General features: G+C 46.1%; 1 pseudogene across 1 annotated transcript; it reads left to right on the forward strand.

Annotated features, from left to right (window-relative positions):
- The first annotated feature begins 353 nt into the window (after positions 1 to 353).
- On the forward strand, positions 354 to 22,956 carry LOC311125963 (A disintegrin and metalloproteinase with thrombospondin motifs 17-like; annotated as a pseudogene). Its single transcript, XR_014615172.1, has 6 exons — positions 354 to 516; positions 4,649 to 4,784; positions 8,666 to 8,870; positions 9,634 to 9,785; positions 19,260 to 19,437; positions 19,723 to 22,956. The product of XR_014615172.1 is annotated as an A disintegrin and metalloproteinase with thrombospondin motifs 17-like (transcript).
- The last annotated feature ends 49,133 nt before the right edge of the window (positions 22,957 to 72,089 follow it).

Raw genomic sequence — 72,089 nt, forward strand, 5'->3', positions numbered from 1 at the left:
CTTTACAAAGTATTTCAGGATGTGTGGGGGCTTGGGGGAGGCTGTATGTTCTGCTAGAGAGAGCAGGTTAAATGTACATTTGTAATGTGGATCTGGATTGTGTATTGTACTGTTATTTTTAGGAGGGGGGGGGGCTTTGAAGTTAGTGAGGATGACTCATTAAAGAAAAATTGTTGAAGTCTCTTTCCTTCTCTCTCTCTCTCTCTCTTTCCTCGACATCTCTCCTCACTCACTCACTCTGTGTCTCTGAGCATGACCCAGTCTCTCAACCCATCTCTATGGTATACACTATCAGGACACTGTGTCTGAACATAACAAGCCAGTGTTTCTAAAAGTAACTTCCTCTCCCCTAGGTGCTGTTGTTCCATGACCAGACCTACGGCATACACTATGAGTACACAGTGTCTCTGAACGTAACTGAACGTGATAATGTCAGTGAGGAGCAGAGAGCACCAGAGCACCTCTACCTTTGGACACACAGATCCTGGCAAGACTGCAACGTACAGTGTGGAGGAGGTAAGACACACACACTGACACACATCCCAAGGAGAGTCTTTCCAGGGTTTCTGATAGCCGTGGGCTCCATGCATAGTGACTCTGAGTCTATTCTAGCTCCTCCCCCTCCCACCCCCTCCAGTTCCCCCCACCCCCCTTCAGTTCCCCCCCACCCCCTTCAGTTACTCCACCCCCCCTTCAGTTCCCCCCCACCCCCTTTCAGTTCCCCCCACCCCCCTTCAGTTCCCCCCACCCCCCTTCAGTTCCCCCCCCCTTCAGTCCCCTTCCCTAGCTGCTGCTGCTGTCCAGTGGGGTTACATGTTAGATATGGGTCTCTAATCTTGACTGTGGAGCGTCACGTCTGTGCCCCATGCTTATGCACTAATCTGGGGCTGGTTGCCCAGTGCAGAGAGTCCGCCAGGACCAGGGCTCCACATCAAACATCAAACACAGCCCGGCTGGCTGGCTGCCTGGGGCAACGAGGGATGGGGGAGAGGGCAGATGGGCTGTTGTTCTTACACACTCACACGAGAAAACACACAGACAAACTGTTGAGACTAGTGAGGTTGGGTTAGTGGGTTACACCTGGGTGGTGATGATGGAGCCATTTGGCTGGGGCTGAGGTAGAGGGTTGGGGCTTGGAGGCAGGGGTTAGAGGCTGTGTCGGAGGGTTAGATGGACAGACTGTTGGGGCTGAGGTAGAGGGTTGGGGCTTGGAGGCAGGGGTTAGAGGCTGTGTCAGAGGGTTAGATGGACAGACTGTTGGGGCTGAGGTAGAGGGTTGGGGATTGGAGGCAGGGGTTAGAGGCTGTGTCGGAGGGTTAGATGGACAGACTGTTGGGGCTGAGGTAGAGGGTTAGGGATTGGAGGCAGGGGTTAGAGGCTGTGTCAGAGGGTTAGATGGACAGACTGTTGGGGCTGAGGTAGAGGGTTGGGGCTTGGAGGCAGGGGTTAGAGGCTGTGTCAGAGGGTTAGATGGACAGACTGTTGGGGCTGAGGTAGAGGGTTGGGGCTTGGAGGCAGGGGTTAGAGGCTGTGTCAGAGGGTTAGATGGACAGACTGTTGGGGCTGAGGTAGAGGGTTGGGGCTTGGAGGCAGGGGTTAGAGGCTGTGTCGGAGGGTTAGATGGACAGACTGTTGGGGCTGAGGTAGAGGGTTGGGGCTTGGAGGCAGGGGTTAGAGGCTGTGTCGGAGGGTTAGATGGACAGACTGTTGAGCCTGGGGGGGGGGGGGGGGTGGAGACAAAAAGGCCCAGTGTTGGCCAACTTCTGACCTCTGATCTAGAGCACACCAGACAGGTAGAGCAGGCTCCCACTGTGGGACTCTCAACAGGGTTCACACGAACATACACGCAAACAAAGGCACTCAAACACGTGCATGTACACGCGCACACTCATGCACGCACACACACAGTGGACAGCACACTGCATACATACAGTACATATCTCTTGTTTCGCCTATTCAATTCTCAGTTCATTGCTGAGAATGCAAGTATCTAGAGCTGATTCTGGTGATATTAAAAATAAACATTGAGAAAAACATTTTTTTTAAATTAACTCAGAGCAACGTATTTTGCCATCATCTAGCAGTAGATGTGAAGTGAATGGATAGGTGGCTAGTTTCTGTCGTTTTAACCCTTAGGTGTAGATTACCTTTACTATAAATTCAACTGATGTTGCATCTCAACCAGCTAAAAAAATGATGGCAAAAATAAGTCAAAAGTATCAGTAGTTTGTACTGCAATTTGCTTTGCACTCATCTCCACACTATTACATAAATTAGCTGATTTTTTTTAAAGGTTGATTACTTTGTTAAAATCTTTAGTTCTGGACTATAGTAAATCCATCCAATTATGAACTGAAGTAACGCTCGAAGCAAGTCTGGTCTTAATTAGAGTGAAAACAGCACCATGACATCAGCGGTTTGATCACTATCCAGTGACTGATTAGCTATAATGCATTGTTCAGTCTGAATCATCGGTAACATGTCATTTTGCTGTGATAGGAGTTTCAACCTCTGCTGATGAGAGGGTGTGTGCTTGTTTAGGTCTCCACTTTCCTTTGTTTGTCCGTTCACTCGTTTGGAGTGCTTTAACAATGTCAAGGGTAAAGGAGAGGAGGAGATGGGGGTGAGACGGTGCCTGGCTGAGTGAAGTCCTCATTCGGAAAAGCTTTAGCATCGCAGCGCTAGCCAGCAGCTAGCGTTTAGCTTGTTTTAGCCAGTTAGCGGTTAGTTTGTTGTAGCCAGCTAGCGGTTAGCTTATTGTAGCCAGCTAGTGGTTAGCTTATTGTAGCCAGCTAGCGGTTAGTTTGATGTAGCCAGCTAACTGTTATGTTGTTGTAGCCAGCCAGCTGTCTGAATAAGACCAAATGTAGTGAAAGCGGGTGACATGATTTGAACCAGAGACCTTGTGTTGTGAATCTTAAAGGCCCAGTGCAGTCAAAATTACGTTTTTCCTGTGTTTTTTATCATATTGTACAACAGCTGATGAACTAACACTGTAAACGTGTGACCAAGTTTGATCAGTGTTATTTCCTGAAAGTTGTTGGTTGAAAATACAATCTACACAGGACCTTCTAATCAGCCGGGTTTGCATGGGTGGGGTTTCGGCTAAATTAGTTAATAGATCAATAATAAAGAGTTCCAAACCTCTCTGCCAATAACAGCTAATTGTCAGATTTCCCCTCCCCACTCAGACCACTCCCAGACAATCCTAGCAAAATAATTTTTTGTAAAAAGCTAGTTTTGTTTCTTTTTGACCATTTTAATGGAAAACTATTACAAATAGATACTTAATTGTTACCCAGAAATGATTTGATATTAATATAAAAACGGCTGCATTGGGACTTTAACATTGAACAGCTCCAGCCAAGAGGTACGTGCATCGGTTTTGAGCTAATATACATGGTCGTTACTGAATATTAGTTGAATATTTCTAATGCCACAATTTCTAATTCAGACAAAAGTCTTACAGAAGAGTGAAAATGGTCTGTAGCCTGTGCTCTGTGTATGGTTCACTGTATGGTCCTGTGGGGTCACTGGGGTCACTGTGGGGTCACTATGGGGTCCAGTACTGTAAGTTGCTTTGGATAAACGCGCCTGCGATATTGCATATATCAGGGGTCGGCAACAACCTGCAAGTGTTTTTTCCCAAGTATTCCCACAAATAAAAAAAGAGACAGTATGTGATCGTGTCTCAATGTAATCAAGGTATGAAATTAATGTTATTTTTTAAATACAATCTCTTTTTGTGCTTAGTTGTCATCAATTTGCAGTGTACAAATGACTAGAATTATGTTATTGCCCCCCGACAATCCGCTCCGTTAACCGTCAAGGAGCCTGTACACAGCGTTCAGATAACGTTTCCCATCACAGGATTTGCACCCGATATTCCTAAGATGTCCCGGAACTTCCTACGACTTTTGGGACGACGTAGGAACATGAAACCTGTGACATAAATCGTGTAGTGGGAAGCTAGATTTAGTCATTTTTGAGCCATATAGTAAAAACCCATGAGCACTTAACACAATATAACACAAACACCCTAGTCCTTATATACTGTAGTGTACTTAACACAATATAACACAAACACCCTAGTCCTTATATAGTACAGTACTTCTGGCCAGAGGGAGGGAGGAAGGATGGATTTTCATAAAGTTGGAACAAAGCCCAGATCTCGAGCCCTGCACAAACACGCGTATGCACGTATACACACACACACACACGCATGCACGTATACACACACACACACACACACACACACACACACATACACACACACACACACGCACACAGTAGTCGGGCCCTTACCCAGCAAGTGGTGGTTTGGATAGGGGCCAGCTCAGCTCCAAATATAGGTCTTTAGTCCTCTGAGTTAGTGTTAATTAACTGAGTTTTATTGTGTAATTGCCTTCGCATTAGACCAGGCTAAGATGTAGTTCACTGGAGGGTTATGCCGGTTGAGACAGAGGCTTGAACTGGGGGCTTTTATTGAATCCATGTGTTTTGTGTGTGTAAAACAGTTTTAATGTTTTTTGAGAAAGCATCTCTCTCTCTCTCGCTTCTTGTCACTCTCTTTCACTGTAATTTGTTTGTGTTTGTATACCCCATATTATAAGCGTGTGTTTGTGCATGTTTGTGTGTGTGTTTCCAGGTGAGAGGAGGACAGTGGTGTCCTGTATGAGGCTGGTCAATAAGAGCATGACTCTGGTGAATGACAGCCTCTGCCACCCAGAGAACAGGCCGTTACCCCAAGTACGACGCTGCAACTCACACCCCTGCCAGTACAGGTGAGACACAAACACATACACACACCACTTATAATCATGGGTATACACACACACACACACACGCGTACACACACTGCATCAGGAATAGTTGAATGAGAAACAGGAGGATGAAAATATTGCATCATGCTGTTTCTGAGTGATTTATAGAAAAACAGCTCCATTGAGTTCAATTGGCTATAGAAGGAGGATCCAGAATACATGTGCAGTTGAGTGCCTGTCAGCATGCATGTATAGTGTGATTGTTTCATGTCCTACTCAGGCAGAGTTTTACATTAGAGGAACGTGCAGCAGGGAATGTTTCTGAGCTGTACTGCTGATGCAATTAAACCAGTCCACTGATCTCTCTGTTCAAAGAAACTGGGCTGTATCTCAAATGGCACCCTATTCCCTATATAGTGCACTACTTCCATAGGGCTCTGGTTAAAATTAGTGCACTATATAGGGAGTAGGGTGCGAGATGGACGTGGGTTAAAGTGCCTTATTACCTTATCCACATAAAGGCAGAGTGCTGTCTGGCCTATTGAACCGGCCTCCCACTGACTCCCACTAATATACTTGTATATCACTCAAACTTCTGGCTAGAGACTTTATAGTGACCCTGATAGTGGTCTATGACATATGGCAGTGGTTTTCAAACCTCTCCATGGGGATCCCCAGACATTTCACAATTTTGTTGTCGCTCTGAACTAGCTCACCTGATTCACCGAAACATGGGCTTGATAATTTGTACAAAAAACATTTAGGGGGTATATCAGCTATACATATACATACATACATATACACATACATATATAAATACATATACAGTGAGGGAAAAAAGTATTTGATCCCCTGCTGATTTTGTACGTTTTCCCACTGACAAAGAAATGATCAGTCTATAATTTTAATGGTAGGTTAATTTGAACAGTTAGAGACAGGATAACAACAAAAACATCCAGAAAAACGCATGTCGATGGTCTTGTAGCCCATTCCAGCCTTGTGTAGGTCTACAATCTTGTCCCTGACATCCTTGGAGAGCTCTTTGGTCTTGGCCATGGTGGAGAGTTTGAAATCTGATTGATTGATTGCTTCTGTGGACAGGTGTCTTTTATACAGGTAACAAACTGAGATTAGGAGCACTCCCTTTATGAGTGTGCTCTAATCTAAGCTTGTTACCTGTATAAAAGACACCTGGGAGACAGAAATCTTTCTGATTGAGAGGGGGTCAAATACTTATTTCCCTCATTAAAATTCAAATCAATTTATAACATTTTTGACATGCGTTTTTCTGGATTTTTTTGTTGTTATTCTGTCTCTCACTGTTCAAATAAACCTACCATTAAAATTATTGACTGATCATTTCTTTGTCAGTGGGCAAACGTACAAAATCAGCAGGGGATCAAATACTTTTTTCCCTCACTGTACATATCCTTTAAAAAATATATATTTTCCTTTATTACTTTCCAACCCCACCACCCCTCCCCTAATTGGAGTAAAATAGTGAACAACAACACTTAGGCCTCTACTTCCAGCTTATACATACTTTATACATTTTATGGACACAGTCAATTTTACAATTATTCTATTTTGTTTGTTTTTACTCCTGAACCACCTCTATCCTCAACCTGTTCGATCATTTTCATGATGTCCATCCGGTTTGCTTCTATATGCCATATCTTTCAAACTGTGCTCTTTCACAAAAGTTCTCAACCTGTAACCTATCAAGGCCAGGTCAAAAGTAGTGCACTATACTGTATAGGGAATAGGGTGCCATTTGGGACGTAGCCAAAGACTCCCTGTATTTGGTCGCAGTTGTAAATGAGAACTTGTTCTCAACTGGCCTACCTGGTTAAATAAAGGTGAAAAAATAAAACAACAGGACCCAGCCCAGTTATACGTTTCTAAGACATACATTGATGTGGATATATCTTGCAGTCTCTTAACCCCTTTGCATTCATTCAGTGGATCAGTCGGCTGCATCTCTACCATATAGGCAGGACTTGTTAGGTACGGCCAGAGACTGAATGGAAGTGGACAGTATCAGGGCTGTAAAGAAAGGAAGAGGAGGAGTGATAGAAAAACATGGACATGGAAGCAGAACAGAATGCTGTTTCCACACACACAGAGAGAGAGGGCATGAGAGGGATCCATAGAGACTGAGAGAGATTAGAGAGAGTGTTGGGGAGAGTAAGCATGAAGAAAGCGCAGACAGACAGACGGAGAAACATATAGACAGACGGATAAACATATAGACAGATGGAGAAACATATAGACAGACGGACAGACAGGCAGACGGAGAGACATACAGACAGACGGACAGACAGAGAGACTTACAGACAGACATACAGACTGGGACCTCTCCATCTACTCTTTTAGTTTATAAAAGTTTTCCAGAGGCCCCAGGTGTTTGGCTGTAACTCTTTACGACCTAATTTCACCAGGCTAAGTACTGGTACTGTAAACCCTAAACTCTTTCGCATCTACAGGGTAATGTTCATGAGGCACCAAACAAAGGAAAATGCTCTGAAACGGGAGGGACTACCTGAACTTGGTCTAATAAGAAATGCTCTTTTTCCTTTTCTGTTTCAAAACGTTTTGCTACGATGTGTCCTACTGAACATGACCCAGTGGACTCATCACCATTACTTAATGGGCAACATCATAACGTACAAAAGGCGCTTTGTGGTTTTAATACTAGGAGGATAGTGTGTTAGCTCTGTTTACTGTTATGAATGAGAGTTTATGAGTATTTCAATTGCTCAGTTTATGTCTGTGTTTTGTGTTGCATAGCGAACCACTCCTGTTTAACACAGAGAACACTTAAAGGTCCAATGCAGCCATTTTTATCTCAACATCAAATCATTTCTGGGTAACAATTCAGTACCTTACTGTGATTGTTCTTAGCACAGAGCAATTTCTCAAGCAAGAATTTTGTAGAACTGTTGGGGAGTGGTCAGAGTGGGGAGTGGGAAACTGAAAACTAGCTGTTATTGGCAGAGAGGTTTGGAACTCTTTTTCTTATTATTAACTAATTTACTGCCTGGTGATGTCACTAGGCAGGCCAAAACTCCATCCCACCAAAACAGGCTGAAATTTCAGGCTGTATTTTCAAACAGCTCTTACACTAAAAGGGCATTATCATCATGTTCACAACCTCATAGTGTGGAAATATATATAAAACACAGGAAAATCACGCTTTTGACTGCACTGGGCCTTTAATTGTTGACTGCCATGTTGATGAAAAGAGATTTCTACACTTTCATTTCTACAAATCTGCCAACATTGACCTGTTGAAATTTTTTACTGTAATCAATTCAATCTGAAAATACTTTATTGCCATGGAACGTGTTACCACACTGCCAAAGCAAACATTTAGAAACATATTAAAACACATACAAATGATAACACACGCACTCTACACACACGTACACATGGATTATGTATTGTAGATATGTGGTAGTAGAGTAGTGGCCTGAGGGCACACATTTAATGTGTTGTGAAAAGTGTTATGAAATGCAATGTCATATAACTGCCTTAATGTTGCTGGACCCCAGGAAGAGTAGCTGCTGCCTTGGCAGGAACTAATTGGGATCCTTAATAAATACAAATACAAATAATCTCTCTCTATCCCTCTCACTATTTCTGTCTCTCTCACTTTCCCTCTCCTTCTTTCTCTATCTCCCACCTCCCTCTCCCCCCTCTCTCTCTCTCTCTCTCTCCCCCCTCTCTCTCTCTCTCTCTCTCTCTCTCTCTCTCCCCCTCTCCACCTCTCTCTCTCTCTCTCTCTCTCTCCCCCCTCTCCACCTCTCTCTCTCTCTCTCTCTCTCCCCCCTCTCCACCTCTCTCTCTCTCTCTCTCTCTCCCCCCTCTCCACCTCTCTCTCTCTCTCTCTCTCTCCCCAGGTGGGTGACAGGGGAGTGGGGCCAGTGCTCGGTGACGTGTGGGAAGGGTCTCCAGCTGCGTGAGGTGGGCTGTGTGTACCAGCTGCAGAACGGATCCCTCATCCACACACGGGACCTGTACTGCCAGGGGGGCAAACCCCCCGCCCTGCAGGGCTGCGAGGGACGCCACTGCCTCACTGTCTGGGAGGCCTCTGAGTGGTCCAAGGTCTGTTGTGGTGGGGGGGGGAGTTTGTATATGCGACTATTCGTGGATACGTGTTGTGTGTTTCCGCACGTCTGTGTGTGTCCACGTGTCCATGCGAATGCCTGTGTGAGTGTATCTGTGTGTATGAGACACAGAGAGAGAGAAAAAGTAAACCACTTACTTTCCTCAAAGCAATGCAGGATCACTTAGAGCAGTGCAGCAGTAGTACTGCACAAATATGGAGATCTGTCACCTTCTCTCTCTCGCTTCTCTCTCCCTTCACTCTCTTCCCTCGCTCCACTGAAGAGGAGGTGAAGTGGGTTGGAGAGGGGAGCTAATGAACCACCACAGGAGGCTTCTATAATGAGTAACACTCTGCCCTCTCTCTCTCTCTCTCTCTCTCTCTCTCTCTCTCTCTCTCTCTCTCTCTCTCTCTCTCTCTCTCTCTCTCTCTCTCTCTCTCTCTCTCTCTCTCTCTTCTTTCTTTTCACTTCATTTTCCTCCCTCTCTTTTGCCTTTTTCCTGCAATCACTTTAATCTCCCTCTCCTTCTCCACCTGCCCCTCCTCCTCTCACCTCATCTTACCTCCCTTCTCCTCCTCCCTCTCCCTCTCCCTCTCCTCCTCCCTCTCCCTCTCCTTCTCCACCTGCCCCCCCTCCTCTTTTATTTTCTTCTTCTCCTTTTCCCTTCCTCTCTCCCTCCTGCCTCTCTCCCTCTCCCTCCTCCCTCTCCCTCCTCCCTCCCTCCTCTCCCTCTCTCCGTCCTCCCTCCCTCCTCTCCCCAGTGTTCTTCAGACTGTGGCAGTGGGATCCGTAGGAGGATAGTGAGGTGCACCAACCCCCAGGGAGATGTGACCCCCTCTCTCAGCCTGCTGACCAGGAGCCCTGTGAGGACCACTCCAAATGTTATGAGTGGAAGACTGGGGACTGGTCCAAGGTATGGGCCATACTCTCTCTCTCTCTCTCTCTCTCTCTCTCTCTCTCACACACACACACACACACACACACACACCACACACACACACACACACACCACACACACCACACACACACACACACACACACACACACACACACACACACACACACACACACACACACACACACACACACACACACAGACAGACAGACAGACAGACAGACAGACAGACAGACAGACAGACAGACAGACAGACAGACAGACAGACAGACAGACAGACAGACAGACAGACAGACAGACAGACAGACAGGACAGACAGAGTCTATCTCTCTCTCTCTCTCTTTAATCAAATATCTATTTACAGAGATCTCCCATGTGGAGAGGACTCTCACCCCAGATGCCCCCTTCCAATTGATTAATCCCTCCCTGTGACACAGTGGTGTAGGTGATGCCAACTTGGTGCCAACTTGGTGCCAGTCCTGATGTGGGCATCTTGACAGATAGCCCGACTGCACCTGCATCGCTGTCTGCCTGCATTCTATATGGCACCCTACTCCATTTATAGTGCACACACACACACACACACACACACAAGCACACACACACACACACACACACGCTCTCTCTCTCTGCTGGAGGATGGACTAAGGCACCTTGGCCTCTGTTGCCTCATCTCTCCTTCACTCTGCCCTCACACCTTCCCAGCCACCACTCTCTCCTCCCATCTGTCTAACTAGGGCAGGGCAGTAGAAACAGGCTCATGTCCATTTCAATTCCTGTGGGTGAGAAAGGACATGGGGAGTGTAGTTTAATTCCTGAAATGTAATTGACGTCCTTGTCTGCTGTGAGGGGAGAGGTGTCTTCAGTTACACCCGTACTCGTACTACACACAGACACATGTGGACATGAAGGAACACACAAACATACGCACGCACCCACACACACACACTCTCTCTCTTCCCTCTACTCACTGCACCACACTTTTAGGGCAGCAGAGACGCACACACACACACACAGACACACACACACACAGACACACACACACACACACACACACAAGGTCAAGTCCTCAGACCGGGATGGTACACACAAGCAAAACCTCCTCATTAACACTTTGAACTACAGTAGGCGCCAGTCGGCTACTCTGAGACTGCGTCCCAAATGGCACTACTTTTGACCAGGGTGCCATTTGGGACGCATCCTCCGAGCTGAACTATGCTCTTGTCTGCTCGGCTCTGGGCTAAAAGAAAACCCTCCATTTACAAAACATGTTCAGTAATCATTCTGTTTGTTTGCTTGTCTCTGTAGAGACATCCTGAGTGATTGTAACCTCAACTAACTCATTCAGCTGCTCTGTTCTGTTCTGTAATGTACTGCCAGGAATGAAAAGACCAGTATCTTAGTTAATACATTGACAAATTGTCCAGATATCCTCCCCAAAGGGGAACTAAATTACTAATATATGGACGGTTACAATACTCCACACAGAATAACATGCTATTCCGCTTTACTAATCCAATAGAGACAGGAGCACACAGTAGAATACTAATGGGGAGACAGCGATATACATACAGGAAGTGTACAAACAAACAAGGACAACATATACGCTATATGGGTTACAACAAATTACAGGTTATACAAAGGCCTTAAAAGACAAACACGTATTGACTGTTTTTACAGATTTCTTATTCAAAGAATGTAGAATGATCTTAATGTACTGCTCAAACTCCTTATAGAAAACAGGGAAGAGTTGTTTTTTATTAGTGAATTTAAATGAATATGAATGAATATGAATATGACATTTTTCCATTAGCAAAATTACATTTAAGAGGTACATTTTTTTTTCTTTATCCTTGTTATAGTTAAGGAAACCGAGCAGTACATTCTCCCATAATAAACAAAAGTCATCAAGAATATTGCCAATTATAAATCTACAAATATCTTGCCATCATCTTTTTACATGTAGACGGTGCCAAAATAAATGCCAAAACGTTTCTGGATGCTCATCACAAAAAGTACAGTTAATGTTTTGAGTTTCTTCAGGTAATGAATCGCAGGGTAATACTTATGGATCATTCTGAAAGAGACCTCTTGGAACTTGTTAACAAGCAGTTATTTGTGTGGTAATAACCAAACATTTTCCCAACAGATATTATTAACAAATGTATTCAAGTAAGTTGTGACATAAGGAATAGATATAATATTGTTCTCTCCTACTGCACGTATTGTTCTCTCCAACTGGACTAAGCGAGGGTATCTGAAGAAGGGGAGGTCTTGTTACACCTCTAAACAGCATGACAGTTCCAGAAGGAATAACATCAGACTGCAAACTCTTTAGGTGGAACAGGGATATTGTAAAGAGATTTAAAACAGCTTCAGAATTGAGTAACATCCCTTCTGCATTAAAAAAGTGACTCACCAGTAGGATATGATTATCAACCCACTTCTAAAAAAAACTAAGACTTGTTTCTATACAAAATATCCGTATTGTTCCAAATTAAATACCTGTGTGGGGAAAAATTATGTTTATATATTAATGACCACGCTAAGAACACTTGAAAAGCAGATAATTTTGTAGGAATCGTATCAATGTTAGAGTTAGAAAGCAAACAAAAATGGAAGCCACCAAAACAGGAGAAGATATAATGACGGATGAAATTCCAAATTGAAGTTGGATTCGTTAAGAAATATTCAGCCCAATTTACCTTCAAGGTATTATTCAAAGTAGTCAAATCAAACAAAATGTACCATATTCATATGCGTCCATAACGACAGATTTCCTAATATAATGTGTATAATTGTTCCAGATAAAGTTGAAAACCATCTGGTCAACTGCTTTACCTATTGTGTTGTCAAGATGTAGGGACTGAGCTGTGGAAGTACATCTGCAGATACCCTCAGCTTTAGAAAGCAATACTCAACCTTTCAAGGAGGAATCCCTCTGCAACAATTGGTTCAACTTCTTTTTAAATAAAAAAAATATATATAATGGGATTGAAGTTTAATGACATCTTTCCTGTTGATTGTTAGATATGGTAATCCCAATGTATGTTACTCTTTCCTTGACTGGAACATTGCAGATAGAGGGAATCACACAGTCTTTAACAGCAAACAATTCACACTTATTAAGGTTTAAGTGAAGACCAGATGCTTTGGGAAAAATATGGTAACACTTTGTTTGGATGGTCCAGCTGTAGATGCTCTACAGACTATCAACAGTCTTATCAGTAACATTTCAACTAACTATCTACTAACCCTGGCTCTAACCCTACCCCTAACCGTAAACCTTATCCTAACCCTAAACTAAACCGTTACCCTAGCCCTTACCCTAACCCTTATTCTAAACCTTACCCTAACTGTAACCTTAGAAAGCAGTAGCTTATCATAAGATAGTCAGTTGCTATGCAACAGATAGTTTGTTGGTAGTATAACCATCTGTAGAGCATCTACAGATGGACTATGCAAATAAAGTGTGACCAAAAATATTTATCACATCGACTGCTCTAGGAATCTGGTCAGCATCTCTCAGAAAGAGGGTGGTGTCATCTGCACGCTGGCTTATAATAATAGCTCTGTCAGCAATGGAGATCCCTTGTATATCGCTGGATTCAATACAACTTGTAAGAAGTTGTGTTGCAAGATCAGAATAGTCAATAAGGTCTAACACCAGTTGGATATTATTAGATATACAGTATGTCTAGAGGCAAATATTTTGTAGTTGTTGTTGAGCAGACCGATTGGATGCCAATTATCGAGGAGAAGCAAGTCTTTCTTGGGTTTAGGGATGAATGTAATCAGACCGTGAGTCAAACTGGGAGGGAGAGCATCATTGTGCTATGCTTTCAGAAAAGACCTCCAAAAGTAAAGGGGCTAACTAACTGTTGAGAAAAAGTTTTGTAATAGGAGACAGCTCTTGGCAGGACAGAAGTGGCGGCCATTTTGTATCCCTCAGCTATACACTTATCCAGACCAGGAAATGGCATTAAAAGTATAATAACACAATATTAAAGGAATATTACACTCAATGCTCTGGACTGGACTGAAAACCTTACTACTGACATGCACACTTTGTTTAGAAAATGCACTAACAGTGGACTAATGAACAACACACTCAACATATAGTTTGGGAGTGTAGTATTCATTTAACGGTCTAATTCACTTCTTAGGACCACAAGACTTAACAACAACACATTAGCCAAACACCATTGGCTAGCTGTTGTATTTTCCTAAAGCGGAGTGAATAGTGATTTTAGGGATGGTGACAGTACTGTATCAAGGCTAGTTGTATGTGAAAAATGGCTTAATGGTTAGAGTGTACGTCATTATCACAAACAGTTGTTAAAGCACTGTATTCAGGTAGTTCATTATAATAAAGACTACTCCAACTCAAAGCACAGTGAAGTGATTTGCATTGTATGGAGGTAACCTGCCCATTCCAACTTAGTTAACACTAGTGTTATCTGACAGTCTTTCCCAAATCTCTCCTCGATGAACCCCAGTTCCACTTATTCCAGCACTAGCTGATTCAACTAATCAAGGGCCTGATGATTAGTTGCCCAGTCAAATCTAGTGTGTTAGTTTGCTTGTAAAATCAAATAAGTGAAAAGGCTGGGTTGTACTCGAGGAGTGGTATTGGAAACAGGTTTACCGAACTGAAGATCTACAGCGCGTCTCCATTTCACAGTCTTATAAAACAGAGACGGTCTGTTTTTGACATCATTTGGCCTCGCTACCGAGTGTCATGTTCAGCTGCCTGATACAGGTTCAGATCTTATTTCACCATTCTAACAGTTAAGGTTGGGATCGGGGAGAACGCAATCTGATCCTAGATCTGCAATTCTATAGGAGGTTTTACAGGCCACTTCCAACCCGAGGCGCCAGGTCTAAGTCTCGGGGTCACTACAGCAGGTCAGGGGGAGGGTCATTAAATCTCTGTCCCTGTGTGGAACTGGAGACAGGAAGTGTATGTTTCCCCCCAGGATGCTGAGAAAGGTGCGTCCGCCCCTCTCCTCTGCCCTTATTTGACCACAGATCTAGGATCAGATTGCATTATTTCCAATCCTATCCATAACTTTTTGAATGTATCAGTGGCTAGGGGCTACTTCTACCTATGACTCCACATGAGGGAATAGGATTACATTTCTCCCTGAAACTGATCTATGGTCCGTTTTGAGTTTCTGTCCCTGATGCTTAAATTAAGGACTTAGGTGCAGGGTAAGCTGATCCTAGATCTGTGCAATGTCTACCTGGAGCTCTGTGAGGGGGCTGCGTTAGCACATCTGCTTCAGTCATCATCAGACAAGTTGGAGAACATCTGAAGGTTGTGTGTGTGTGTGTGTGTGTGTGTGTGTGTGTGTGTGTGTGTGTGTGTGTGTGTGTGTGTGTGTGTCTGTGTCTGTCTGTCTGTCTGTCTGTCTGTCTGTCTGTCTGTTTGTCTGTCTGTCTGTCTGTCTGTCTGTCTGTCTGTGCAGATGGTGTAGACCCCACAGCCCTGTTCTCATTAACAGTAATCTCCACTAATCCTTCATCAGAACATTCTAGAGAGGGTTTGTTAATCCAAACTGGGCTATTACGGAGCTGCATTTTATTCCAAGAAGTTGCACTCTCCCCTTGTACACACACACACACACACACACACACACACACACACACACACACACACACACACACACACACACACACACACACACACTCACACACACACACACACACACACACACACACACACACACACACACACACACACACACACACACACACACACACACACACACACACACACACACACACACACACACACACACACACACACACACACACACACACACACACACACACACACTCACACACTCACTCACACACACTGTTGGTAATAAGTGCCACTTCATTCAGGAGCACTACAGCAAGGCAGTTAACCCCCAACAACAGCTTCTCCCTGGGCGCCGATGACGTGGGTGTTGATTAAGGCAGCCCCCAGCACCTCTCTGAAGACACATTTCGGTTGAAGGCATTCATTTGTACAACTGACTAGGTATCCCCCTTTCCCTTTCCGCTAAAGCAAAGCTATTCTCTAAGCTAAGAAAATACATGGACACGCCACTTCTAAAATGATATTGCATCAGAGAGCACCTGATGTAGAGCAATTTACCACAGACTGAGATTTCAAATGTAATCTCTTTCCAGTTATATGAGAATCAGATACATACTGTATAGACGCATTTAGACCCATAATATCACAATATCACAATACAGTACAGCTTGAAACACGCAAATGGATGCAAATTGCAGTGTCTTGTCTAGCCGGGAAAATGTTATTGCTGTCATATCATGATCCTACGTAGCTCAGTTGATAGAGCATGGCACTTGCAACATCAGGATAGTTGGTTTGATTCCCGTGATCAGCCGTACGTTAAGAAACAATTGTGATGCACACATGACTGTAACTTGCTTTGGATAAAGTTGTCTGCTAAATGGCATAAAATAAAATATCTGGAGAAGTTTAGTACTTTTGAGTATTTTCCTACCTACTCATTGTCTCGATCCTTCTGAAGGATCCATTCTAGAGCCAACCTCTTTGTTAGGGCCACAGGCTTGTTATAGGCTGGTCCAAACACAACCTCTACCTCCCACTGCTCTGGGGTTGGCTGATTGGTTCAACCTCTACCTCCCACTGCTCCGGGGTTGGCTGATTGGTTCAACCTCTACCTCCCACTGCTCTGGGGTTGGCTGATTGGTTCAACCTCTACCTCCCACTGCTCCGGGGTTGACTGATTGGTTCAACCTCTACCTCCCACTGCTCTGGGGTTGGCTGATTGGTTCAACCTCTACCTCCCACTGCTCTGGGGTTGGCTGATTGGTTCAACCTCTACCTCCCACTGCTCCGAGTTTGACTGATTGGTTCAACCTCTACCTCCCACTGCTCCGGGGTTGGCTGATTGGTTCAATCTCTACCTCCCACTGCTCCGGGGTTGGCTGATTGGTTTAACATGGTGATGGCTCCCTCTATCCATAGCTTGAGGCTCCACCATATTTCGTACACCCAGCCGTTTCCTTTAGATCTGCAAACACAGAAGAGCTATATAAGTTAGAGGTTGCTTCTGGACCAGAGTCCAACTCCTTGTGTGTTAGGCAAGTCAGTCATTAGTAATTCCCTAGGACTTCATCTTTTAAAGACTTAGTGTGCGTCCCAAATGGCGCCCTATTCCCTAACTCTGTCCCAGAGCTGGGGATGGAGCTGGGGAAGATAGGGCTGGGAGAGAGCTGGGGATGGGGCTGGGAGAGAGCTGGGGATGGGGCTGGGGAAGAAAGGGCTGGGAGAGAGCTGGGGATGGGGCTGGGGGAGAGAGCTGAGAATGGTGGAGAGAGCTGGAGGTGGGTTTCACTTTACACCTTGCCCCCCACTTTCTGTCTGAAAAGTTCTATGTCACATTCCTGATGGAAAGGACGTTCAGGTGCCAGCTTCTCGGACAGTTTTTCATTTTGGAAATGTAATAACAGGAAATCACTGTCGGCTGCCATTTAGTGCTGGGCTTATATCTTTGTGTGTTGTTCTGACCCTGTGCTAATTGTGTTACTCCCACCCCTCTAACCATCCATAATGTATTACCTAATTTTCTCTCCTAATTATGTTAAAGGGGAAATCTGGGATTGGTTCATCCATTTCTGGAATTTTAAACTAATGACTCAGATAAGTTGTGGGGTGACCATTGTTGTTGTTCTTTGAATCCCAGGTTGCCCCTTTAAAGTCCTCAAATTACTCCTCTGTCCCACTCCCCCAACGCTGGACAATATACTGACCGGCTCTCCTCATCTCCTCTCCTCCCACCACTATCAGACCATAAGTCTATTAGCATGTATTAGAATATCATTCAGATAAGCTGCTGATTCAATTGTGGTGTTGTTGTGAGTTATGAGGAGGTCATGCCTCTACAGGGAGGTGGCTCTGATATTAGAGCTAGGCTGCATCCCAAATGGCACCCTATTCCCTATATAGTGAACTACTTTTGACCAAAGCCTTACGGGCTCTATAGGGGATAGGGTGCCGTTTGGGACACAGGTGGAAGTCTTGCTGTGATTGTGTCCCCATCAGCTTGTCTCATAATGAAATAAATGTTTCAGATAATGTTCTCTCTGTCTCTTTGTTTGTGTCTTGGTTTGTTTGTTTGTGTTTGGCAGTATGTGTGTGCTTTCACTGTGTGTGTGTGTGTTTGTGTGTGTCTCTCCAGGGCCTTAGCTCATAGACTTATCTCATTGTGCGGAACACTCTTGATCATGTTCTTCAGTGATATTAAAAGCTCAGTGAAAAAACCCTCTGAGAATCATTCCAATCCAATACCTATCGAGATGGGGGATCATGATAATCGGATCGTTTTAGCTCTGTGTCGGCTGGTTCATGTCCTCACAGCAGTAAGGAGAGAGCAGTGTCAAGTCAACAAGTCCTTTGGTAGAACACAGAGCAGTTTACAATAGCTATTGAAATGGCTTCCACTAATTGCCTCTGTGAAGTGAATAGTAAATCTGCCCGCTTGAATCGAGGGCCTGGGAACCGTTGTTGTTCAGTGTTAATCATTGGACGAGGCTATAGCTGTTGGCTGCCAAGGCACAGGCCTGTGTACAATGGGAATCCGTTGTCTGTCGCCTCTGGTGTTTCCGAACTTAGAATACCAAAGTCCTCTTTCTTTGGCCCCATTCCATCTTGGTTTCTCCTAGCCCCTTACCTCCAGCCCCTTACCTCCAGCCCCTTACCTCCAGCCCCTACCTCCAGCACCTCACATCCAGCCCCTTATCTCCAGCCCCTTCTCCAAACCCCTTGCCTCTAGCCCCTTCTCCAAGCCCCTTACCTCTAGCCCGTACTCCAAGCCCCTTACCTGTTCGTTCTTCACAGATCTGATTGGTTTGGATAGATCAAATCAAATCAAAGCAGGTCTAAGCTATATAAAAAGCCAAAGTGGTGGTCACAGCTATAATGTTACTTAGACCTATCTAGTCCTTTCAGATCTGTGATCACTGAAGAGGTAGGAGCTAGGGGAAGGGCCTGAGGACAGAAATGGATCTTAGCCTCGGAGCATATATTACTACTGAGACAAAGTACTCTGGCAGGGATATTTGGGACTCATAAATCAGTCTATTCAAACATAGAACACAGCCTCCATCTGTAATTAGGCCTGTTAGGGATTATCTCAACACTACTATATACCACACTACACCTTTATTTGTTATTTAGGTCCAGCCACTTCTCACATTCGGTCATGAAGTGGGCTCTGGTCACAAGTAGTGCACTATATAGGGAGTATGGTGCCATTTGGGGTGCAGCCTAGGTCTATGGAAGATTACATTTACTTAAAATGTGAGGGGTAAAAGTATTAGGCAGTGATTATGTCCTAAAAAGACTAGGACATAGACATTGAAGATTGTTACAATTGGCTCTCAATGCCAACATACTTCCTCTCGAGTTTGGAAGAGAAAGTAACTCAAGTGATTCGGTCTTTCCAGTGCTCGTCATCCTGTGGGAAGGGCCTGCAGTCCAGAGTGGTCCAATGTATGCACAGAGTAACGGGTCGCCATGGTAATGACTGCCCCGTGGTGTTCAGACCACCCACCTACCGGCCCTGCCACCAGGAGGCCTGCAATGATAAAGTCAACGTCAACACCATCACCTCCCCCAGATTAGGTAACCTAGTGTGTGTGTGTGTGTGTGTGTGTGTGTGTGTGTGTGTGTGTGTGTGAGAGAGAGAGAGAGAGAGAGAGAGAGAGAGAGAGAGAGAGAGAGAGAGAGAGAGAGAGAGAGAGAGAGAGAGAGAGAGAGAGAGAGAGAGAGAGAGAGAGAGAGAGAGAGAGAGAGAGAGAGTATACATAAGTGGGTGCACACACACTTAGTATATGTGTGTACTGTGTTTCTCTGTCTGTTGACGTGGCCCCTGTGCCCTTGTTCCTCTGTGCCCCTGTTCCTCTCCAGCTGCTCTGACCTACAAGTGCACAGGAGACCAGTGGACTGTATACTGCCGTGTGATCCGAGAGAAGAATCTGTGCCAGGACATGAGATGGTACCAGCGCTGCTGCGACACCTGCAGAGACTTCTACGCCAACAAAACACCCCGCAAGAGTTAATGATCAAAGCACTCACACACATACACAGACAGACAGACAGACACACACTTCACTTAGTGCTATGATTTTAGATGCCTCTGTAACACTTTACTTAAAGCTTGCGGGTATAATGCTTTATAAGTGGTTATAAGCATGGATGAGCCTTTATAATGTGTTATAATAAGGCTTATAATATGATATGTCTCTCTATGTATCAGCATGTTAACCGACTCAAAATGACTGTTATTTATCCTGGATCAGGAGATGACACAAATATATTCTAAGGGTCTCATGGCAGGTCTTTATGCCGGCAGGCTTTAAGTAAAGTCTTACTGATGTTTTTACAGAATTATTCATATTCTTATTATTAATTATAGGACAATCAATTTTGGGAAAGAAAAGTAGAAATGAGTGCAGAGACCATTTCAAGTGGGATCATAAGCTTGCAGTGTCATGAAGACTTGAAAACCTTTTACTTGTTTTATTGCTGTAAACCAAAGCGAGGGACTTCGAAGTCTGGAGGGTCTCTCGGTAGGTAGCCTGTCACGTCAACGTTTGTTGTACAGTATGATTTAACATTAGCGTTAACATATGCGATAACACTTTATGTGGATAGTCCATTGTTGTCAGATTGTCTATAGATGCTCAGTGAACTATCAAAACATGTCCGATTTTCAAATGCACACGCCGAATCTAAGAATACAGCTAGGGTGGCTGAATATGAGTAATTGTATGTTACTTACATAGATAGAATGTACGTACATCACAGGAGGCTGGTGATGGGGAGGGCTGCTCATAGTAATGGCTGGAATGGAGTGAATGGAATGGTATCAAACGTGTGATGTGTTTGAAACCATTCCATTTATTCCGTTACATCCATTACTATGAGCCCGTCCTCCCCAATTAAGGTGCCACCAGCCGCCTGTGTACATACAGTACTTACACACATACATTGAAAGTACTGTAAGTACTTTGTTATTGCATGTTAACAGAGGTGCAGTTGACATGTAATAAATCCAAATGGTAGTTTGTACGTAGTCTGAGCATGTACATCTGTAGGGGACTATCCAGATAAAGTGGGACCACATATTCTCTTGTGTTTAGTTCAGCTGGCCCTGTATTCACCAAGCCACTGGCTGGACACTCACTAGACTGGGCCAAGAGAGCTGGGCCGTGTTCATTAGGCACCAGATGGACTGAAACAGGTAGGGACTCCCTGGACTTGTTCAATAAGAAATGCTAATTTTCTTATTAACGTTTTAAAAAGTTTTCCGTTGTGTGCTTTAATGAACACGACCCTGGTTTCCTCTCTTAGGGACAAACCGTAACTTGATGAATTGCGATAATGTGAATTTCGCATTGACATCAACGCATAAGCTACGCAGAAGTCTGGGTTACACGTTTGGATCTCAAGTTAGGATTCGTCCCTTAGTTCCACGATAAACTATGTGTACTTGCGTTTTGTTGTTGTTTTTTGTTGATGTCATTGTCATTTTTTGGCGGTTGTTGTTATTTAAAACTAGCCAGGAGCCGTTTTAAGGTACTGTAGTTCTACATTGAAATGATCAAGCTAACAATAGGAGACCCACTATTCCCTAGGCTCACCTGGAGGCCTTGGACAGCCCATGTAGCATCCCGTCTCTCTCCTGTGAGGAACCAATGGTAGAGAGTGCAGTGGTGGGGGTGTAACTTAAGAGAAGATGAGATGTATCTTAAGTTAGTGTCATCCTACAGTTAACCACATACAGTGTATTCAGTATATGTGAGTCGAATGCACAACTTGGTGTTGTTAACGCCTTGCTCCAACTATGCTCCATCAACCAACTGAGCTATCCATCTGAACATTGATCATTTACACCTTACGGTGTCCATGTTAGGACAGCCGCAATATCAGCAGAACTTAAATCTCAGCAGGTTGAAGCAGGTTGCAGCTGTATTGTTAGGTTAATTGTAAAACAAAAATCACTGTGTCACATGTATGTCTTTGGCCCTCCCTTGGTGCTTGAGGTGTGCATCATGATGTACAAAACATGACGGAAACTAGACTCTGGTTTCAAACTTTACACTAACTCCAAACCTGGTGCTTGTTAACATTTCCATACATCATGAAATAGAAATTGGTTTTAACTATTAAACAGCAATTCAAACACAATGTGAGGCCTACACCGATTTCAACAGCTTGCCCTCGTACATGAGCGTGGCAAACGTAGACGTCACAAACATCAAAATGTAAACATTAATGGAGGCAGCTTTATGTTTGCTACAAAATTGTGGTGCAGTAGATAACTGACTGTAAATAATGTCATTGCTTCGCCCAATAGTTACCTAGCTAGCTAAAGTTATTTACAGTTAGTTAGCACCGGCATTCTTTCTCCAAAAATGACGAAGTGTCTTCAGTTGTGTTCACGTTTGACAGATTATGATTTAAAGGGGTAATCTGCAGTTTCTACATACATTTTTTTACTTATAAATTAATGATATGTACCATTTGATTATTGAATAATATAACTTATAAATGCCTCATGAGATTAGTTCAACTGTCTTACCCCATCAAAACTCAAAATGCTTGTTTTACTCCAATGTTTGTAAACAAATTCAATGTAAACCAACACTATAAAGCTTCACAACATGATTAAAACTATCCGTTTTAGATCATGGATGGTCAGTCCTTGCATCCATAGCTCGGTCTATGAATTTGAGAGTGGTTACATTTCTCCAGCCTTTTTTGATTGTTTTAACTGCTGATTGCCGCTTTAATCCACTTTCCAAGCGTATTATGTAACATTCAGTTATGTAGTGTATATCTATGGCCCTGGCCTAGTTCTCTTGGGTCTTGGAGTTGGCTGAAGCAGAAACAGATCTAGAGTTACCAGGCTATGTAGTGTATATCTATATTTCTGGCCTGTTACTCTGAGGTCTATGGAGACCACCATGACTAATCAGTTAGCCCCCAGGCAGAGACCCTGGCCCCCAGGCAGACCCCAGGCAGAGACCCTGGCCCCCAGGCAGAGACCCTGTCCCCCAGGCAGAGACCCTGGCCCCCAGGCCTGGCCCCAGTATTGGAATAAAAGCTGATATGGGTCCTGGTTAGAACAGAGAACTCCTGAGTCCCATGTTCCCAACCCTCCAGAGCAGGGAACCATTGATCAATCAAACAATCTAACGTGGTACTGTTTACCTACGTGTTCAGAACACGTAGGACGGACGACCACCCTGGCTGTACCGTGTGTGTGTGTGTGTCATACCCACACACACAGTGCAGTAATCGATGCATGTCTCTGTGGTACGAGCCGTCAGTGGTGAGGTCTTCATTTAAAAGGTCACACTGTTCACACATTGAAGACAGTCTTGCAAAGAAAACAACACAGTTAAAGACATGCTCCGGTACTTTGGCGAAAATAAAGTATTTTTTCAACCTCACGCTTTGGGCTGGATATGTCAATGTGTAGATCATACATGCATAATCTATGAACAGAATTACTGTCTTGCCTCAATTAGCCAGAAATTCGTAGTTTGAAAGTGACTGTTTTCTTGAAGCTGTGCCAAGCCATTTTCACGACATTTCCCCCCTCGTGGGCCAGCCTCCTAGCAATTTGAGTTATAGACAATAAGCTTCAGCCCCTCGCATTTGAGTGACAGCTAGCAAGAGGCCTGCCTAGTTATTCAATTAGGTTGAAGGGCGGGCCCAACGGCTCAGTGGACATAGCAGAGAAAGAGCGCGAGAGAGAGAGAGAGAGAGCAATGACGTGGTGCACATCTCTGCACATACTGTATGTGACATGGTACGCAATTTTCGGGGACTACTTTTGGCTCATGAGTGTTACTTTCAGAACTACTGGCTAAAAAGTGTACAAAAGTACCGGAGAATCTCTTTAAACAGCTGAGACCGGCCCATAGAGTTAGACAGATGGCACATATTTGCATTGTTGCCATAATGGCTTCTGTGACTGAAAAAGTCCCACCAAGTGTACTACTTAAAAAAGGTGCAACTCCTCAATGGTGCTGTCCATGCTAAAATAGGCTTTGTGGCATGTGGGCCCTCTATAAAACTCTATGTCCCGGCCTGCTACTTTATGATACTGGTTACGGATAGAGGAGCCGATGCATCTTGTTTTGAGACCATTCTAACTTATGCCTAGACCCTGTGGTTGTGGCTATGGAGACCCTGTGGTTGTGGCTATGGAGACCCTGTGGTTGTGGCTATGGAGACCTTGTGGTTGTGGCTATGGAGACCCTGTGGTTGTGGCTATGGAGACCTTGTGGTTGTGGCTATGGAGACGCTGTGGTTGTGGCTATGGAGACCTTGTGGTTGTGGCTATGGAGACCCTGTGGTTGTGGCTATGGAGACCTTGTGGTTGTGGCTATGGAGACCTTGTGGTTGTGGCTATGGAGACCCTGTGGTTGTGGCTATGGAGACCCTGTGGTTGTGGCTATGGAGACCTGGTGGTTGTGGCTATGGAGACCCTGTGGTTGTTGCTAGGGAGACTGTGAATATACCATACAGGTGCAGTGGGGATAACACTTGTTAAAAAGGAGGCTTGACCTCAACTGTGGCATCACATTTCAAAGTTCTGACCCCTTTCGGTGTGTGTGTGTTGAATAGAGGCCTCAGTCCTGGCTCTACAGACAGCCTATGGGGTTTGAGTGGTGCTAATTTACGACATAATTCACTACTGTTGAATCCAGCTTTGTTTCACGTTCTCTGTATTGTATGTTTCTGCTGTTGTTGTTGCTGTTTTTTTTTTTTTTTTTTTGGGGGGGGGGTTATTTAATACCGAAAAGTAGCTGCTTTTTTATGCGTAATTGTTACAACCTGCTTCAACTGCTATGTTACTGATATAGTGCAAATATGCGTAAATATTCCTGTACTGTACGTTATTGTAGTTGCACATATGTTTGGTACATAAATTGCCACTACAAATATTTTATGGTGCTGATTAAAATAAGTTTTGAACTGTTAATACTTCAATAAATGTGTTGTTTTACAGGGATTTAACCATTTTAGTTATTTTTGTTACTGTGCCTTATAGTCAGCCTATACTTGTACTGTTATACAGTGATACTCCAAGATTCACAGACAAATACAACCTTAACAGAAATCTGAGTACAAATCTGAATGATTGGAAATATATATATTTTTCAAGTCTACTGTAAGTTGATTCGTTTTATTTTTTACATAATAAAATGTGATTTTACATGGAGACTAATATGATGTTATGTTTCTGAAAATGATTTTCTTATCCTCTTTTCTTGTGTTGTTAAAACATCTGACTTTAGAAACAGTTAAAATGGGTTCATGCAGAACCAACATCGGACAGAAAAAGCTTCTGCAGAATTCTAGGCATGAAAGCTTCCGCAGAATTCAATGAGAGAGCGTTGGCTGAAGTCTTGAATGAGAAAGCTTCAGCAGAATTCTATGAGAGAACGTTGGCAGAAGTCTTGAATAAGAAAGGCAGCTTTAGCAGAATTCTATGAGAGAACTTTGGCTGAAGTCTTAAATGAGAAAGCTTCAGCAGAATTGTAGAACGAGAAAGCGTCAATCGAATTCTAGACATAAAATCTTCAGCAGAATCTATGAGAGAACATTGGAAGAATTCTTAAATGAGAAAGCTTCAACAGAATTCTAGATATGAAAGCTTCAGCAGAATTTGACTAGAATTATACGAGACAATGTTGGCAGAATTCCATAATGAGAAAGCTTCAACAGAATTGTAGACTTAAAAAGTTCAGCAAAATTCTGAGAGAACATTGGCAAAGAAATTTAACAAGAGAGCTTCAGCAGAATTGTAGAATGGGTACGCTTTAGCAGTAATCTACAATGAGAAACCATTGGCAGAATTGTAGAATGAAAAAGCAACAGCAGAGTTCTAAAACAAAAAAGTTTTGGGAAAGGCGCACCAGCAGACTTGTAGTATGTTCATGCCTTGGTGAGTCTGTTTTCATAGTCAGTATATTCAGATATTCACTCTGACAGTCATACATATCTACTGCTCACTTCAGCATCACCATGAATATATTCAGTAATAGTCAGCAGAACGGACAGAAAAAAATGGCTCTAAAATCCAAGGTATTTATCATAATCCAAAATGGCGTCACTATACAATCTGTCATTACATTGTGTAGAACACCGTGATATCTGATAGATGATGTGATGAGCAACAAATTGGGCTAACCATTTGTATTCCAAATTATACACCCAATATGTCTGCCAGTCCACCCAACACAGTTCATGTATAGCACTAAATGACAATGTCTGTTCTACTCATTCTAACTCTATACCAGGGCCACTTGCTGGGTTAGAGGATGACGAATGGCCATCTGGCTCGCTCTCGTTAACGGCTCCGAGTTGGTGGGAGAGGATAAAAGGGAAGGTTGCGTTCTCTCTCTCTTTCTCCCCCTCTCTGTGATGAGTGGAGAGGTGCAATGTGATGATACATCTCAGGACACAGTAAAGGTTGGAGCGTGTTCCAGCCGCTTCCTGTGCACTTTGACCCCTCCCTCCATGAGGACCTGCTCCGCGGTTTTCAGATATTTTATCGTTCACTGGCTCATTCCACAGCCTCTCTCTCTCGCTCTCTCTGTCAAGCAGGTTGAAAAGGGGGGATAAATGTTCTGCCTGTCAGACTTGGTCCCTCTCAGGAGTGGCTTTTCCAGAGGCTCAAGGATATGTCTGCTGTTTCAGAGAGACTCTCCTCGTTGGCAGATCGTACTGTTATTAACCATTACAGTAATCAGAGGCAGTTAGTTGTTAAAACATGGTGCTGTGGCCACAAATGGGTAGTTAAAAGAGGCAGTACGTGTGTGTGTGTGTGTGTGTTTGTTTCAGAGTGATCTGAGTGTGGTAGGCTGGTGGTAGTATTGTGTGGTTATGAGGTGTAGATAGTATGGGAGGATAATAATAATAATAATATGCCATTTAGCAGACGCTTTTATCCAAAGCGACTTACAGTCATGTGCGCATACATGTTTACGTATGGGTGGTCCCGGGGATCGAACCCACTACCTTGGCATTACAAGCGCCGTGCTCTACCAGCTGAGCTACAGAGGACCAGGATGGAAGGAGGGAGAGAGAGAGGGAGAACTGATGTGAAAGATGAGTGGGGCTGATTTGTCAGTTAAAAGACTGGATGATATACCAGTTCTGAAGGATCATGTCATGCAAAATCTCCTCAATTACCCTCTGGACACGCCCCCTCTCCTTCCAGCTCACCACACCTGAACTCACTGTGCAAATCTCAAGTCCTCTCCCATTCCTCTGGTAGAAAGCAGCTTGTGTTCTCCTTAGTGTTTGTGGTGGCATGGAGCGGCCCGAGTCCTTATTCCTTTTTCTTTGTTGTGTGTACCCGACTCCAAAATAAGTACCTTTTCTGTGTAGGGAGAATTGTATGTTTATTGCCATTTAGACCATTTACACTGTCTACAAAACATTAGGAACTGCTCTTTCCATGACATAGACTACCAAGGTGAATCCAGGTGAAAGCTATGATCCCTTATTGATGTCACTTGTTAAACCCACTTCAATCAGTGTAGATGAAGGGGAGGAGACAGGTTAAAGAAGGATTTTTAAGCCTTGAGACAATTGAGACATGGATTGTGTATGTGCCATTCAAAGGGTGAATGGGCAAGACAAAATAATTGAACAGGGTATAGTAGTAGGTGCCAGGCGCACCGGTTTGAGTGTGCCAAGAACTGCAACGCTGCTGGGTTTTTCATGCTCAACAGTTTCCGGTGTGTATCAAGAATGGTCCACCACCCAAAGGACATCCAGCCAACTGTGGGAAGCATTGGATTCAACGTGGGCCAGCTTCCCTGTGGAACGATTTCTATATCTTATAGAGTCCATGCCCCGATGAATTGAGGCTGTTCTGATGGCAAAAGGGGGATTCAACTCAATATTAGGAAGGTGTTCTTAATGTTTTGTACACTCAGTGTATATGATACTTAGAATACTTCCTTTGTTGTCTGAAATATCTATATCTCTATATACAGTGGGGAGAACAAGTATTTGATACACTGCCGATTTTGCAGGTTTTCCTACTTACAAAGCATGTAGAGGTCTGTACATTTTATCATAGGTACACTTCAACTGTGAGAGACGGAATCTAAAACAAAAATCCAGAAAATCACATTGTATGATTTTTAAGTAATTAATTTGTATTTTATTGCATGACATAATTATTTGATACATCAGAAAAGCAGAACTTAATATTTGGTACAGAAACCTTTGTTTGCAATTAGAGAGATCATATGTTTCCTGTAGGTCTTGACCAGGTTTGCACACACTGCAGTAGGGATTTTGGCCCACTCCTCCATACAGACCTTCTCCAGATCCTTCAGGTTTCGGGGCTGTCACTGCGCAATACGGACTTTCAGCTCCCTCCAAATATTTTCTATTGGGTTCAGGTCTGGAGACTGGCTAGGCCACTCCAGGACCTTGAGATGCTTCTTACGAAGCCACTCCTTAGTTGCCCTGGCTGTGTGTTTCGGGTCGTTGTCATGCTGGAAGACCCAGCCACGACCCATCTTCAATGCTCTTACTGAGGGAAGGAGGTTGTTGGCCAAGATCTCGCGATACATGGCCCCATCCATCCTCCCCTCAATACGGTGCAGTCGTCCTGTCCCCTTTGCAGAAAAGCATCCCCAAAGAATGATGTTTCCACCTCCATGCTTCACGGTTGGGATGGTGTTCTTGGGGTTGTACTCTTCTTTTTCTTCCTCCAAACACGGCGAGTGGAGTTTAGACCAAAAAGCTCTATCAGACCACATGACCTTCTCCCATTCCTCCTCTGGATCATTCAGATGGTCATTGGCAAACTTCAGACGGGCCTGGACATGTGCTGGCTTGAGCAGGGGGACCTTGCGTGCGCTGCAGGATTTTAATCCATGACGGCGTAGTGTGTTACTAATGGTTTTCTTTGAGACTGTGGTCCCAGCTCTCTTCAGGTCATTGACCAGGTCCTGCCGTGTAGTTCTGGGCTGATCCCTCACCTTCCTCATGATCATTGATGCCCCACGAGGTGAGATCTTGCATGGAGCCCCAGACCGAGGGTGATTGACCGTCATCTTGAACTTCTTCCATTTTCTAATAATTGCGCCAACAGTTGCCTTCTCACCAAGCTGCTTGCCTATTGTCCTGTAGCCCATCCCAGCCTTGTGCAGGTCTACAATTGTATCCCTGATGTCCTTACACAGCTCTCTGGTCTTGGCCATTGTGGAGAGGTTGGAGTCTGTTTGATTGAGTGTGTGGACAGGTGTCTTTTATACAGGTAACGAGTTCAAACAGGTGCAGTTAATACAGGTAATGAGTGGAGAACAGGAGGGCTTCTTAAAGAATAACTAACAGGTCTGTGAGAGCTGGAATTCTTACTGTTTGGTAGGTGATCAAATACTTACAATGGGGGAAAAAAGTATTTAGTCAGCCACCAATTGTGCAAGTCCTCCCACTTAAAAAGATGAGAGAGGCCTGTAATTTTCATCATAGGTACACGTCAACTATGACAGACAAATTGAGATTTTTTTTCCAGAAAATCACATTGTAGGATTTTTTATGAATTTATTTGCAAATTATGGTGGAAAATAAGTATTTGGTCACCTACAAACAAGCAAGATTTCTGGCTCTCACAGACCTGTAACTTCTTCTTTAAGAGGCTCCTCTGTCCTCCACTCGTTACCTGAATTAATGGCACCTGTTTGAACTTGTTATCAGTATAAAAGACACCTGTCCACAACCTCAAACAGTCACACTCCAAACTCCACTATGGCCAAGACCAAAGAGCTGTCAAAGGACACCAGAAACAAAATTGTAGATCTGCACCAGGCTGGGAAGACTGAATCTGCAATAGGTAAGCAGCTTGGTTTGAAGAAATCAACTGTGGGAGCAATTATTAGGAAATGGAAGACATACAAGACCACTGATAATCTCCCTCGATCTGGGGCTCCACGCAAGATCTCACCCCGTGGGGTCAAAATGATCACAAGAACGGTGAGCAAAAATCCCAGAACCACACGGGGGGACCTAGTGAATGACCTGCAGAGAGCTGGGACCAAAGTAACAAAGCCTACCATCAGTAACACACTACGCCGCCAGGGACTCAAATCCTGAAGTGCCAGACGTGTCCCCCTGCTTAAGCCAGTACATGTCCAGGCCCGTCTGAAGTTTGCTAGAGTGCATTTGGATGATCCAGAAGAGGATTGGGAGAATGTCATATGGTCAGATGAAACCAAAATAGAACTTTTTGGTAAAAACTCAACTCGTCGTGTTTGGAGGACAAAGAAGCTGAATTGCATCCAAAGAACACCATACCTACTGTGAAGCATGGGGGTGGAAACATCATGCTTTGGGGCTGTTTTTCTGCAAAGGGACCAGGACGACTGATCCGTGTAAAGGAAAGAATGAATGGGGCCATGTATCGTGAGATTTTGAGTGAAAACCTCCTTCCATCAGCAAGGGCATTGAAGATGAAACGTGGCTGGGTCTTTCAGCATGACAATGATCCCAAACACACCGCCCGGGCAACGAAGGAGTGGCTTCGTAAGAAGCATTTCAAGGTCCTGGAGTGGCCTAGCCAGTCTCCAGATCTCAACCCCATAGAAAATCTTTGGAGGGAGTTGAATGTCCGTGTTGCCCAGCGACAGCCCCAAAACATCACTGCTTTAGAGGAGATCTGCATGGAGGAATGGGCCAAAATACCAGCAACAGTGTGTGAAAACCTTATGAAGACTTACAGAAAACGTTTGACCTGTGTCATTGCCAACAAAGGGTATATAACAAAGTATTGAGAAACTTTTGTTATTGACCAAATACTTATTTTCCACCATAATTTGCAAATAAATTCATAAAAAATCCTACAATGTGATTTTCTGGATTTTTTTCTCTCATTTTGTCTGTCATAGTTGACGTGTACCTATGATGAGAATTACAGGCCTCTCTCATCTTTTGAAGTGGGAGAACTTGCTGTCACGGTTTCGGCCGAGGCTGCTCCTCCTCCTTGCTCGGGCAGGCTTCGGCGGTCGTCGTCCCCGGAGTACTAGCTGCCACCGTTGTATGTTTCGATGTTCGTTTGGTTTTGTCTTCTTTGTACAGCTGTTCCCTGTTAGTGTGATTATGTACCCTTTAAGTGTTCCATTTGTTTGGCATGTGTTGTGCGTAATTGTTTTCACCTGTCTGTTGGTGCTGTTCAGTTTTGCCAGTCGCTTGTTTGTACCGTCGCACTGTTGTTTCGTGCACAGTCTGTTTTTGGAGTTTTACGCACTGTTGCGTTTTGTTCGCCTCCGGGTTTATTTGACCCGTTTGTTATTTTGTTTATTCTAGTAAAGTCTGGTTGACTTAGCTCCTGTGTCCTGCACTTGATTCCACACCACATCCGCATCAGAGCCTTGACAGAATTACGCACCTCTTTAATGGAATCAGCAGGAGCAACAGCAGCGCCTGAGTCGCTGGAGGAGCACGTCCGCGGCCAGGATGATCAGATCCGTCAGCTTGGGACCGCGCTGCAGGACGTCATCAACACATTACACCGATGGGAGTCCAGAGGGGTACCCACACCCCCATCTACCTCACCACCACCATCGGTCGGTCCGCCCATCCCAGGTCCGGAACCCAGTGGGATTCGGCTCTCGCTCCCGAGGGCGTATGACGGCACAGCTGCCGGGTGTCAGGGGTTCCTCCTGCAGGTGGAGCTCTACCTGGCCACGGTACACCAAGTGCCCTCGGGACACGAGAGCGTTTCCGCCCTCATCTCCTGTCTCACGGGCAAGGCGTTGGAATGGGCCAACGCCGAGTGGAGGAGGATAGACGCCACCACCATCTCCTACGCGGAGTTCTCCCGTCGCTTCAAGGCCGTGTTCGACCATCCACCTGAGGGCAAAGCGGCGGGGGAGCGTCTCTTCTACCTCCGACAGGGGAGGAGGAGCGCACAGGCGTTCGCACTGGAGTTCCGGACTCTAGCGGCAGATGCAGGGTGGAATGAACGGGCCCTCATCGATCACTTTCGATGTAGTCTACGGGAGGACGTTCAACGTGAGTTGGCCTGCAGGGACACCAATTTCACGTTCGACCAGTTGGTCGACATGTCCATCCGTCTTGACACCCTGCTGGCCACCCGTGGACGTCCCGAGTGGGGTCCGTCCATTCCATCCTCCAGCACCTCCGAGCCGAGCCCTATGGAACTCGGGGGTGCTGGCGCTAGAGAGAGGAGGAGAAGGAGCCCGAGGGGGGCTGTCCCCTGCACCAATTGTGGCTGTGGAGGGCACACTGCGGCCATGTGCTGGGGAGGGTCTCCAGGAGGAGGGGACAACAGGCCACGCACTGGGGAGCCTTCCCAGGTGAGTAGACGCCCCACTTACCCAGAGCTCTCTGTTGTGCACTTTTGTATACCTGTTAGTTTTCCACAGGTTGCACCTCATTCCCAGCATAAGGCGCTAGTAGATTCAGGCGCAGCTGGGAATTTTGTTGATCGGAAGTTTTGTTTAGATTTAGGGATTCCCCTCCTGCCTGTTGACGATCCATTTCCCGTTCATGCATTGGATAGCCGCCCGTTGGGATCGGGGTTGATTAGGGAAGTCACAGCACCACTTAGGATGTGTACGCAGGGGGGTCATGAGCAGAATATTCAGCTTTATCTGATCGACTCCCCTGCGTACCCGGTGGTGCTGGGAATTCCCTGGTTAAGTACCCATAACCCTGCCATTTCGTGGCAACAAAGAGCTCTCAAGGAGTGGTCTGCTCAGTGTGAGGGGCGATGTCTGGGTGTTTCCGTGGGGGCGACCTCGGTGGAAAGTCCAAACCAAGTGCCCGCAATGCACATTCCACCTGAATATGGGGATTTGGCACTTGTGTTCAGTAAGGCGAGGGCGACGCAGTTGCCTCCTCACAGACAGGGGGATTGTGCGATAGACCTCCAGGCAGGAGCAGCGCTCCCACGGAGCCACGTGTATCCTTTGTCTCAAGAGGAGAGAAAGGCTATGGAGACTTACATAGCCGAATCTTTGAGACAGGGATACATACGGCCCTCCACTTCCCCTGCGTCCTCAAGCTTCTTTTTTGTGAAGAAAAAGGATGGAGGGTTGCGCCCGTGCATTGATTACCGATTACTGTAATTACAGATTACTGTGAAATACAGTTATCCACTCCCTCTGATTGCGACTATGACGGAGTCATTGCACGGAGCGCGGTTTTTCACAAAACTGGATCTCAGGAGCGCATATAACTTGGTGCGCATTAGGGAGGGCGACGAATGGAAAACAGCATTTAGTACCACTTCGGGTCATTACGAGTATCTCGTCATGCCATACGGGTTGATGAATGCTCCGTCAGTCTTCCAATCCTTCGTGGATGAGATCTTCCGGGACATGCAGGGGCAAGGGGTGGTCGTGTACATTGATGACATTCTAGTGTACTCTTCTACCCGAGCCGAGCATGTAGCCCTGGTGCGTCGTGTATTGAGGAGGCTGTTGGAGCACGACCTGTATGTCAAGGCAGAGAAATGTCTGTTTTTTCAGGAGTCAGTCTCCTTTTTGGGTTATCGGTTGTCCGCGTCAGGGGTGAAGATGGAGGTGGACCGTGTGTCAGCCGTGCGTAATTGGCAAACCCCAACCACTGTTAAAGAGGTGCAGCAGTTCTTGGGCTTTGCGAATTACTACCGGAGGTTTATCCGGGGTTTTGGACAGGTGGCAGCTCCCATAACGTCTCTTCTGAAGGGGGGTCCGGTGCGCTTGCAGTGGTCAGCTGAGGCGGACAGGGCTTTTGGGAGACTGAAGGACCTGTTTACTTCGGCTCCGGTGCTGGCGCATCCGGATCCCGCCTTACCCTTTCAGGTAGAGGTGGACGCGTCTGAGGCCGGTATAGGGGCCGTTCTCTCTCAACGGTCCGGCACGCCACCTAAACTCCGCCCCTGTGCTTTTTACTCTAAAAAGCTCAGCCCGGCGGAGCGAAATTATGACGTCGGGGACAGGGAGCTGTTAGCTGTGGTACAGGCCCTTAAGGTGTGGAGGCATTGGCTTGAGGGGGCTCAACACCCTTTCCTCATTTTGACTGACCATCGGAACCTGGAGTACATCCGGGCAGCTAGGAGACTGAACCCTCGCCAGGCTCGGTGGAACATGTTTCTAGCCAGGTTCGTATTTAAGATCACGTACATCCCTGGGTCCCAGAACGGTAAGGCAGACGCTCTGTCCCGGCGGTATGACACAGAGGAGAGGTCCGTTGAGCCCACTCCCATACTACCGGAGTCTTGTCTAGTGGCACCGGTTGTGTGGGAGGTCGATGCTGAAATCGAGCGGGCGTTGCGTGCCGACCCTAGCCCTCCACAGTGTCCTGTGGGTCGGACGTACGTTCCGCTCGAGGTTCGGGATCGACTCATTTATTGGGCTCACACGTCACCCTCCTCTGGACATCCGGGTATTGGCCGAACAGTGCATTGTCTTAGCACTAAGTACTGGTGGCCAACGTTAGCCAGGGATATGAGGGTTTATGTCTCCTCCTGCTCGGTGTGCGCCCAGTGTAAGGCGCCCAGACACTTGCCCAGGGGTAAGTTACAACCCCTGCCCGTTCCACAACGACCCTGGTCCCACCTCTCGGTGGATTTTGTTACAGACCTTCCCCCCTCTCAGGGGAATACCACCATCCTGGTCGTTGTGGACCGGTTCTCTAAGGCCTGTCGTCTCCTCCCTATGTCGGGTCTTCCTACTGCCCTACAGACCGCTGAGGCACTATTTACCCACGTCTTCCGGCATTACGGGGTACCCGAGGATATAGTGTCTGATCGAGGTCCCCAGTTTACCTCCCAAGTCTGGAGAGCGTTCATGGAGCGTTTGGGGGTCTCGGTGAGCCTTACCTCGGGGTACCACCCGGAGAGCAATGGGCAGGTAGAACGAGTGAACCAGGATGTGGGTAGTTTTCTGAGGTCGTATTGCCAGGGCCGGCCGGAGGAGTGGGCTAGGTATATTCCCTGGGCAGAGATGGCCCAAAACTCTCTCCGCCACTCCTCCACCAACCTAACCCCTTTCCAATGTGTGTTAGGGTACCAGCCGGTTCTGGCACCTTGGCATCAGAGCCAGATCGAGGCCCCTGCGGTGGATGAGTGGGTAAGGCGCTCGGAGGAGACGTGGAACACTGCACACGTCCATCTGCAGCGGGCCATCCGTCGACACAAGGCGAGCGCCGATCTCCACCGCAGTGAGGGGCCGGTGTACGCACCTGGAGATCGAGTCTGGCTCTCGACCAGAAACCTGCCCCTCCGCCTGCCCTGCCGGAAGCTGGGTCGGCGGTTTGTGGGGCCTTTTAAAGTCCTGAGAAGATTGAACGAGGTGTGTTATAGGTTACAACTGCCTATTGAGTATAAGAATATTAACCCCTCGTTCCATGTGTCTCTTCTCAGGCCGGTGGTAGCTGGTCCACTCCAGGAAGGTGAGATAGGAGAGACTCCTCCGCCCCCACTGGACATCGAGGGGGCTCCGGCGTACACCGTTCGGTCCATCTTGGACTCGAGACGTCGGATGGGGGGTCTCCAGTATCTCGTGGAGTGGGAGGGGTACGGCCCGGAGAAAAGGTGCTGGGTGCCGCGGAGGGACATCCTAGACCCGTCTCTCCTGTCAGAGTTCCACCGGGGGCACCCCGCGCGCCCTGCTCCGCGTCCTCCTGGTCGTCCCCGAGGCCGGGGTCGGCGCACGGCTGGAGCCGCGCGTCAAGGGGGGGGGGGGGGGGGGTACTGTCACGGTTTCGGCCGAGGCTGCTCCTCCTCCTTGCTCGGGCAGGCTTCGGCGGTCGTCGTCCCCAGAGTACTAGCTGCCACCGTTGTATGTTTCGATGTTCGTTTGGTTTTGTCTTCTTTGTACAGCTGTTCCCTGTTAGTGTGATTATGTACCCTATAAGTGTTCCATTTGTTTGGCTTGTGTTGTGCGTAATTGTTTTCACCTGTCTGTTGGTGCTGTTCAGTTTTGCCAGTCGCTTGTTTGTACCGTCGCACTGTTGTTTCGTGCACAGTCGGTTTTTGGAGTTTTACGCACTGTTGCGTATTGTTCGCCTCCGTGTTTATTTGACCCGTTTGTTATTTTGTTTATTCTAGTAAAGTCTGGTTGACTTAGCTCCTGTGACCTGCACTTGATTCCACACCACATCCGCATCAGAGCCTTGACACTTGCACAATTGGTGGCTGACTAAATACTTTTTTCCCCCACTGTATGTCATGCAATAAAATGCTAATTCATTACTTAAAAATCATACAATGTGATTTTCTGGATTTTTGATTCCGTCTCTCACAGTTGAAGTGTACCTATGATAAAAATTACAGACCTCTACATGCTTTGTAAGTAGGTAAACCTGCAAAATCGGCAGTGTATCAAATACTTGTTCTCCCCACTGTATATATATCTATCTCCTGAGTTCCATAGATATTGGTAATGTCCTTGTTTGGTTAGCATGTTTGTTATGCTTTATGTTTCTCCTTAGTTATGGCACTTTGTCTTGTATACTAATGTGTTGTAGCTATCTCCACTTTGTATTTCCTTCAGACCACAACTTGTATCACAACCTTACCTGCCGGCCTTGTGAGCCATCAAATCTCCCTCCTATTCCCCATCAAATCTCCCTCCTATTCCCCATCAAATCTCCATCCTATTCCCCATCAAATCTCCATCCTATTCACCATGTGCTCCTGTGTCCTAGTGTTGTGTCTTGTTAGTTTAGTACTAAAATAACCAAAACTGGAAACCTTGTCTTCAACCATAATTCATGCTTAAATAATAGTGGCAACATATAGTGGCAACATCACTCCTCAACCTAGCCTAAGATACAGTTCACCCTGGTCCTTTTCTTTATGGTCCTTTGAGATGGATTTGATGGCTGTTATGTGTCCGGAAGAAGACAATCTGGTCTATGGCTCACACAAGGAACAAAGAGTATGTGGACAGCTCCAACAGCTCATAGAACTGCTAGGCGCAACCCATCTGACTTCAGCATCCTGATGCACCTGGTTCAGCAGAAACCCCCTTCCAGAACCAGCAGTCCCTCCAAACCTTCTTACCGGCGCCCCCTCAACCTCCTACTGCCCAAGCAACGGCACCAGCCATCCGTGCCTCCACAGCAAACGACCTGAACAACTCCAAGGAGCCACCCTGGCTTCGCATCAAGGGGCCACCCTGGCTTCGCGTCCAGGGGCCAATCTGGATTCGCATCCAGGGGCCAATCTGGCTCCGCGTCCAGGGGCCAATCCGGCTCCGCAACCAGGAGCTGAGCCGGCTCCGATCCCTTCAAACCCCCTTCCTGTGGTTAACGTGCCAGCCACTCCTCAACCCAGCCTAAGAAACAGTCTACCCTAGTCCTTTCTTTAACAGGCATTATGGGTTACACACACACACACACACACACTCACACTCACACTCACACAGGGAGGATGGTAGCTATTCGTTTCTACAGTATATATCCCCAGTGGAGTAGATCTGTTAATGGAATGTTTCAGTTCTGTAACTGTTCTCCCAAGGGGCCCGACTGTGTCTGTGGCTGGTGGATGGAGATATCTGAGGAAGGGTTCTTTGTAATGTCTGGTATGGAATAAATGGAACGGTATCAAACACATAGAAATCGTGTTTCATACCTTTTCATACCATACCTGCTCCTTGTGGACACAGTTAGCCTGGGTTCCCATGTGTTTCTGCTTTTAGGGCAGATCTGAAAATGTTGTTCCAGCAGCATTGTTTGCAACCGCTGTATCGGTGGTGTACCACAGAGGAAGCGCACTGCATTGATTTAAAACTAGATTCATTTCTTGAAACTTTGAAATTTATTTTCATCATCAGCAGCATCATATTTATCTTAATATATACACTTTAGCAGAAGCTTTTATCCAAAGCTAGTGACAGTCATGCATGCATACATTTTCATATGGGTTTCCCCAGTGGGAATCAAACCCACAATCTTTGCTGAAGAATTTGAAACAAATGTGCAGAATCGGGGGAAATAAATAGTAAAGCAAAAAAGTGAGTGATTTAGTTATTCTAGAATGTCAATGTCTGCGTCGCAAATGGCACTCTACACTATTTTTTCACCAGAGGCCTATGGACCCTGATCAAAAGTGGGGCACTATATATGGAATAGGGCGCCATTTCGGGTGCAGGCTGTCACGGTTTCGGCCGAGACTGCTCCTCCTCCTGGTTCGGGCAGGCTTCGGCGTTCGCCGTCCCCGGAGTACTAGCTGCCACCGTTGAATGTTTCGTGGTGTGATTGCTTTGGTCTGTCTTGTACACCTGTGTCTGTTTGTGTTCTGATTACGTGTCCTATAAGTTCCCTGTTTGGTATTGGTTAGATTGTGTGTTGTTGTCTGCCTGTATTTTCGGAGCTGCGTTTTGACGCTCTGTTTGTTTGTTTAGTGTTTACGCATGGTTTACGTATTCACTCGCCTCTGTTTGTTTTCAAGGCCGTGTATTGTAATTTAGCACTTTTGACTAGTAAAGTCTGTTGGACGAAGCCTCTGTGTCCTGCGCCTGACTCCTCCACCACATCCACATCGGTTCTACTGACAGAACAACACACCATCCATGGAGTCAGCAGGAGCAGCTGCGACACCCAAGTCGCTGGAGGAACGGATCAGCTATCAGGACACCATGATCCGGCAACTTGGGTCCGCCATGGACGAGGTGTCCAACACTCTGCGCCGGTTGGTTACTGGGGAGGTGCCCACGTCTTCTTACACCATATCATCACCAACGGCCAGTCCTCCTCTCTCAGCACCGGAACCCAGGGGCATTCGGCTCTCGCTCCCGAGGGCATATGACGGTTCTGCAGCCGGGTGTCAGGGGTTCCTCCTGCAGGTGGAACTTTACCTGGCTACCCTACACCCAGCGCCCTCGGGATACGAGAGCGTCTCCGCCCTCATCTCCTGTCTATCCGGCAAGGCGTTGGAGTGGGCCAACGCCGAATGGAGGGGAATAGACGCCGCTACCATCACCTACGCGGAGTTCTCCCGCCGCTTCAGGGCTGTCTTCGATCACCCACCTGAGGGAAAGGCGGCGGGGGAGCGTCTGTTCCACCTCCGACAGGGGAAGAGGAGCGCACAGGAGTTCGCCCTGGAGTTCCGGACTCTAGCGGCGGATGCGGGGTGGAATGAGAGGGCCCTCATCGACCATTACCGGTGTAGCCTACGAGAGGACGTTCGTCGTGAGCTGGCCTGCAGGGACACCAACCTATCCTTCGACCAGTTGGTGGACATCTCCATCCGTCTCGACACCCTGCTGGCTACCCGCGGACGTCCCGAGTGGGGGTCGTCCATTCCACCCTCCAGCACCTCCGAGCCGATTCCCATGGAGCTCGGGGGTGCTGGCGCTAGAGAGAGGAGGAGAGAGAACCCGAGGGGGGCCATCCCCTGCACCAACTGTGGCCGTGGAGGACACACCGCGGCCAGGTGCTGGGGAGGGTCTCCTGGGAGAGGGGACAACAGGTCACGCACTGGGGAGTCATTTCAGGTGAGCTGGCGCCCCACTTACCCAGAGCTCTCTGTTGGTCACATGAGTATTCCTGTGAGATTTCCACAGGTGGCACCTCATTCCCAGCATAAGGCGCTAGTAGATTCAGGCGCAGCTGGGAATTTTATTGATCGTGCATTTTGTCATACGCCCTAGACAGCCGGCCGTTGGGGTCGGGGCTGATCAGAGAAGTCACAGCACCACTTAAGATGACGACGCAGGGGGGTCATGAGGAGATCATTCAGTTTTATCTGATTGACTCTCCTGCGTACCCCGTGGTGCTGGGGCTTCCCTGGTTAAGCGCCCATGATCCTACCATTGCGTGGCAACAGAGGGCTCTTATGGAGTGGTCTGCCCAGCGTGTAGGGAAATGTCTAGGTGTTTCCTTAGGGGCGACCTCGGTAGAGAGTCCGAACCAAGTGCCCGCAATGCGCATTCCCCCTGAGTATGAGGACTTAGCACTTGTGTTCAGCAAAACGAGGGCAACACGGCTACCACCTCATAGACAGGGGGACTGTGCGATAAATCTCCAAACAGGAGCGGCACTTCCGCGGAGCCGTGTGTATCCCCTGTCTCAAGAGGAGACTGCGGCTATGGAGACTTACATAGCCGAGTCCTTGGCACAGGGATACAATCGGTCCTCCACTTCCCCGGTTTCCTCGAGTTTCTTCTTTGTGAAGAAGAAGGACGGGGGTTTGCGCCCGTGTATTGATTACCGTAGTCTCAATCAGATCACGGTTAAGTACAGTTACCCTCTTCCACTGATTGCGACTATGACGGAGTCATTACGCGGAGCGCAGTTCTTCACAAAGTTGGATCTCAGGAGCGCGTACAATCTGGTGCGCATTAGGGAGGGGGATGAATGGAAAACGGCATTTAGTACCACCTCGGGTCATTACGAGTATCTCGTCATGCCATACGGGTTAATGAATGCTCCTTCAGTCTTCCAATCCTTTGTTGACGAGATTTTCCGGGACATGCATGGGCAGGGTGTGGTAGTGTACATCGACGACATCCTAGTGTACTCTTCTACACGAGCCGAGCATGTAGCCCTGGTGCGCCGAGTGTTGAGAAGACTGTTGGAGCATGACTTGTATGTCAAGGCAGAGAAATGCCTGTTCTTCCAGGAGTCCGTCTCCTTTTTGGGTTATCGGTTGTCCGCGTCTGGTGTGGAGATAGAGGTAGACCGTGTGTCGGCCGTGCGTAATTGGCAAACTCCAACCACTGTAAAAGAGATGCAGCAGTTCTTGGGTTTTGCTAATTACTACCGGAGGTTTATCCGGGGCTTTGGACAGGTTGCAGCTCCCATTACGTCCCTGCTAAAGGGGGGTCCGGTTCGTTTGCAGTGGTCAGCTGAGGCGGACAGGGCATTTGTCAAACTGAAGAACCTGTTCACCTCGGCCCCGGTGCTGGCGCATCCGGATCCCTCTTTACCATTCCAAGTAGAGGTAGACGCGTCCGAGACCGGTATTGGGGCAGTCCTGTCACAACGGTCCGGCACGCCACCTAAGCTCCGCCCCTGTGCGTTCTACTCCAAGAAGCTCAGCTCGGCGGAGCGCAATTATGACGTTGGGGACAGGGAGTTGTTAGCTGTAGTCCAGGCCCTAAAGGTGTGGAGGCATTGGCTTGAGGGGGCTCAACACCCTTTCCTCATTCTGACTGATCACCGTAACCTGGAGTACATCCGGGCAGCTAGGAGATTGAACCCTCGTCAGGCTAGGTGGAACATGTTCCTGACCCGGTTTGTTTTTAAGATCACATACATCCCAGGGTCCCAGAACGGTAAGGCAGACGCCCTGTCCCGGCGGTATGACACAGAGGAGAGGGCCATTGAGCCTACTTCCATACTGCCGGAGTCTTGTCTGGTGGCTCCGGTGGTATGGGAGGTCGATGCGGAAATCGAGCGGGCACTGCGTACCGACCCTACTCCCCCCGAGTGTCCTGTGGGGCGGACGTACGTTCCGCTCGAGGTTCGTGATCGTCTTATTTATTGGGCTCATACATCACCCTCCTCTGGACATCCAGGTATTGGCCGGACAGTGCACTGCCTTAGCGTGAAATACTGGTGGCCAACGTTAGCTAAGGATGTGAGGGTTTATGTCTCCTCCTGCTCGGTGTGTGCCCAGTGTAAGGCGCCTAGACATTTGCCCAGGGGTAAGTTACATCCCCTGCCCGTTCCACAACGACCATGGTCCCACCTCTCGGTGGATTTTGTAACCGACCTACCCCCTTCCCAGGGGAATACCACCATTTTGGTCGTTGTGGATCGGTTCTCCAAGGCCTGTCGTCTCCTCCCAATACCGGGTCTCCCTACTGCCCTACAGACCGCCGAGGCCCTATTTACCCACGTGTTCCGGCACTATGGGGTCCCCGAGGATATTGTGTCTGACCGAGGTCCCCAGTTCACCTCCAGAGTCTGGGGGGCGTTCATGGAACGCTTGGGGGTCTCGGTGAGCCTTACCTCGGGGTACCACCCAGAGAGCAATGGGCAGGTTGAACGAGTCAATCAGGATGTGGGTAGGTTTCTGAGGTCCTATTGCCGGTACCGGCCGGAGGAGTGGTCTAGGTATATCCCCTGGGCAGAGATGGCCCAGAACTCTCTCCGCCACTCCTCCACCAACTTAACACCTTTCCAGTGTGTTTTAGGGTATCAGCCGGTCCTGGCACCGTGGCACGAGAGCCAGATCGAGGCCCCTGCGGTGGATGAGTGGATTCGGCGCTCGGAGGAGACGTGGGACGCTGCCCATGTCCATCTGCAGCGGGCCATCCGTCAACAAAAGGCGAGCGCCGATCGCCACCGCAGTGAGGGACCGGTGTACGCACCGGGAGATTGAGTCTGGCTCTCGACTCGAAACCTGCCCCTCCGCCGGTTTGTGGGGCCCTTTAAAGTCCTGAGAAGATTGAACGAGGTGTGTTACAGGTTACAACTGCCTATTGAGTACAAGAATATTAACCCCTCGTTCCATGTGTCTCTTCTCAGGCCGGTGGTAGCTGGCCCACTCCAAGAAGATGAGATAGGAGAGACCCCTCCGCCCCCTTTGGACATCGAGGGGGCCCCGGCGTACAGGGTCCGGACCATCTTGGACTCGAGGCGCCGGATGAGTGGTCTCCAGTATCTCGTGGAGTGGGAGGGGTACGGTCCGGAGGAACGGTGCTGGGTGCCTAGGAGGGACATCCTAGATCCATCCCTCTTGACTGAGTTCCACCGTGGGCATCCCACGCGCCCGGGTCCGCGTCCTCCTGGCCGTCCCCGAGGCCGGGGTCGGCGCACGGCTGGGGCCGCGCGTCAAGGGGGGGGTACTGTCACGGTTTCGGCCGAGACTGCTCCTCCTCCTGGTTCGGGCAGGCTTCGGCGTTCGCCGTCCCCGGAGTACTAGCTGCCACCGTTGAATGTTTCGTGGTGTGATTGCTTTGGTCTGTCTTGTACACCTGTGTCTGTTTGTGTTCTGATTACGTGTCCTATAAGTTCCCTGTTTGGTATTGGTTAGATTGTGTGTTGTTGTCTGCCTGTATTTTCGGAGCTGCGTTTTGACGCTCTGTTTGTTTGTTTAGTGTTTACGCATGGTTTACGTATTCACTCGCCTCTGTTTGTTTTCGAGGCCGTGTATTGTAATTTAGCACTTTTGACTAGTAAAGTCTGTTGGACGAAGCCTCTGTGTCCTGCGCCTGACTCCTCCACCACATCCACATCGGTTCTACTGACACAGGCAATGGCTCCTGGTGGTGGTCTGTCTAATATAACTGGACAAGTATTGTAATAATGCTTGGTGGTATTGATAATCTCTCCATGTAGGTGGTGCTGATCAAAACTGTGGCTAGGGACTGGGGTGAGTTCCTGTCCCTCTCTACAGACTACTATGTGTATGCATGCGTGCCTGTTTGTGACAGATAGAAGCTGAATTGTATTCAGCATGGTGGAACTCTCCTGTCTACTTCCATTAATGTCCCTATCAGATTTAGATGCCCCCTTAACCCTTTCCTCACGACTGTTCCTGTTATTTTTTCACCAGTCTGGGGTGCAGTGCCTAGGTGCATATCTAGGATCAGCTTCCCCTCCCCCAATCCTCACCTTAACCATTAAGAGGGGGAAATGCAAAACTGACCCAAGATCAAGTGTCTAGGGGCAACTTCACCCTACTCTTTTGTTCACCAGCATATTGTTCATAGTCCTCCTTCCTGAGCATCAGAATCCACCTAACTGTGTCTGGCTGAGTTTAAACAGGCAGCCCAATTCAGATCTTTTGCCAATTATTTGCATGTCTAATACCTACAGTACCAGTCAAAAGTTTGGACACACCTACTCATTCCAAGGTTTTTCTTTATTTTTTACTATTTTCTACATTGTAGAATAATAGTGAAGACATCAAAACTATGAAATAACACAGATGGAATCATGTAGTAACCAAAAAAGTGTTAAACAAATCGTAGCTGTCTATTTACCACCACAAACCGATGCTGGCATTAAGACCGCACTCAATGAACTGTGTACGGCCATTAGCAAACAGGAAAACGCTCATCCAGATGCCCAGTGATACGAGCCTACCAGACGAGCTATACTACTTCTATGCTCGCTTCGAGGCAAGCAACACTGAAACAATCATGAGAACATCAGCTGTTCCGGACGACTGTGTGATCACGCTCTCCGTAGCCGATGTGAGTAAGACCTTTAAACAGGTCAACATTCACAAGGCCGCAGGGCCAGACGGATTACCAGGACGTGTACTCCGAGCATGCGCTGACCAACTGGCAAGTGTCTTCACTGACATTTTCATCCTCCCCCTGTCTGAATCTGTAATACCAACATGTTTCAAGCAGACCACCATAGTCCCTGTGCCCAAGAACACTAAGGTAACCTCCCTAAATGACTACCGACCCGTAGCACTCACGCCTGTAGCCATGAAGTGCTTTGAAAGGCTGGTCATGGCTCACATCAACACCATTATCCCAGAAACCCTAGACCCACTCCAATTTGTATACCGCCCCAACAGATCCACAGATGATACAATCTCTATTGCGCTCCACACTACCCTTTCACACCTGGACAAAAGGAACACCAGTGTGAGAATGCTATTCATTGACTACAGCTCAGTGTTCAACACCATAGTGCCCTCAAAGCTCATCACTAAGCTAAGGACCCTGGGACTAAACACCTCCCTCTGCAACTGGATCCTGGACTTCCTGACGGGCCGCCCCCAGGTGGTAAGGGTAGGTAACAACACATCCGCCATGCTGATCCTCAACACGGGGGCCCCTCAGGGGTCCGTGCTCAGTCGCCTCCTGTACTCCCTGTTCACTCATGACTGCATGGCCAGGCACGACTCCAACACCATCATTAAGTTTGATCACCGACAACGATGAGACAGCCTATAGGGAGGAGGTCAGAGACCTGGCCGTGTGGTGCCAGGACAACAACCTCTCCCTCAACGTGATCAAGACAAAGGAGATGATTGTGGACTACAGGAAAAATAAGAGGACCGAGCACACCCCCATTCTCATCGACGGGGCTGTAGTGGAACAGGTTGAGAGCTTCAAGGTCCTTGGTGTCCACATCACCAACAAACTAACATGGTCCAAGCATACCAAGACAGTTGTGAAGAGGGCATGACAAAACCTAAGGAGACTGAAAAGATTTGGCATGGGTCCTCAGATCCTCAAAAGGTTCTACAGCTGCACCATCGAGAGCATCCTGACTGGTTGCATCACTGCCTGGTATGGCAACTGCTTGGCCTCCGACCGCAAGGCACTACAGAGGGTAGTGCGTACGGCCCAGTACATCACTGGGGCCAAGCTTCCTGCCATCCAGGACCTCTATACCAGGAGGTGTCAGAGGAAGGCCCTGAAAATGGTTAAAGTCTCCAGCCACCCTAGTCATAAACTGTTCTCTCTGCTACCACACGGCAAGCGGTACCGGAGCGCCAAGTCTTGGTCCAAGAGGCTTCTAAACAGCTTCTACCCCCAAGTCATAAGATTCCTGAACATTTTTATTTTTACTGCTGCTCTTTAATTATTTGTTACTTTTATTTCGTATTATTTGATATTTTATTTTTTTGTATGATTTTTTTTGGTATTCTTTCTTAAAACTGCATTGTTGGTTAAGGGATTGTAAGTAAGAATTTCACTGTAAGGTCTACACCTTTTGTATTCGGCGCATGTGACAAATAAAATTTGATTAGAAAATATATGTTATATTTGAGATTCTTCAAAATAGCCACCCTTTGCCTTGATGACAGCTTTGCACACTCTTTGCATTCTCTGAATCAGCTTCATGAGGTAGTCACCTGGAATCCATTTCAATTAACAGGTGTGCCTTGTTAAAAGTTAATTTGTGGAATTTTTTTCCTTCTTAATGTGTTTGAACCAATCAGTTGTGTTGTGACAAGGTAGGGGGGTATACAGAAGATAGCCCTATTTGGTAAAAGACCAAGTCCATATTATGGCAAGAACAGCTCAAATAAGCAAAGTGAAACAGCAGTCCATCATTACTTTAAGAAATAAAGGTCAGTCAATAAGGAACATTTGTTTTGCTCAGAAGTTTTTTTTTTTTTTGGCACGATCTGCCATTGTCATGACAACCACCCCAAGTTTAAAGGAACAGTAAAAGTAAATGAGCATTGCATCTTTGTGCTACTTCAGAGGCTACATCAGTGTGAATGCGTAAATCTGATATGGGTCACATGTAAAACTGCGTGTGTACAGTCAGAAAAAAAAGATCAGATTTGGGTCTGTGTCTGAAGGTGGGATAAAAGGTAAGGGAACTATTTTCCCACAGCTGCGAGGAGACATTTACCAACTAGCCCCTACACACACTGGTGAGGACACACACACACACACATTCCTGGCAGGCAGCTTGGGATGGTCATATGCCATCATAATAAGTGTGGAAATTGGCCCTAGATTAGTGAAGCTGACAGAGTTGCTGACACAGAGGGCGAGAAGAGAGAGGCTGACACACAAGGTCACTTAACTGGAATCCGCCACACACAGCAGTGTGTGTGCGTGTGTGAGAGAGATTGGTAGTGTTTGTGTGTGAGAGAGATTGGGATTCTGCGTGTGTGTTTATTTATTTGTATTTTTAGTTTCTACATGTTCATTGCTTCTGCAGTGCTTGGTTTCCGGGGTTTAGGCCAGGTATTTGTAACTACTGATTTTAAATACATTTAATTTGATCTATCTTTTCAAGCCTCTGAGCTAACTGACATTCTATCATTGAGCGGATTAATGAATCCATATATATTATTGTAACTGTAATACTGAGGTTCACATGCAACATCCCCTAAGCATAGGATTCGTTATGTGCTTGTTGGTATGATGGACAGACAGACTGATGAAGGCTGATAGACAGACAGACGAAGGCTGACAGACTGACAGACAGACGCCATTCATTTACAGTACGCTGCTCTCTCACACACACACACACACACACACACACACTTGTGTGTGTCAGCTGTCTTTTGATGTGTGAAGGAGGACGCGAGGGAGTCTAGGGTTTGGTGGCTTTTCAGAGAAGGTTGACAGTGAGCAGCAGGGGTCTCTCTCGCTCTCGCTCTCGCTCTCGCTCTCGCTCTCTCTCTCTCTCTCTCTCTCTCTCTCTCTCTCGCTCTCTCTCGCTCTCTCTCTCTCTCTCTTTATTTCTCTCTCCACCCTCTCTCCCTCTCCCTTGTCATGTGTGCTTCATTTTCATGTCTCCACAATGTATGCTGTGCCGGCATGCCTGGCTCTGCTTAGTCTTACTTTAAAGTTGTATGTTAGACCTGACTGATTTCAAATAGAAATGTGGGTTTTAGATATGTCATTCTCATTGAAAGCAGATCTGATAATCAGTAGATCATTTTTATGGGAGCCATTTTCCTGTTGCAAAGACACCTGCACTGTGTGCTAACATACTGTAGGTGAATTTATCATCTGTAGCACGATTTATGTAGTAACAAACAATTTCCATACATTTGGGAATTGTAGAATGTTAGAAACCATAGGAGGTTGTCAGTTAAGCACTGCACTGCCCTGTTCTGACTGGACAGTCCTGTAACAGTATGTCATAGCTTCACTCCGTGGCAATTAACACCTCCATTCTGTGGGGAGAGGGAGGAGGGAGGGAGGCATGGGCTGGTTGAGGGATGTGTTCCTTCTGTCCCTCCGCCTGCCTATCTGTGTGTGTATTTGAACATGAGGACACTAGCTGTACAGGAATGTCCACGCAGTACAGTGATATTGCAACTAACTGGGTGACTTTAATTCCTCCAATCCCACGCTGGTAATGAGGACCAGGTGCCCTGTGGAGGAGAGGAGATCGAAACGCAGCCAGCCGTGACTGTCAAAACACTCTGAGTGATGATATCACACACACACACACACACACACACACACACACACAGCCTGCAGATCTATTGCACCTCTTTCCACTCTCCTGACACGCCACTCAAATGACAAATAGCCCTTCAGACAGCTCTCTCTCACACACACACACACACACACACACACACACACACACACACACACACACACACACACACACACACACACACACCCCTCAGGTGACAGACTGATGAATTAGCCCTCTCCTTCCTATGACAGAATCAGTTTTTTCTTTTCAGTGTTCATATACTGTAGAGGCAGATTCAAAGTTGAGATTCACGCACTTAAGACCCACCAGTTTGGAGAGGCTTTTAAAGTGAATACCTAAATCATGGCACGCTGCTGTACATGTCTGACCTGACTGTTGTCTTACCTGACTTATCTTACCTGACTGATGTACTTGTCTTACCTGACTGATGTACTTGTCTTACCTGACTGCTGTACTTATCTTATCTGACTGCTGTACCTGTCTTACCTGACTGTTGTCTTACCTGACTGATGTACATGTCTTACCTGACTGATGTACATGTCTTACCTGACTGCTGTACATGTCTTACCTGACTGTTGTCTTACCTGACTTATCTTACCTGACTGATGTACAGTGGGGAAAAAAAGTATTTAGTCAGCCACCAATTGTGCAAGTTCTCCCACTTAAAAAGATGAGAGAGGCATGTAATTTTCATCATAGGTACACGTCAACTATGACAGACAAATTGAGAAAAACAAATCCAGTAAATCACATTGTAGGATTTTTAATGAATTTATTTGCAAATTATGGTGGAAAATAAGTATTTGGTCACCTACAAACAAGCAAGATTTCTGGCTCTCACAGACCTGTAACTTCTTCTTTAAGGCTCCTCTGTCCTCCACTCGTTACCTGTATTAATGGAACCTGTTTGAACTTGTTATCAGTATAAAAGACACCTGTCCACAACCTCAAACAGTCACACTCCAAACTCCACTATGGCCAAGACCAAAGAGCTGTCAAAGGACACAAGAAACAAAATTGTAGACCTGCACCAGGCTGGGAAGACTGAATCTGCAATAGGTAAGCAGCTTGGTTTGAAGAAATCAACTGTGGGAGCAATTATTAGGAAATGGAAGACATACAAGACCACTGATAATCTCCCTCGATCTGGGGCTCCACGCAAGATCTCACCCCGTGGAGTCAAAATGATCACAAGAACGGTGAGCAAAAATCCCAGAACCACACGGGGGGACCTAGTGAATGACCTGCAGAGAGCTGGGACCAAAGTAACAAAGCCTACCATCAGTAACACACTACGCCGCCAGAGACTCAAATCCTGCAGTGCCAGACGTGTCCCCCTGCTTAAGCCAGTACATGTCCAGGCCCGTCTGAAGTTTGCTAGAGTGCATTTGGATGATCCAGAAGAGGATTCGGAGAATGTCATATGGTCAGATGAAACCAAAATATAACTTTTTGGTAAAAACTCAACTCGTCGTGTTTGGAGGACAAAGAATGCTGAGTTGCATCCAAAGAACACCATACCTACTGTGAAGCATGGGGGTGGAAACATCATGCTTTGGGGCTGTTTTTCTGCAAAGGGACCAGGACGACTGATCCGTGTAAAGGAAAGAATGAATGGGGCCATGTATCGTGAGATTTTGAGTGAAAACCTCCTTCCATCAGCAAGGGCATTGAAGATGAAACGTGGCTGGGTCTTTCAGCATGACAATGATCCCAAACACACCGCCCGGGCAACGAAGGAGTGGCTTCGTAAGAAGCATTTCAAGGTCCTGGAGTGGCCTAGCCAGTCTCTAGATCTCAACCCCATAGAAAATCTTTGGAGGGAGTTGAAAGTCCATGTTGCCCAGCGACAGCCCTAAAACATCACTGCTCTAGAGGAGATCTGCATGGAGGAATGGGCCAAAATACCAGCAACAGTGTGTGAAAACCTTGTGAAGACTTACAGAAAACGTTTGACCTGTGTCATTGCCAACAAAGGGTATATAACAAAGTATTGAGAAACTTTTGTTATTGACCAAATACTTATTTTCCGCCATAATTTGCAAATAAATTCATAAAAAATCCTACAATGTGATTTTCAGGAAAAAACATTCTCATTTTGTCTGTCATATTTGATGTGTACCTATGATGAAAAGTACAGGCCTCTCTCATCTTTTTAAGTGGGAGAACTTGCACAATTGGTGGCTGACTAAATAATTTTTTTCCCCACTGTACATGTCTTACCTGACTGATGTACATGTCTTACCTGACTGCTGTACATGTCTTACCTGACTTATGTACCTGTCTTACCTGACTGCTGTACATGTCTTACCTGACTGATGTACCTGTCTTACCTGACTGCTGTACTTGTCTTACCTGACCGCTGTACATGTCTTACCTGACTGCTGTACATGTCTTACTTGACTGCTGTACTTGTCTTACCTGACTGCTGTACTTGTCTTACCTGACTGCTGTACATGTCTTAGCTGACTGCTGTACTTGTCTTACCTGACTGTGGTACTTGTCTTACCTGACTGCTGTACTTGTCTTACCTGACTGTGGTACTTGTCTTACCTGACTGCTGTACTTGTCTTACCTGACTGCTGTACTTGTCTTACCTGACTGCTGTACTTGTCTTACCTGACTGATGTACCTGTCTTACCTGACTGCTGTACATGTCTTACCTGACTGCTGTACTTGTCTTACCTGACTGCTGTACATGTCTTACCTGACTGCTGTACATGTCTTACCTGACTGATGTACCTGTCTTACCTGACTGCTGTACATGTCTTACCTGACTGATGTACTTGTCTTACCTGACTGCTGTACTTGACTTACCTGACTGCTGTACATGTCTTACCTGACTGCTGTACATGTCTTACCTGACTGCTGTACATGTCTTACCTGACTGCTGTACTTGTCTTACCTGACTGCTGTACTTTTCTTACCTGACTGCTGTACTTGTCTTACCTGACTGTGGTACTTGTCTTACCTGACTGCTGTACTTCTCTTACCTGACTGTGGTACTTGTCTTACCTGACTGTGGTACTTGTCTTACCTGACTGCTGTACTTGTCTTACCTGACTGTGGTACGTGTCTTACCTGACTGTGGTACTTGTCTTACCTGACTGCTGTACATGTCTTCGTAGACCTATGTCTTTATGTGTTTGTATTGATTTGATCTGAGGTTTGTGTCTGAGTTGTTTGTGGGTCGGAACAACACTAATACTGTGTTGTGTATGTGTGCTACTTCATCAGTTCCTCTTGGTTTGGCTGAACCTCTATTTATAATACACAGTTGTGACAGGCAGAGCAGGGGTAATGAATTGTTCCTTTTTCTTATTGCAGAAAATTGAAAATGGAGTGTTCTCTAAGGGTGGGCACTATAAAGGGAATAGTGTGCCATTTGGGATGCACCCTAAAAAAGTTTAATCAAAATATGACTAATAGTGTATTTGATGGAATCATTAGTTGTAAATCAGCAGTGTTTTACCCTCTCTTTCGACCAGCCCAGACCAGATATCCCACCGTCAACAATAAATGTGTATTCCAACCGCAGTAGATTTATTATTTGCTTACTGAGGCCTCTGTAGGAGTGTTTGCAGAGCTTAATGATACCAGCGGGAATAGAAGAAAATAGCATGCTTCAAATATCCGGTAAGATAAATCTGTCTTACACACATTAACACACATTTTATTATTATATATCAGCATTTTGTGTTTTCTGAAGATGCAATCAGAAACTGGTATTTGTGCATGCTGTGTGGACAACTTTGTGGTTGTTTTTAAGTATGACCTTCCAGAGACCTTCCATTGTACATTTCCATTTCAGACAGTTGTTCAGCAGACCCCCTTGCCTAAAGAGACTTACTAAAGAGCATTAAAAATGGACGATGACTCAACCACATAATAACAGGATGAACAAAGCCAATTAAGTGTTAGTAAAAATCACTAGAATAAAATAGACTTTGTTTATAGCTTGGGATTATGTCATGCAAACAGACTCATATAATATGTGTCTGGGTTGTTTGAAATGATGAGACAGAGCAGAATCAGATATTCTCATCAAAACACAATCACACTATTCTCATCAAAACACAATCAGATATTCTCATCAAAACACAATCAGACTACTATCATCAAAACAGAAACAGACTATTATCAAAACAGAATCAGACTGTTATCATCAAAGCAGAATCAGACTATTATCATCAAAGCAGAATCGGACTATTATCATCAAAACAGAATCGGACTATTATCATCAAAACAGAATCGGACTATTATCATCAAAACAGAAGCAGATTATTATCATCAAAGCATAATCAGACTATTATCATCAAAGCATAATCAGACTATTATCATCAAAACAGAATCAGACTATTATCATCAAAACAGAATCGGACTATTATCATCAAAACAGAATCAGAGAGTCAGATGAAAACAAAGTGGTATTCTAACTGACATATGATGAGTGAAAAAGAAAATCACCATGGTTACATCTCAAATGGCACCCTATTCCCTACATAGTGCACTACTTTTGACCAAAGCCATATGGTCAAAAGAAGTGCACTAAAAGGGAATAGGGTGGAATTTGGGACGTAGCCCATGTCTGTAGCCAGAACACAAACCAGAACAATAGTCATCAGTTCAAATCATTTACGTCTTACATCTATTTCAACCTCACAACAAAAATGTGCAAATGAACTGCACTACATGGGGAATATGTTGCCATGTGGGACACAGACAGATATAGATCAATAGAATAGAAGTGTGCTGTTTAGATTGCTGTTAGTGTTCATTACCTTTCTAACTGTGTGTATGTGTGTGTGCGTGCATGTTTACAGAACTGTTCATTCTTTCTCAAAAAAGATTACAGATCAAAATTAGCCTTTTGGCTAAATAAAAAAATGTGCACACTTACAGAAATGTTGATTAATGTGCATTGTTGCTGCCCAATGAGTGTAATAAAATAGTACAAACGTACAAACGTCGCTATTTGTTTTTCAGACGGTCATATTCATCAGCGCTCAATATCAATCAGATCCTTCTATTTACCAAATCTCTATTGCAAACACACTCAAGAAAAACAATCACAATCCTATAATATCTCCTTGTTGTTAAGATTTTAATCAGCCTCGATCTCAGTGTAAAACAGGATAAATGGATTGGTGTTGTGTGCAATTTGTTGTTTTAGATTTATAGTGTCTATCACAGGAAGTGGCAGCTGTGGCCTTTCGGGTGTTATGGCTAAATGTTATTCCCCGCCAATCTGGCTGCCATTCAGTGAGAGATAAGATGCCTGATCAACAATACATCAGGGTATTAGATGTTATATTGTCCGCTGGGGTGTTTCCTCACCTCTGGTGAACCCATCAAGATGTGGAGAAGAAGTTGCATTTCTACTTGATTTGATGGGGATACACTCTTTGAAAGAAAGGTGCTATCTAGAACCTAAAAGGGTTCTTCGGCTGTACCCTTTGAAGAACCCTTTTTGTTCCAGGTAGAACCCTTTTAGGTTCTATGTAAAGCCATATCCACAGAGGGTTCTAAATGGAACGGAAAAGGGTTCCACCTGTAAGCAAAAAGGTTATCCAATGGCGACAGCCGAAGAACCCTTTTGGAACCCTTTGTTCTAAGAGTGTAGCCTACCTTAAGAGCTGAAATGAACCTCTCTCGCGCTCTCTCTCTCTTTTCTTCAGTCTGAGAGAGTAAAGAGATGTATGTCATATTGCCTCTGGTGACAGGTAACATTTTTGAGTTAGCACTCGATGGTTGGGCTGTGGCCAAATCCACAGCCATCAATTTACATTTTAGTCATTTAGCAGATGCTCTTATCCAGAGCGACTTACAGTTAGTGCATTCATCTTACATTTACATTACATTTACATTTTAGTCATTTAGCAGACGCTCTTAACCAGAGCGACTTACAGGAGCAATTAGGGTTAAGTGCCTTGCTCAAGGGCACATTAACGTCATTTAGCAGACGCTCTTAGCCAGAGCGACTCACAAATTGGTGCGTTCACCCTATAGCCAGTGGGATAACCACTTTACAATTTGGGGGGGGGGGGGGTTAGAAGGAATACTTTAGCCTATCCCAGGTATTCCTTAAAGAGGTGGGGTTTCAAATGTCTCCGGAAGGTGGTGAGTGACTCCGCTGTCCTGGCGTCGTGAGGGAGCTTGTTCCACCATTGGGGTGCCAGAGCAGCGAACAGTTTTGACTGGGCTGAGGGGGAGCTGTGCTTCCGCAGAGGAAGGGGAGCCAGCAGGCCAGAGGTGGATGAACGCAATGTCCTCGTTTGGGTGTAGGGACTGATCAGAGCCTGAAGGTACAGGGGTGCCGTTCCCCTCACTGCTCCAAAGGCAAGCACCATGGTCTTGTAGCTATCTTAAGATAGCTATGTGGGACAACCACATATCACAGTCATCGTAAGTACCTCTTTCCTCAATAAAGTAGCTATCAGCAAAGTCAGAGCTAGGAAGGGGGGAAAAAAAGTAAATTGTGAGTGTTGGTTCATGAAAGGCATATTTTGGGGGGAGGGCCAAGAGACCAGAGGTGGCAGAACGGAGTGCGCGTGTTGGGGTGTAGGGTTTGAGCATAGCCTGAAGGTAGGGAGTTCCTCTTGCTGCTCCGTAGGCAAGTACAATCACACACAGACACACATTTATCACCGCAATAGCCAATGTAAGCATCCTGATACAAAAGGCCAGTAGTGCATCACACTTCTGATGATGTATCAGTTGAGTTACTCCAACACAATGACCTGTAAATACTAGGATGTAACTACTGAAATATACCACACCACTGATTTCTTCAGTCCTGAGTCGGACTAGGGCCAAGATTCAATCCGAGGCATAATGTAGAGCGCTGTCAACAATTTGACTTTTAAAGGCAATGTATCCGGGTTTGTAAAGATCACATTCATAATCGCTGCAGATGTCAGCTTAATTGAAAATGACCTTTTAAATGTAAAATGCTCTGCAACGCACCTCGGATTGAATTCTGGGGTTTTGAATTATCTGATTAATTGGTACAGCTAAGCATCAAGAAAGAAAATGTAATTGAATGTATCATTCATCTTGGTGTGGGTGAAGCCTGTTACACACTTCATCCCTTGTTTTTAAGAGGGTCATTTTTCAGAGGGAGCAGGCATCGTTTCCTAAATGTATAATACATTATCAGGCGACGAATAAGGATTGTTAAGTCTCTAACGGCTGCGTCACAAATGGCACCTTATTCTCTATATAGTATACTACTTTTGACCAGGGCTCATAGTGAATAGATGGAATAGAGTGCCATTTGGAACACAGGCTCTGTGTCTGAGAACATGAGCAGCCAATAGAACTAACACATTGCTCAATACGCAGTGGTGTGTGTGTGTGTGGAACTAACACACTGCTCGTTGTAGCTTTATGAAGTGTGGGAGAGTGAGGGGAGTTTTTACAGTAATCTATTGAGGAGAATATGGATCAGGATGACAGAGTGAGGGGAGTTTTTACAGTAATCTATCGATAAGAATATGTAATATGATGACAAACAAGCTATCAGAGCCCTGTTCTGACAATATTGAATTAGAGGCGGAGAGAGGGAACGAGAGTAGGAGGAAGAGAGAGAGCGGTGTGAAAGATTGTGTGTGTGTACGTGTGGTTCCACATCTCCAGCATCCATTCCTACTTTGAGACCTGTTTGGTTGTAATGCATTCAGCTAATGGCTATTTAGACAATATTGGTTCTTCATAGTGTCAGTGGTAGTGCTATGCTTCTCTAAATGAGTATATCCCACGACCTAGCAGGGGTACGGGAGACTTTGTGTGGGTCAGAAGTAGTGCACTACAAAGGGAATAGGGTGCCAGTTGGGACACAGCCTTAAAGCCTCACTGACTCAAGGTCCTGCTGCTGAACCTACAGAGTGATAAACGTGTGTGAGTGTGTGACTGTGTGTGTGAGTGTGTGACTGTGTGTGTGAGTGAGTGTGTGAGTGTGTGAGTGTGTGACTGTGTGTGTGAGTGTGTGACTGTGTGTGTGAGTGTGTGACTGTGTGTGTGAGTGTGTGACTGTGTGTGTGAGTGCGTGACTGTGTGTGTGAGTGCGTGACTGTGTGTGTGAGTGCGTGACTGTGTGTGTATGCACATGTGTTTGTGTGTGAGCGAGAGAGAGTGAGCGTGCTTGCCTGTGTCGTGACAAACAATAGGACATTAAGCGTTATGGCTGTTTTATCTTGAACTTGTTTCATGTCACTATTGTGAAACACTCAGACAACCCATTCCATAGGGCAACGTCCCCAATGGCACCCTATTCCCTCTATAGTGCACTACTTTTGACCAGGGCCCATAGGATGTCCCTTTGGAACGCATCCTCAATACACTAGAGATGACAATAAGAAGTTTTGCAGGAAGATGAGATAGCAAAGACAAATGGTTAGTGTATATAATAGAGACTCATCATCAGGATACAGTCCAGCTATGAAAACATCATAGGAGAGCACTAGAACCAGGAGAGAGCAACAATTGGGGTGAAGGCACCCAGTGGGAGATAGCCGTGTGTGGGGGTGGGGTGTTTGTACAGGTGTGTGCGCAAATGTGTGTGTGCATGATGGCCTGTGGATTTTAATAATAAATCCCATCAGTAACCATGAAAATCCCAATTATAGGACTCAGCAGAAGAACACACACACTCTGGTGTGCCGAGATTTTCCCAAGGTGACTGCTAGTCCGAGCTGTCACCCGGGCGTGGGACCAGAGAGGACGTGGTGGGGCCTTCCCCTTTCAACATGCCCGATTATGAGGCTGATTGGTGGGGGAAGGAGAGTGGGACGGCAGGGGGGATGTGGAGGTCTCTAAAAATACCAGCTCATGAGGATCGTCTCCTGCTGGGTGTGAGGATGTAACAGAGGATGTAACAGAGAAGCCCAGACCCAGCAGTCTATACTCTGTCACATGCACCAGCATTAGCACTGTTCACTGCTGTAGGCCAACATCCAACCTAGAATTGTCTCTCTGGCAGGAAATGATTTAGCATTAGCACTGAGTGCTCTCGTTTGCTGTTAATGTCTGACTGAGTTTTAATCAAATCGATTTCCGGTATTGCAAGCAGCATTGACAAGGTTTTCCTTGACTTTCACTTTCACTGATTGAATACTTGAAAAGCTGCTTTGACTGTATAATAGTTTACACCTTTTACTTCTGCCAAAAATTTATCATAGTCCTGAATATTTGTATTCTGAGAACATTTTGAAATGTGTTTATTTGGTGCAGTCGTTAGAGGTACTGCCCAGGGCATACAGGGTATGTGTGTGTGTGTGTGTGTGTGTGTGTGTGTGTGTGTGTGTGTGTTTATTTGACCTTTATTTAAGCAGGGAGTCACCATTGAGACCAGGGTCTCTTTCACAAGGGAGCCCTGCATATACAATTTCATAAGACAAATCAAATACAATATAAAACAAGTAATTAAAATACAGCCCCACAAAAATATTAAAGAAAAACAATTACATTCCTCAATAACAAGGTCCCCAATCAATATTTTCAATTGCCCGAGCGGCACCAGAACATCCTATTGTAATATATTTTGTAGTTGGTTACAGCAATGAGGTGCTTTAAAACTAAAAGAGGATTTAACCTAGTTCGGTGGAGACCCGAGGAACCTCGAGAGTTAACCAACCCTGTGAACGGGGTCATCTCATGTTTGCATATTTTAACAGTGAAGTTAGGTAACTCAAGCTGGTGTGGTAGAGCTTTGTAGGGCGCTATGGAAGGGCGCTGTGGTAGGATGCTATGGTAGGGTGAAATCAAAGGGCAATATGGTAGGGTGCTATGGAAGGGCACTATGGTAGGGCACTATGGTAGGGTGCTATGGTAGGGTGCAATGGAAGGGTGCAATGGAAGGGCGCAATGGATGGGTGCTATGGTAGGGTGCAATCAAAGGGCAATATGGTAGGGTGCTATGGAAGGGCACTATGGTAGGGCACTATGGGAGGGTGCTATGGTAGGGTGCAATGGAAGGGTGCAATGGAAGGGCGCAATGGAAGGGCGCTATGGTAGGGTGCAATGGAAGGGCGCTATAGTAGGGTGCTATGGTAGGGTGCAATGGAAGGGCACTATGGTAGGGTGCTATGGTAGGGTGCAATGGAAGGGCACTATGGTAGGGTGCAATGGAAGGGCGCTATGGTAGGGTGCAATGGAAGGGCGCTATGGTAGGGTGCTATGGTAGGGTGTAATGGAAGGGCACTATGGTAGGGTGCATTGGAAGGGCACTATGGTAGGGTGCAATGGAAGGGCGCTATGGTAGGGTGCTATGGTAGAGCACTATGGTAGGGCACTATGGTAGAGCGCAATGGAAGGGTGCAATGGAAGGGCGCAATGGAAGGGCGCTATGGTAGGGTGCATTGGAAGGGCGCTATGGTATGAGTGTATGCTGAAGAAGGAGTAGATACAGTGAGGGAAAAAAGTATTTGATCCCCTGCTGATTTTGTACGTTTGCCCACTAACAAAGAAATGATCAGTCTATAATTTTAATGGAAGGTTTATTTGAACAGTGAGAGACAGAATAATAACAAAAACATCCAGAAAGACGCATGTCAAAAATGTTATAAATGTATTTGCATTTTAATGAGGGAAATAAGTATTTGACCCCCTCTCAATCAGAAAGATTTCTGGCTCCCAGGTGTCTTTTATACAGGTAACGAGCTGAGATTAGGAGCACACTCTTAAAGGGAGTGCTCCTAATCTCAGCTTGTTACCTGTATAAAAGACACCTGTCCACAGAAGCAATCAATCAATCAATCAGATTCCAAACTCTCCACCATGGCCAAGACCAAAGAGCTCTCCAAGGATGTCAGGGACAATATTGTAGACCTACACAAGGCTGGAATGGGCTACAAGACCATCACCAAGCAGCTTGGTGAGAAGGTGACAACAGTTGGTGCGATTATTCGCTAATGGAAGAAACACAAAAGTACTGTCAATCTCCCTCGGCCTAGGGCTCCATGCAAGATCTCACCTCGTGGAGTTGCAATGATCATGAGAACGGTGAGAAATCAGCCCAGAACTACACGGGAGGATCTTGTCAATGATCTCAAGGCAGCTGGGACCATAGTCACCAAGAAAACAATTGGTAACACACTACGCCGTGAAGGACTGAAATCCTGCAGCACCCGCAAGGTCCCCCTGCTCAAGAAAGCACATATACAGGCCCGTCTGAAGTTTTCCAATGAACATCTGAATGATTCAGAGGAGAACTGGGTGAAAGTGTTGTGGTCAGATGAGACCAAAATCGAGCTCTTTGGCATCAACTCAACTCGTCGTGTTTGGAGGAGGAGGAATGCTGCCTATGACCCCAAGAACACCATCCCCATCGTCAAACATGGAGGTGGAAACATTATGCTTTGGGGGTGTTTTTCTGCTAAGGGGACAGGACAACTTCACCGCATCAAAGGGACGATGGACGGGGCCATGTACCGTCAAATCTTGGGTGAGAACCTCCTTCCCTCAGCCAGGGCATTGAAAATGGGTCGTGATGGGTATTCCAGCATGACAATGACCCAAAACACACGGCCAAGGCAACAAAGGAGTGACTCAAGAAGAGGCACATTAAGGTCCTGGAGTGGCCTAGCCAGTCTCCAGACTTTAATCCCATAGAAAATCTGTGGAGGGAGCTGAAGGTTCGAGTTGCCAAACGTCAGCCTCGAAACCTTAATGACTTGGAGAAGATCTGCAAAGAGGAGTGGGACAAAATCCCTCCTGAGATGTGTGCAAACCTGGTGGCCAACTACAAGAAACGTCTGACCTCTGTGATTGCCAACAAGGGTTTTGCCACCAAATACTAAGTAATGTTTTGCAGAGGGGTCAAATACTTATTTCCCTAATTAAAATGCGAATCAATTTATAACATTTTTGACACGCGTTTTTCTGGATTTTTTTTTGTTATTCTGTCTCTCACTGTTCAAATAAACCTACCATTAAAATTATAGACTGATCATGTCTTTGTCAGTGGACAAACGTACAAAATCAGCAGGGGATCAAATACTTTTTTCCCTCACTGTATCAGACTCCTCTTGAGGACCGATGAAGCTGGCAGCGCTCCATAGATCCTGTGTGCGAGCATGCTTGTGCTTGTGTGAAGAAGTGTGTTGGTGTGTGAGGGGAATAAAATGTGTGGTTCCACCCTGCTTGGAGTAGAACTGCATCTTCCCAGCCACATAATTTACTGCATTGTCCCAACACAAGGGTCCGTCTCGTAGCGTACACCCTCCGATAGAACCGCTAATGAGCACAAACACACATATACACACATATATACACACACACACACACAAACACACACACACAAACACACACACACACACACACACACAGGGTCACTAATGAACCATAGCAGGACTACCAGACAGCCCAGCTATTGATACACAAGCTGCACACGGAGACAGCACTGGTCAGTCGCTGCATTCAGAAGGTGTACCACTCCGCTCCTGTATCAGAATCCTAATGAGGTACCAGGGATGAGTCCACAAATGGCACCCTATTCCCCATTTAGTGCACTACTTTTGATCAGAGCCTATTTGACCAGAGCCCAAGGCTCTAGTCAAAAGTAGTGCACTAAATAACTAAATATGGAATAGGGTGCCGTTTGGCATGCAGCCAAGGAGTCAAAACACAGGCAGCGGATTTCACAGTGTCTGGTCTGACCCTGGCTGAACTAAACCTATTGTCATGGAGTAGAAGGGAGACATACTGCCACTGCTTCATTTGTGATGTGCCGGAACATTGTTAACCTATAGGGTCCGGGAAAATGTGCCCTTCTATAAACACATTTTCATGCAATTCTACATCATTTTACAAGACTGGAGACTTAGCAGAATCTTTTTAATACTGCACAAAAGACCGAAATGACAGGCTACTTTGACAGTGACAAACTGAGAATCGGAGAACAATAAAAAAATTTTTTGTCTTAAATCCATCAGTAGCCTAGGCCTGAGTGTGTGAAGACACACATTGTACAATATGAGGAGGAAAGTATAGTCCTAAAAAAGCTCTCAAGTTTCACTGACTCACCTGTTTTGGCTGCATGCTGTTCACTGACAGATTAGCCGCGCGTTCCCGACACCTTGTGATTGGGATACACACAATTCACAGCTAGGCAATTTTTTAAAGGGAGTTATTGATCCTATGTGGCTAAATTATAGGCCTAATCCTGGTGTAGTATTCTGAATTAGTTAATCTATTTCTTAACGCACAGCAGTAGACCTAATTCAATAACTTTGGCAAATGTATTTCAATTTAACAGAGGTGCTGCAGCACAGATCCCACGGCTATGATTCTATAAGGAAATAAATGATGAAGTGCTACGCTGGAGAGATGAGAGTTGCAGGCTCATGTCTATCAGAGCAGAGAGAGGGAGGGAGATCATAGAAAGTAAATCTCATTCTAGTTCTGTGAGAGATAGGCTACAGGCTCGCTTCTCTCTCTCTCTCACCACAGCAACGGCCACGCATTGGTCTCAAGACTACAATGTTGCGCAAACCATAAGCCCAGGCCGCCCAACCTAAATCAATTCTTATCAGGCGGGGGCTGAAAATCTACGTTTTCACATTATGTTTTTTAAGGCAGCAGGAGGCAACTCGAATTAACTTGTTTACATTGCAAACTGTAAAACCATTTATTCGTGCCACGAGTGTTACCGGATCCTGGCGAATAGGTTCCCGGAACAAAACAGTCCAAAACTAAGATGTGCCAGATCCTGTTCCGGCATGATCCGGCTCAAATTAAGCATTGCATACTGGCAGTGTAGTAGTCAGACACTAGCCATAGTGCAGAGATGTGGATCAGATCTCAACTAATGCGTGTTCAACTTAAAGCATCCTGTTAATTATGCATTGATGTCAATGGGTGATTTGTGAGAAAGTTTGAGTTGAGCAAAAGTAGCAATACCAGGGGTTGGAACCAACATTATTTTACAATCGTTTCGTTGTGAACAGAACCACATAATTTTATTTTGATTCCAGTGTTCCGACCAGCATAATAAAGTTCTGAACCGGTTCGAAACAGAAAAAAGTACTGGTTTATATTGTTCCTTTCTGTTCCCTTTTTAACTTGTGAAATGGACAGAATTTTTACATTTAGCTCAATAAATAACTCCAGCAATCAGTACAGATACAGCAGCTTTCTATGGACCGGGAAAGCTAGTTGTTTACATGCTTGATGGGCAGACAAGTGTAGGGAGAGATGCAACTGACATTTTGTGGGGTGGGGAGAGAGCGAGGGAGGGAGAGGGGTGGATATGCAGGAGGCTAGGCTTGAAGTGCTGGACATCATGACATGACATGCATCATAATGTGTTTAGGAAATAAGTAGACCTATCATTACTTCACTGAATTACATAATTAAATGCTAGCTAGATACCTAGCTATGGAGGAACGGCTAATATGGAGGAACTTTGAACGTCAGAGAGTTGGCTCAATGCTGAGGCTAGCTCAATGCCCTGTACCAGCGCTAGCTAACAAGTTGTCTTACCTTTTTGTGTTTAAAAAAGTAATATTTGAAATGTGATAACTATAGTACCCTTAACAGTGGAGGCTGCTGAGGGGAGAACGGCTCATAATAATGGCTGGAATGGAGTGAATGGAATGGTATCAAAAACATTGTTTGATACCATTCCATTCCATCCATTAAACTCCATTCCAGGCATTATTATGAGCTGTTCTCCCCTCAGCAGCCTCCACTGGTCCTTAACTAGCCTAGAAAACTATAGGTAGACACTGGAAGGAGAAGTTTCTGAGTGACAGAGTGAGTGCTTTGCATAGGCGCTTTGATGGCGTTTTTTGTGGGACTGATATTTTTTTTCCGGAATGTAAAATTATTTATTAACCGGTTCCCTTGCTTTTAAAATAATGGTTCTGTTCCAGAACACTAGAGATCACTTTCGTTCGTGGTTCTGTTTCCATTCCTCAAAATCGTTTGTTCTTTTACGGTTTTCAGTTCTGTTTCACTGAACCGGTTCCAACCTCTGAGCAATACTCTTGGAAAGTGGAGCTGTCACAAACCTCAATAATGTAAACAAAACTGGAGACACCTTTGTCTGTTTTGGAGACAGCCTTTGTTTGCAAGCAAAGAACGGTGTGCAGCTAATAATGGTAAAGCTAGCTAGCTAAGGTTGTTTACAGTTAGTTAGCAATCACCCCTACACTCTGCAGCACTGTCAGGTCAAACACCTGTCTCCAAAAATGACGAGGTGTCTCCAGATGTGTTTACATTTAGCAATTGTGACGCACTTTCATGCATATTCACTTTCCATGCGTATAGGTATCTCAATAAATACCGTATTCACTTTCATAATGTTTTGCAGGGTTATGCACCTGCAGGCATGGGATCCGGTCCCAAAATATTTCTGGTTTTCTTTTCCCTGATAGTTCATTGATTGATTCACGCCACTGATTGGCCAGAGTTACTCACCCGGTGTCAGGTCTGAATCAGTCCCTGATTTAGAAGGAGAGAATGAAAACCAGATACGTTCCCGCCATCCAGGACCGAAGTCGAATAGCCTTGATGTACTAGACTGTTACATAACCTAATGACTACTCTGTCCTGTGGAAGTCATTGATACTCCATCACTCATTACATTACAAACTACCATTTCCATTACATTTACATTTACATTTACGTCATTTAGCAGACGCTCTTATCCAGAGCGACTTACAAATTGGTGCATTCACCCTATAGCCAGTGGGATAACCACTTTACACTTTTTTTTATTATTATTATAATATTTTTTTTTTTGGGGGGGTAGAAGGATTACTTTATCCTATCCCAGGTATTCCTTAAAGAGGTGGGGTTTCAAATGTCTCCGGAAGGTGGTGAGTGACTCCGCTGTCCTGGCGTCGTGAGGGAGCTTGTTCCACCATTGGGGTGCCAGAGCAGCGAACAGTTTTGACTGGGCTGAGCGGGAACTATGCTTCTGCAGAGGAAGGGGAGCCAGCAGGCCAGAGGTGGATGAACGCAATGCCCTCGTTTGGGTGTAGGGACTGATCAGAGCCTGAAGGTACGGAGTAGTCTTACTACGTAGTATTCATGCCTTTGAAAAAGCAATCTCATCAGGCTGTCAGGCATGCTGGGATCAGTTTCCACTCCCCCATTCATAACCTTAACCATTAGTGGAGACAATGCAAAACTGACCCAAGATCAGTGTCTAGAGGCAACTTCACCCTATTACGCTAAATTGTACTACTTTGTAAATGGAGCATTTAAAGACAAAGCCTGGGCGTCATGGGAACCCCAGTCCCCAGCAAAGAGCACACTGACCTTTTCCAGCCTGCAGTGGAACAGAGAAAGAGAGCAAGGGAGAGAGGGAGAGAGGGAGAGACGGGGAGGGAGAGAGAAAGAGATGGTAAGAGAGGGAGAGGGTGGGAAATGGCGAGGGAGTGGAGCTTTTTCAATTCCACCCCTCTAATACACTCTTATAAAAAAGGGTTCCAAAAGGATAACCCTTTTGGGTTCCATGTAAAACCCTCTGGGGAAAGGGTTCTACATGGAACCCAATAGGGTTCCAACTGGAACCAAAATGGTTCTATCTGGAACCAAAAATGGTTCTTCAAAGGGTTCTCCTATGGGGACAGCCGAAGAACCCTTTTAGGTTCTAGATAGCACCTTTTTTTTCTAAGAGTGTAGGATAAAAAATTCCTAATTTCTTTTAAACTATGTTTTGGATTTATCCGTCATCTGAAGCTTGTACTTTCTAGTAATGCTGTTTGGTGTGTTATGGGTTGGTGGTTCAATACCTAGTTGCTCAGTTTGGAAGGGGGATGTTTTGGTAAACCATAACAGTTTTAGACTAACAAGTGACTTGAATTTAGCCCCAATCTTTTAGTCCCAACATGTCCATTGTCTTTTAACCAGTACAACTGAGCATTATATTTATTTCATAATACCTGTACCTGATACCTTATTGACTGTTTAAAGTATTTTGAGATGTATTCGTAGAAAATGAAATGTGGAACAAAACTGAACAAAGTGGGTAATAGGATCATTAGAAATGGCAATAGGACATTTTCACAGCTCACTTCTTTATCATTAAGGTGAACTTTGTTACATTTTCACAGCTCACTTCTTTATCATTAAGGTGAACTTTGTTAAATTTTCACGGCTCACTTCTTTATCATTAAGGTGAACTTTGTTACATTTTCACTGCTCACTTCTTTAACATTAAGGTGAACTTTGTTACATTTTCACGGCTCACTTCTTTATCATTAAGGTGAACTTTGTTACATTTTCACGGCTCACTTCTTTATCATTAAGGTGAACTTTGTTACATTTTCATGGCTGATGTCCGAATCCTTAATCTTCAGCTCAGACTTATTGAGAGAAAGACCATTAATCTTGCCCAGCTGAGCACTGTTTAACCCTGAGCTCTGTGCCCATAGAGATTTGTGGACGTTATTTAAACCCACGACATTGTGATAAGTCACCTGAATTTAAAGCACATGGATAGGGGGGAGAAAAAGAGGGGTAGAGTAGGGAGAGGGTGGGGAGTGTATAGAGCAAGAGAGAGAGAGACTGAGTGGGGAGAGGACTTGGAGTATATGGGCGGCATGTAGCCGAGAGGTTAGGAGCATTGGGCCAGTAACCGAAAGGTCTCTGATTCGAATCCCCAAGCCAACTAGGTGAAAAATCTGTCTGTGCCCTTGAGCAAGGCATTTAACCCTAATTGCTCCTTTTAGTCGCTCTGGATAAGAACATCTGCTGAATTACATAAATGTAAAACGAGTAGAGACAGAGAGTGTGAGGAATACTGGGAGAGGCACAGATGAAGCAAGTGAGAGTGATGGGGGGACATAGAAAGGATAAAGTGAGTGAGAAAGACAGAGGAGGGGAGGGCAACACATCAACGCTGCTTTTACACACCTCGCACTATACAATCAGGTGATTGTGGCACTGCGACAAGTGAGCTTAGCTTACTGTATAACATTAGTGCCTATGCTGTAGCGATGCAAGCACTGATAAGGGAATAAGAGTGCCATGGGGGTCGTGGAATAATTGATTTATCCAATATAACTTCTAAAAGCTCTCTCTATCTGAGCCTAATGAGCAGAAACATCTATTTTGGGGCAGAGAGACTGTGTGTGTGTGCATGTCTGTACACGTCTCCACACACAGAAATGCATACAAGGCCCTCTCTCAGCCTCTCTTTGGCAAATCAGACCATAACTCTATCCTCCTGCTTCCTGCATACAAGCAAAAACTCAAAGAGGAAGTACTAGTGACACACTCAATACGGAAGTTGTCCGATGAAGCGGATGCTAAGCTACAGCACTGTTTCGCTAGCACAGACTGGAATATGTTCCGGGATTCATCCGATAACATTGAGGAGTTTACCACATCAGTCGACGACGTCATCCCCAGAGTGACCGTACGTACATAACCCAACCAGAAGCCATGGATTACAGGCAACATCCGTACTGAGCTAAAGGCTAGAGCTGCCGCTTTCAAGGAGCGAGACACTAATCCGGACCCTTATAAGAAATCCCGCAACGACCTCCGAGCCATCAAACAGGCAAAGCGTTTAATAGGGCTAAGGACTAAGATCAAATCCTACTACGCCAGCTCTGATGCTCAACGGATGTGGCAGGGCTTGCAAACTATCATGGATTATAAAGTGAAACCCAGCCGTGAGCTGCCCAGCGACGCGATCTTACCAGATTAGCTAAATGCCTTCAATGTTTGCTTCGAGGCAAGCAACACTGAACCATGCATGAGAGCACCAGCTTTTCCGGATGACTGTATGATCTTGCTCTCCGTAGCCGATGTGAGTAAGACCTTTAAACAAGCTAACATTCGCAAGGTCTCGGGGCCAGACGGAATACCAGGACGCGTACACAGAGCATGCGCCGACCAGCTGCCAAGTGTCTTCACTTATATTTTCAACCTATCCCTGACCCGGTCTGTAATGCCAACTTGCTTCAAGCAGACCCCCATAGTCCCCATGCCCAAGAAAGCCAAGATAACCTGCCTAAATGACTATCGCCCCATAGCACTCACATCTATAGCCATGAAATGCCTTGAAAGGCTGGTCATGGCTCACATCAACAACATCATCCCAGACTCCCTGGACCCACTCCAATTCAGATACCGCCCCAAAAGATACACAGATGAGGCAATCTCTATTGCACTCCACATTGCTCTCACCCACCTGGACAAAAGGAACACCTATAACAATGCTGTTCATTGACTACAGCTCAGCATTCAACACCATAGTCCCCTCCAAGCTCATCACCAAGCTCAGGAACCTGGGACTGAACACCTCCCTCTGCAACTGGATCCTGGACTTCCTGGCTGGCGGACCCTAGTCTGTGAGGGTAGGCAACAACACATCTGCCACGCTGACCATCAACACGGGGGCCCCTCAGGGGTTTGTGCTTAGGCCCCTCCTGTACTCCCTGATGACCCACCATCATCACGTTTTCTGACGACATGACGGTGGTAGGACTGATCACCTACGATGATGAGACAGCCTATAGGGAGGAGGTCAGAGACCTGGCAGTGTTATGCCAGGACAACGACATCTCCCTCACCGTCAAAAAGACGAAGGAGCTGTTCGTGGACTACAGGAAATGAAGGGGCGAGCACGCCTCCATCCACATCGATGGGGCTGTAGTGGAGCGGGTCAAGAGCTTCAAGTTCCTCGGTGTCCACATCACTAAGGAATTAACATGGTCCACACACACCTACACAGTTGTGAATAGGGCACGACAGCACGTCTTCCCCCTCAGAAGGCAGAATATTTGGCATGGGCTCTCAGATCCTCAAAAAGTTTATGCTTACGCCCATCCGACTTGGAGTATTGACCTGTTGTCATTGACTGGGATGTGGAAGGAAGACATTGTGTGTGTGTGTGTGTGTGTGTGTGTGTGTGTGTGTGTGTGTGTGTGTGTGTGTGTGTGTGTGTGTGTGTGTGTGTGTGTGTGTGTGTGTGTGCATGTGTGTGTGTGTGCAAACTGTGTGTATGCGCTGGGGGTGTGTGTGTGCAGTGGGTCGCTTTCACATGAAGAATACACTGTCATCGTCTGACCGTCAATTTGATCTATGAAACAGTCTTAAGCGATTGTAAAAAACAAATCAGAACAAAACAAAGGTTACATTACCATGGCAATAGTAACATGGATTGTACATAGAACACACAGAAGGCACACATGACTTACCTTCTACAGTAGATACAACAGTCTTCATGACAATCTCTGAAAGATGCTATTAGGCAAACTGGGGAAGGTCATCCATACACAAAGTATATTGCAGCAGAAAGGCTGGCAGTCCCATCTGAAAGGTAAAGAGGAAGAACAAAAACCCAAACCACTTTAATGCAGAGCACTCTGGGTACAAGCAATCACATCAGAATGCAAAGGCTATTACAAAGTGAAACTTCCTCCAGCTCTGGGTTATATACATTGAGTTAATTTAAGTATGCTTTCATCACTTCAGTGTCACAATTATGTAAATGATTGTGGGAAGTGTGTGGTTAGCTTCAGGGTTGGGTAGTAACGGATTACCTGTAACGGGGATTACATAAACCAGGTATGCAGGTCTGTACCTCCATTTGCTACATTGGTGTCACGATCGTGTGAAGGATGAGACCAACGCGCAGCGTGTTGAGTGAACATCGTAGACTTTATTAAGTTAAAGCACGACAAAACAATAAACCACGATCATGAAGTTCCACGGTGCACTCACCGTAAGGGAAACAAAAACCCACAACCCCACAGGAAAACATACAGAAATAAATATGGCTCCCAATCAGAGATAACGAGCCGAACAGCTGACACTCGTTACCTCCGATTGGGAGTCATTGAACAAACCTAGAAAAACAACAACCTAGACACCCAACATAGAACACAAACACATAGACTGCACACACCCTGGATAAACAATAATGAGTCCCAACACCAGGGTGTGACAGTACCCCCCCCTAAAGGCGCGCACTCCGGGCGCACCAGCATACAGTCTCGGGGAGGGTCTGGGTGGGCGTCTGTCCACGGTGGTGGTTCTGGCTCCGGCCTAGACCACCACCCCACCATAGTCACTTCCCGCTTATGTAGCCTCCTCCAAATGACCCCCACCGGTTTAAGGGGCAGCACCTGACTAAGGGGCAGTACCGGACTAAGGGGCAGTACCGGACTAAGGGGCAGTACCAGGCTGAATGGCGAATCCTGGCTGGTCGGCTCTGGCGGATCCCGGCTGGACGGCTCTGGCGGATCCCGGCTGGACGGCTCTGGCGGATCCCGGCTGGACGGCTCTGGCGGATCCCGGCTGGACGGCTCTGGCGGATCCCGGCTGGACGGCTCTGGCTGATCCTGTCTGGCGGAAGGCTCTGGCTGATCCTGTCTGGCGGAAGGCTCTGGCTGATCCTGTCTGGCGGAAGGCTCTGGCTGATCCTGTCTGGCGGAAGGCTCTGGCTGCTCTTGGCAGACGGACAGTTCAGACGGCGTTGGGCAGACGGGCAGTTCAGACGGCGTTGGGCAGACGGACAGTTCAGACGGCGTTGGGCAGACGGCAGACTCTGGCCGTCTGAGGCGCATCGTAGGCCTGGTGCGTGGTGCCGGAACAGGAGGTACCGGGCTGAGGACACGCATCTCAGGGCTAGTGCGGAGAGCAACAACAGGACGCACAGGACTCGGGGGACACACAGGAGGCTTGGTGCGTGGTGTCTGCACTGGTGGTAAAGGGCTGGAGACACGCACCATAGAGCCAGTGCGTGGAGGAGACACAGGGCTCTGAAGACGCACTGGAAACCTGGTGCGTGGTGTAGGTACTGGTGGTACTGGGCTGGAGCGGGGAGGTGGCGCCGGAAATACCGGACCCTGCAGGCGTACTGGCCCCCTTGAGCACTGAGCCTGCCCAACCTTACCCGGCTTGATGCTCCCCGTCGCCCGACCAGTACGGGGAGGTGGAATAACCCGCACCGGCCTATGTGGGCGAACCGGGAACACCATGCGTAAGGCTGGTGCCATGTACGCCGGCCCGAGAAGACGCACTGGTGGACTGATGCGTGGGGCCGGCTTCATGACATCCGGCTCAATGCTCAATCTAGCCCGGCCGATACGTGGAGCTGGACTGTACCGAACCGGGCTATGCCTGCGTACAGGAAACACCATGCGCTCAACTGCGTAACACGGTGTCTGCCCGTACTCTCGCTCTCCACGGTCAGTCCAGGGAGTAGGCGCAGGTCTCCTACCTGACTTCGCCACACTCCCTCTTAGCCCCCCCCCAAGAAATTCTTGGGTAGTACCCACAGGCTTCCAGTCTTGCCTCCTTGCTGCCTCCTCATATCGCCGCCTCTCGGCTTTAGCTGCCTCCAGCTCTTCACGAGGACGGCGATATTCTCCCGGTTGTGCCCAAGGCCCCTTACCATCCAGAATCTCCTCCCATGTCCATGAATCCTTAGGAGCTGGGTCCTGTTGCCGCTTGACACGCTGCTTGGTCTTCTTATGGTGGGTTTTTCTGTCACGATCGTGTGAAGGATGAGACCAACGCGCAGCGTGTTGAGTGAACATCGTAGACTTTATTAAGTTAAAGCACGACAAAACAATAAACCACGATCATGAAGTTCCACGGTGCACTCACCGTAAGGGAAACAAAAACCCACAACCCCACAGGAAAACATACAGAAATAAATATGGCTCCCAATCAGAGATAACGAGCCGAACAGCTGACACTCGTTACCTCCGATTGGGAGTCATTGAACAAACCTAGAAAAACAACAACCTAGACACCCAACATAGAACACAAACACATAGACTGCACACACCCTGGATAAACAATAATGAGTCCCAACACCAGGGTGTGACAATTGGTGTCAGAAGTGAGATGGCCATCAGAACGCACAGCCGGATGTGCCTTCCCATTCAGAGGGGGCAGTGTAGCGATTCTCGCTTTAACTACTGTAGGATCGCTAGCTAGCCCATTATAAGGTTGCTAGCTAAAGCCTATTGTAGGGTTGCTAGCTAGCCTATTGCAGTGTCTCTATCTAAAGAGAAACGTTTTTTGATTAATCAAACAATTTTTTCTTTCTATGTCCTTCTATGTCCACAGAACAAAGGGTGTTTAAAATAATAACTATGAACTATCGTTCATGCCTCTTTCTTCTAACAATTGCCTCTTCAGAAAGAATTGTAATCACCAGAATCTCCAAATCGTTCGTTCAAAATTACAGCTCTCCGCATATGACTGTGAACATTTTAAAGACTAGATGGGACATTCATATTATTATTTATATTATATTCAGGTTTTTTGTGTAGGTTATTTATTTTCCCTGGTGCTAAACTGATGGGATCTCATCAGACATAAAACTGTAATTGCACCTTTACTGAAATTAAAGTTGAATTTCCCTGCAATCTGATAAAAAAAACCAGCACTAGTGAAAAAGGGGAGAAATTACTGAGACAACTATTCTCCAACACACACACACACACACACACACACTGAACCGAGCAGTCTGAAAAAGCCCCATTCATTAGCAGTCTGTCTGTCTGCTAAAGTGATTCAACTCTACCTTAGGAACCTTCATTATTAAAGTCACCTGAGTCTGTCTGCTAAAATGATTCCAGGCAGATCATTCATGATGCTTAGCTGACGGATTCATAATCAGTTAGAAGTATGTTTCAATCGACCCCAGAACAAACCACCTGAGATTGGATTTGAAAGCAGGTAATTGTTCTCTTTTAATTATGAGTTCTTCACAGATTCATCTGTTCATCAAGGAATGGGGCTCTGAGGAGTTAGTAAGAGGAGATCATCTTCTATCTCAACCTTTCAATCTCCTTGCTAGAGCTTTCAGGAGTTTAGGTCCATGTTGTTGTTAAAAGCACTTTGTGAAAAACAGAGAGAGATCTCCCCCAGAGACACACTCCGGTCAGTGTGGATCCAACCTTATTGACTGGCATTGTGCTGATGTTGACCACTAAACTATAGGGAAACTAATGGCCTGTCAATAGTAATTAACTCTCTCTAAATGTTGAATGCTTCAAAATGTCGCTCCGGTTTACAGTATTGATTGGATAGGATTTGATTACAGTACTAGGCAACACTTCAAAGTCATAACATCAATACCATCGGAAGGCAATTGCCACCCATATATGACATTTCTAGTGTCAAACAGTTGTGTAAACATATATAATATGCACACAGAAGACGTGGATATGGTGTACAACTACTAGACAGACTGTGGATATGGTGTACAACTACTAGACAGACTGTGGATATGGTGTACAACTACTACATTTACATTTACATTTACGTCATTTAGCAGACGCTCTTATCCAGAGCGACTTACAAATTGGTGCATTCACCCTATAGCCAGTGGGATAACCACTTTACAATTTTTTTATTTTTTTATTTTATTTTATTTATTTTTTGGGGGGGGGGGGGGTAGAAGGATTACTTTATCCTATCCCAGGTATTCCTTAAAGAGGTGGGGTTTCAAATGTCTC

The sequence above is a fragment of the Coregonus lavaretus genome, assembly GCF_964263955.1.
Source record: "Coregonus lavaretus genome assembly, contig: HAP1_SCAFFOLD_631, whole genome shotgun sequence".
Taxonomy (NCBI): domain Eukaryota; kingdom Metazoa; phylum Chordata; class Actinopteri; order Salmoniformes; family Salmonidae; genus Coregonus; species Coregonus lavaretus.